Source organism: Nuphar pumila, chromosome 11, assembly GCF_984573655.1.
Source record: "Nuphar pumila chromosome 11, dmNupPumi1.hap1.1, whole genome shotgun sequence".
NCBI classification, from domain to species: domain Eukaryota; kingdom Viridiplantae; phylum Streptophyta; class Magnoliopsida; order Nymphaeales; family Nymphaeaceae; genus Nuphar; species Nuphar pumila.
This window is the reverse complement of record NC_143259.1, coordinates 10,820,718-10,892,806: the sequence shown is the minus strand read 5'-3', so window position 1 is coordinate 10,892,806 and position 72,089 is coordinate 10,820,718. Positions and strand designations below refer to the sequence as shown.

At 38.5% G+C, this 72,089-nt stretch overlaps 1 pseudogene across 1 annotated transcript; it reads right to left on the bottom strand.

Annotated features, from left to right (window-relative positions):
• Window positions 1-17,609: 17,609 nt before the first annotated feature.
• Window positions 17,610-58,100, bottom strand: LOC149821946 (AUGMIN subunit 7-like; annotated as a pseudogene). The gene is made up of 9 exons (XR_016426012.1): window positions 57,957-58,100; window positions 57,575-57,650; window positions 21,876-21,937; window positions 21,676-21,751; window positions 21,381-21,505; window positions 20,832-20,923; window positions 20,317-20,439; window positions 19,816-19,912; window positions 17,610-17,933 (listed from the first exon to the last, which is right to left on the bottom strand). The product of XR_016426012.1 is annotated as an AUGMIN subunit 7-like (transcript).
• Window positions 58,101-72,089: the final 13,989 nt, after the last annotated feature.

The following is a 72,089-nucleotide window of genomic DNA, read 5'->3' as shown; positions in this document are numbered from 1 at the left end:
GAGCCCTTGGCCCCACAAAATCAACATCACGCTATCACCGACCTTGACAAACTTTTCAGCAAGGTGATATTGATGATGGCGATGACTGATCCTTTGGATTTTGGAAGGGTGAGAAAAGCTGGGATGATTCTAGGCCATACAGGGGATGCTCGTAGCTGGTCAAGGTCCAAACAGTAATCATGAAAATCAATGACTTTCGGGTCATTGGAAAATGAGCCTTGTAGTGATATTGGTAATAACCTTACACTTTGGAAGTAAATGATTGTCTAGATATAAGAGATTTTGGTCAGTGTGGCCTGAAACATTAATTTCCCCATGCTTCTGTGCATTGCAGGTAAGGGTTCAGTCTGCCATGTAAGGGATCTTAAGTCACCACCAGCAAAACACCTAGGCGTCTGTGACAAGAATTGACCATGCTGAAAAAGAGATTTGTTTACCTTGCAAATGAAAGATAGTCTACCAAATCATGGGGCTACTTCTTTTTAAAATCAAATAATAATAGTTTCTGTGCTTTTCTAAAAATTATTTGAACTATACAATATACAGGCTGAATGTGTAAAAGTCAAAAGCCTATTTCTCACTAATATATCAAGGAGAGAAAGGTTGCCGACTTTTCTTTAGTGAGTAGTGCTTGCCTAGTCATCTTGAGTAGAAGCATGCATGGTCCAACTTCCTTGCTGTATACCAAAAAGATGAAATAAAGATTACTCTTTTACAGAAAATAAGTTTGAAAACTAACTATAAGAAGTCAATAAAGTCAATAAGGGAAACTTGTTATTTTCTTACGCCTTTTTGGTAGGACAGATGGGATTAGGCAGATCTCCAGCAGCCCAGTAACACTGACAAGTTATTCAACGTACAGTTCAATAAAAAACCAAATGGCAATCTAGTCTTCTGCATAATGGCATTCAAATGTTATTGTTATGTGATCAATATAATATACCTAATCATGTATAAAAGTGAAGAAAAAACAACTAATGTAATGAAACGATAGTTACAATGCCAGAGGCTACACAAATGAACAAATATACAATGGTCTCTAATGAACCAACAACTATCTTACAAAAAAGACAAAATATAACCTTCACAATAGAACAAGAGGCACACAACTCATAAGAATAAAAAAGAATTGTATTTACTCACAAAAGCTTTAGAATAAGATTTAAAGAGGATAAAGAGGATAAGAATAGCCCTTTAGATATAGTTTTCTTGATATGTGAACCGATGTGGGTGCATGTTGAAATTGACTTGCATTGTGTACTGCATGCGCAATGTCTGACCTGGTAATAGATATATACATTAATGATCCGATAAGTAGACTATAAAGAGTTGGATTATCTAATAACATTCTGTCTTCAACTCTCATTTTTGCATTTATCACTTCAGGACTATCAGAATACTTTATGTCAGTGATTCTTGAACACGCAACAATATCAGCTGCAAACTTGATTTAAGACAAAATGTACTCTCTTGGTGAGTAGATTACTTCAATTCCTAAAAAATATCTCAAAAAACCAAGGTCAATCATATCAAAAGATTTTTTAAGCATAATTTTGATTTCTTCAATTTCCTTCTGATCATTCTCAGTGATGATCATATCATCAACATATAAAAGAAGAAGAATAAGTGAGATACATGTAGATCTTACAAAAAGAACTGTGTCAGTGTAATAAGATTTAAAACCAGAGTTACCGGAAGCTTCTTAGATAGGTGAGAAGCTCGCTTCTCGGAAACTCGCTTCGGAAGCGCGATACTCCTCGCTTCCGAAACTTGATGAGAACCTCGATTCCCCCATGTTTTTTCTATGCTTTCCACATGCTTCATTTATTTTTATTACATGTTCTCTTACTCAACTTTTCATATTTTTTATGTGTTTTCTCTAACCCTTCTCACTCACTTTCATGTGCTTTCGCTAAATTGGTAATCATCATTTTTTAGATTTTGTTAAAAATTTAATTTCTTACACTAAAAGATCATGAAGTTTAATATTAGTCACTTTTATTTTAGTTTTTATTTGTCCTTTATTTTGTTTCTCATTCAAATCTTATATTTCTTTTTTTTATTTCTCGCTTTCCGTTTCCTATATATTTTAAAATGCATCGTTTCTCGCTTCCGCTTCCTAGTCTGGCAACTTTGTTTAAAACCAAGGTTCAAAACAATAGCACTAAATTGATCATTCCATGCTTTAGGAGTTTGTTTAAGCTCATATAAAGCCTTTTGAAGACGAAGAACTATACTATTTTCAATAGTCAAACCAGCGAGAGGATCCATGTACACTTTATTTAAATTTCTATTTAAGAATGCATTCTTAACGTCTAACTGATATATAGGTCATTTTCTAATGAATGCTACTTCAACTAGAGCTCTAAATGTGGTCAAACGGGCTACTGGGGTAAATGTTTCCTCATAATTTATTTCATATTCTTGAGAGTATCTTTTTACAACTAATCTTGCTTTATATCTTTCTAATGACCCATCAGTTTTTGTTTTGATTTTAAAGACCAATATGTATTTTATAGTCTTCTTTCCCTTGGGAAGAGGTTGAATTGCCTAGGTATGAGCCTTGTGTAATGCATCTAATTCTATTTTCATAGCTTCAACCCACTCTTTTATGTTTTTAGCTTCATTGTAGTTAGATGATTCATCGTATGAATGAATAACTAGAAGACAAGTTCTATAGTTTGGAGAAAATGATTCATAAGAAAGAAATCTAGTTGGAGGCTTATATATTCGTTTAGATCTTCTAACTCTAGTTTCTTCAATATTTGTTGATTGATTATAACTTTTAAAAGCACATGGATGCTCTCCATTATCTTGTCTAGAGTATTGTAAAAGATTATGAAATTGTTCTCTTTCTTCACTAGAGTCATTAATAAACTCAAAATTACCAATGTCATTATCATCAACAATTTCATTATTTGATTCAGGTAACAAATCAAATAAGAAGGGATACTCGGATTCTTCCTTAGGTTCCTCAAAATCAAACACATTTTCATTTTCAAGAAAAGTAACATTTCTAGAAACATAAAGTTTATCATTTGTTTGATCATAACATCGATAACCTTTTTTATTTTTGGCATATCCAAGAAAAACACATTTTATAGCTTTAGAAGAGAGTTTGTTATATTTTTCGAGAAGCACAAAACATTTACATTCAAATACCCTTAGCCTTTTTAATTCGAGAAAATTTTTAAAAAGTTTTTCAATAAGAGATTTGTTTTCCAAAATTTGAGAAGGCATTTTATTTATTAGATATATTGTGGTGAGGGCAGCTTCTGCCAAAAAAAATTGGAACTTCTTTTGAAATAAGTAGAGTCCTAGTAGTTTCAATAATTTGACGATGCTTTCTTTCGAAAATACCATTTTGTTGAGGGGTCCTAGGGCAAGATCGTTGGTGTATAATATCATGAGTTTTTAAATATGATTGAAATTCATTTGAAAGAAACTCTCCTCCTGAGTCAGAGTGGAAGACTTTAATATTTGTTCCAAATTGATTTTTAACAAGATTATGAAAATTTTTAAAACACGAAAAGACTTTGGATTTGAGTTTGAGGAAGTAAATCCAAGTATGTCTACTAAAATCATCTATGAATGTAACATATTATGAATATCCAGCTTTTGACATAACGGGAGCGGGACCCCATACATTTGAATGCACTAATTCAAAATTTTTATTAGACAAGAAAGTTTTAGATCCAAAAAGGGTCATTTTCATTTTTTTAAGTATATAATCTTTACATACAAAATCTTTATCTTTACAATTTTTTTCCAAAAATGGAAAATAAGATCATTTAGATATACTTAGGTGTCTTAATCTTTTATGCCAAATATCTAAATTAATGTCTTTTGCATTATTATAGAATGAGTTTTTGAGTAAACATAAGGAATCTATATAGTAAAAATCTCTTCTTCTATAGACTTACCCAATCAGCTTCCTTGACTAGAGATCCTGCACCCAACAAGCCTTAAATAAGAAGAAGACTTTACACTTATAATCAAATTTTTGAGAAACCGAAAAAAGATTTAAGTCTAATTTTGGAATAACCCTCATACTTGGAACAAAAAAGTTGTTTGAAATATTGTTGAGGTTTTCTATACTTTTAACTTTTAAATAAGTACCATCGGTGGTTGATACATATGAAAAGTATGAATTAGTGCAATCGGATAATAGAGACTCATTATAAGTCATGTGAAAAGAAGCTCTTGAATCCAAAATCCAAGAAGACTTACCTGGAGGAGAAGAGGAGGAAATGACGGCGCCGAATGTAGAAGGAATAGCTTTAATAATCTATGAAACGGCCTCCGCTATTTGGGCAATTGTCAAATCATTGAAGTTACGCCCTTTCTTGGATTCTTAAGGTTCTTCACTTATGGTGACCACTTTTTAAAATTTGGGACAATCTGGTCTTATATGCCCCGGTTCCTTACAATGATGACAAATGATTTTGTTTTTTTATCCTCCTTTGTATCTTCCTCCATTGTGTCCTTCATCATTGAATTTTCTCTCAAAGTGAGGTGCTTTATATGTTTTTACAAAATTTCGGGTCTTGTCATGGCAAAGACCTCATCATTAGACTTGTGTATTTCAAGTCTTATTTTCTCTTAACAAATTAGAGCAAGAGTCTCACTTATAGAAGGTGTTGAGGTCTTATAAAGCAAAGATGACCTAACTTGCTCAAATTCCAGCCGAAGTCCATAAAAAAAAGAAAAAATATTTTTTCTTTCTATTTGTGATCTTCTCGTTTTGGTTCTAACATGGCTAGTTCATCCCAAATAGAAGATAAAATATCGTAAAAGTCTTTTACACTTTTATCTCTTTGTTTTGTATTGTGTACCTTGGCTTCAAAATAATATAGCCTAGATATATCTTTATGGATGAAGGTACTCTTTAAAAAGGTCCATGCATCATATGCCTTTGATGATATTGGTGGCGATTTTGAACTCCATGGTATTCATAAACCATGAGAGAATTTGATCATTGCTCATTTTCCAATCCTTCAATTTGTTTTGATATTCTTGCAAAGCTTTTTCCTTTTCTTCTTCGAACAAAACTTTGACTTGATCTCCTCCTCCTCCTCCTCTAGTTAATTTGAGTTGCGGTTCATTAGTGGTACCACTAACAAAACCACATAGCTTTTTTCTTTTGATGTGATTTTCCATTGTCATCGCCAACATCAAATAATTGTTCTTATTGAGCTTGTAGGAGCTGACGGAAGCGAAATCTCTTTCTCCCATAATAGTTACAAGAATTTTTGAATAGAGGAGTTGGAAGATAATCACGAGTTTTGAGTAGAGGAGTTGGAAGATGACCACGAGTTGAAGATTTCCACCACAAGTAAGATCCCAAGATAGCTTCTACTTTTTCAAGAGCCTAGCTCTGATACCATGTAAAGAAACAATAGTGCACAATTACAATGCCAATGAGATACTAAACAAGTGCACAAATATACAATGGTCTCTAATAGACCAACAATAATCTCACAAAATAGAAAAAATATAACCTTCACAATAAAACAAGAGGCACACAACCCATAAGAATAAAAAAGAATTGTATTTGATAACAAAAAACTTTAGAAAAGCTTGAGATTACATATGGGGTGAGGCTCTATTTATAGAGCCTTACAAGGCATTAAGGGAGGCAGTCCAACGACTAGTTGGACTGACACTCCAACAGTCAAAAAAAGGTTACATCTTACATTTAAAAAGCATAAAATAAATAAACAAAAAAAAGGTATTTCAGTCCTTAATGGACTGTACAAAGAAATGTCTAAAATATCGCTGATCTATACAGAGTATTTTAACAACTAATGCAAGCTTTTGGCATGACCATTGCAGCCACAGACGCAATAGATTTCAAGTGTCGGCAATCTATTGGCTCTTAGAATGTTAAGTTGGGAAAATTGTAGGTATTGAAGATCTGTTAGGTGCAGAGCTCGTAGGCTTCAGCAACTTGGCTGGACATGCATGCAGTGAGGTCCCAGGGCTGAATTAGACCTGAAAACAATCATATTGCACCTAAACATTGCCAAAACATTCAAACTTCCATTTAACTTTGTTTTTCTTCCTTGAATGGAAGATGCAGCTTAATTGAAGACATTAATACTCAACTCTTATTTTTCCTAGTCCATACCACGTCCACTGCAGTCATCAATCAAGAACAATTAACTAGACCCAGTTTGGCTTTTTGCTTGTAATTAACTGAATGAATGAAATGCAACAGCATAATCCAATTCCAGTTACTTGAGAATGCAACAACGATAGGAAGGGAACAACAACGATAGGAAGGGAAGAATGTTTTTAGCACAATGACAAGTGTCATAGACAATCAATCCCGACATGCAAGCTAGATCAGAATTATGACTAATGCAGACCTTGTAATATCGTGTATTTTCACATTTAACCATTTTGAAAATTTGGCTAAGTCTGAAAGAAAAATCGTTTCAGGGTCGATTTTTAGATTGATGTTTTTGAGTTTGGGTTTGACCCAGGTCTCATCAACTAGGTCTAAACGAGCCAATCGAAACATCAGAAAAAGTTTTATTTTTGACCTTTAAATCCAAGCGAAATTCAGGTTATTTTCAGGCAAAATTCAAAATTTGATATTTGTGTAATATGTCGTTAGATGCATCTCAAAATTCTAAGCGCAATGATATTTTTTTTCTAGATTTGGGCTACGGTTGGTCCGAAAACCGCGTTTTCTAAAAATTGAACAGTTTGTTGAAATGAATCTGGATTTGGATCGGGTTGGATCTGATGCATATGATCCAAATTATTATTGATTTGGATCTTATTTAAGACCTACTTTAATCTGGATTTAATCTAGATCTTGATCCATTTTCGTTTTGAGTATGGGTTTGAATTTTAGATCCAGATCCAAATCCAAATCTAAATCCAAATCCAATGCCCAACGTTTTTTCAAGCTTTAAATTCAGTTAGGGGCTTTAAATTGAAGTTAATTAAGCATAAAAGTTTTCCTAGTCAATTTGACTATTTTTGGAAGCTTTTAAACAATTAATAATTAATGAAAAATTTATTTAATTTTTATTAATTCCGAGTTTGAAATCAGGGCTGATTAGGGCTTCCTAAGATAGGTCCTCATACTTACCTATAAAGAGTTAAGAGGGTTTAAGAAGGACTAAATTTTTTTTTTGGAAAGTTTTAGAAAAGTAAAAAAAAATTAAATTTGAAAATTTTGAAAAGAAGGAAGGTGAGAGAGGGTCCCAAGGGGGAAACCCTCCCTCTCTAGCCCATCTAAAGAGGGCCGGAGAAGGGGCCTCTCCCTCACTTTATAAAAAAAAAAAATTAAAGAAAAGGAGAAAGAAGAAAGAGAGTGAAAAGAGAAAAAGAGAGGAGGAAGAAGAAGAAGAAGGGGGGATTCAACCTTCTCCAGCCATCAACTCCACCTTCCATCATTGTTTTCTTCATCTTGGATTTATGGTATGGGTCTTCTCTTTTGGAATCAAGTGGGAAATCGAATGTAGATAGGTTTTCTATGCATGATTTAGACGTAGATCCATAAAAAAAAGAGTAGATCCATATGCCTACTCCATAATACATGAAAGAAGATTCATGGATCCTCTTCCATGGATTCGTTTTCGATTTCATTCACCCTTTTCAAAGTAAATTTCTGTGTATGCTTCTTTTGTGAGAAAACATAATTTATTTTCATGTGAAGAAAAAAAAATATAATCTGTCATGTGTTGTATCATGGTATTATCGATTTCCATCGACGACCCATGCTATGGATCACTAGGTGCATATAAACATGCGATAGACTGTTTTATACGCATGTGTTCTTCATTAAAAATTTGCATTATATTAGGTTATTAGCCTATGAGTTTACGCAAATCTGAACATGCATTTATCCTTGAATAGGCATGTGCATGAAGGCTAAATGTGCATGTTATGTTTTTGTACATGCTTATATACCTGAATCCAAGTATGCATATTTATGTACGTGTGAGCAATGAGAGTACATGCAGCCTAGATTGCACGTGCATATGACTGCATCATTGAATCTAAATAAGTATGTGTTTTTGCATATTATATATATAATGTTTGTTTTCTTTTTCAAAAGAAAAAAATATATTTTTATAAACATATATAAATATAAAAACAGACCTGTGGGTTAGCTGTCAGGCCAGCCGAATCTGGTCTGTCATGCCAGGCCCTGCTAGACATGGCTGGGGTCTGGTCGATCTGAACCCGACCCAGCAGGGTGCTGGTTGGGCCCCTGGCAGCCTAGCCGAGTTGCTCGGCTGGACTGGTACAGGCCTGGCAGCTTCCAGTCAGGTCTGCCCAGGTCAGACCCAGCTGAGTTGGTTCAGTTGGGCCTGAGCAGAACCCCAGAGTTGTGTGTTGCAGTCACTACTGTGCAGTTGTTTATGCATGCATGTATTCACAAACTTGCCACTTGACACTTCAGGTTACTTGACAATGACAACTGTTTTAAACAAAATAAAAGCAATCAATTACTTGGTGCATCAATGTGCACAGGTTCTCTAGAGTTCCATCCTCTATTCTGGTGTATAAGTATTCAGAAATATTGTTTATTTGATGAGCAGGCAATTGTCAAGTCCACCTTATGTTTTGTTAGTCCTTCTCCTGCATGTCTTGGAGTGGCCAACATTCTTTTGCTTGTATCTCTGTTGTTCCTACTGCTTAGGGCATATATACTGCATCATTTCATGTTTTTTTTATTTGCCCTCGTAGATGCTCTTTCTAAATCATAAATTGTTTCATCCTATTTTTATTTGCTACAACTTGTGAAATATGACCTGGAAGCATTGCAAAATGGCATGCTCTCAGTTTCTCTCCCCACATTAGGGTGGTGCACAGGCCAACTTAGGCTGTGTGGTACCCTACCCGGTTGGGCTGGAGCCAAACCCAGTCGGCTTGGTACAAGTGGGTTCTTCAAAAAAAAAAGAGTCAGAGCTTGTGTAGCAGGTGGGTGGCCTGCTACACCCAGTCGATTGGGTTCAGCTGGGTGGGGTTGGAACCCCAGCCGACGGGTTCGGTTTGGCCCGATAGGCCTACTTAAAGAATATGTATTTTAGCACTTGGCTCATTTGAAATCTGGAACTTAAATTTCAAGATGCATGTTAAATTTCAAGTATGTGTTATGCACATGTACTTTGATTTCACTACATGTTAAGATTGAAATTGTTTATATGTTTGATGTGACATGCTTAAGCATCATACTATGATAAAGTTTGCTTCAAGTGCATGGACATAGATAAGATTTATGTGTGTTTTGCATGTACATAAATGCATGAATGCTCACTTGTCCAACTTAAGATGATTCATGAATGGAAGCATGTTTGTGAAATGATCACATAAAGGTACAAGCACATGAATACCGAGCACATGCATATGAAGGTGATATATCATGCACTTGTTAAATTTGCATATATGAATGTGCATTTAGAAAGCATGTGATTTATTTCTTATATGACATTCTGTTATGGTTTTTGCATATGGTGTATCGATGATCGAAATGAATCATCGTGGGTTGGGTGGGCCTCGAGCTGTGGTTTGCTTATTTATTTATTTTAAATGCATCATAAAAATCACATGAATATTTTGCAATGCATTGCACTATTTTATGTGTTTTCACGGGCGAGAGTCCCGTGATGACTCTCGCAGAGGTAGATGTGAGTTATTGCCTTTGTTTGCATGTTGAATTGCAAATTAAAGAAATGAGATAATAATAATCTAATAAAAATAAAAGAACAATGTAGTGTAATATACTTTTAAGATATCTCATCGGGAGTATGAGACTCTTGGAGTTGCAGTTTTAGGAAAACTATGAGGATACAAAAACTCTGAGTGCATTGTTGTTGCCCCTAAACCCGATACTGAGGTTCTTTCTCCTAGCTACAGTTTTAGGAACAGTCTGTCGCTTTGCCTGGGGTGGTGTATAGATGCAATTGTTGTTTTGGTATACCAAGAAAGTGACGCCTGTGGATGCTGATTTTCATGGTGTCCCCGACATTAGATGTTGATTTTTGATGTTCCGATGGATGATGTTGTTTCCTGATATCGGTCGAGGGCTAAGTTTGAAATCCAATAATAAAATACAAATTATGTGTTAAGCTACCCTGTGAATCTAACTTGACCTTGAGGATTTTACTCGTTTGGTGTATCTGCGGGCAACGGTAATTAAAAAGAGAAACGTAAATTGTGTGCATTTAATAAGGACATGCATATGAAAATAAAATTCTAATAAGAGGTAATAATTTACTCATGCATTGCACTGAAGCCATGCATATTTCTGCTATGCATTAGATCATGGATGTTTACCTGTTCCCTTAATTGTTACACGTTGGTAGATGTATGATCTTGTTCCCTAATACATGTTAAATGGTTGTATTGTTTAAAAGAGTGATCTTTGTTATTTATTAAATGTTCTCTCATGCTTAATAATTGTCTTTAATGCATAAATGCTTAATTGAATTATGAATTTGTCATAATTGCATACCTCTAAATTATTGCATAAATCTTATTTGTGTTCTTTATATTTATTTGTTTCATTAGAAAGAATCATACGCAGAATTCTTTGGATTCTGACACCCCACTTTTTGTGTTTTTCGCAGCATCAGATGCTTAGTGGGGAGGACTTGCTTCTGAGAAGAGTCACGAGGAAACCACACGACTACATGACAGATTCTTTGAACGGTGTGACTCTTTTCTCGTCTTTCCTTTTGCTTTCTTTACTTTTAATTAATTATGTCTCAGACTTTTTACATTTGCCTGAATAAAGTTAAGTTTGATTATGGTTTGATATGAAAGATGAGTATAGGATTCCTTGTGGTGGTGGTTGTGTTTAACTGTAAAGGCCCCGGTGAAAAAGGTGAATAGTGTCTCGGGTCTGGATCCTGTACCAGACCTGAAATCCATTCCTGTATAAGTCTGTTTTTATTTGTATGTTTTTATTTGTATCCGGGTTAGGATAATACACCAGACCCGACCCGACTCACTGTATACACTTAAGTATATTAATATAGGCATTAGGTCACGATTTCTGTTATAAAGAAATCGTGAGCCGCAGCCCCTCTTGTAATCCTTTCTTCGTCTCTCTCTCTCTCTCTCTCATTTTCTCAATGCAGGTACCAAGGTGGAATTCTAAGATGGTATCATAGCAGAGATTTGTCTAAGGGCCGGAAAAGGTTCTCGTCAGGTGCGACACGCCTTCATCTCCTTCAGCCGAACCCATCAACAGTTCCTTCAGCGAGTCCTCTCCATTTCCTTCAGCCGAACCCATCAACAACTCCTTCAGCGAGTCCTCTCCATCTCCTTCAGCCGAACTCATCAACAGCCAATCTGAAGCCCTCATCTCTTCTAAATAGGTTCTGACATTCAATCGAAATTTTAAAGTTTTTTTTTTCCTTATCTACTCTTCTTCTTTTCTCTTCTTCTTCCCTCATTCTTCTTCTCTTTCCTGAATCATTGTGTGCACCCACACCTTAAGTGGGTCTGTTTCCCTCTTGGATCTGAGGCTCATGTGAATTCTGTTCACGCGAACCCAAACAGTAAAAGGAGTGGTTGTGTTTCACGTGAATCGCTGAAATCGACTCACGTGAAACACCAGACCAATCACGATTCCTGTTTCTTTTATTGATATTGCCTATTTGATATTTCTTTATTACTTGTATGTTCGATCTTCTTGGGTCCACCCTTCTCCTCGTACTTGCACATTCAAATATATGTTTATTGTATAGTTCCCTTCCTGATTCTTATTTCTGCAAATATATTTAACGTGTGAAGGTGTTTTTCACACATCGTTGAATAGCAGTTTTCACAAGTTGAACCTAAGTTCCTGCATCCTCTGATTCTGTCATTTTACAACCCTCTGTTCCAAAAAAAAAAGGGTTAGAATTTTTGTGGATAATTCTGTTGATTCTAATTCTCAATGGATTCTTATCACTCTCAATCAAACCTTTCTTCAAGTTTTCTCAACCAGCTTGTTTTTGAAAAGTTAAACACCTCAAATTTCTTGATTTGGAAGAGACAAATTATCCCTTTCATAAGGAGTCAAGGCCTCTTAGGTCACCTGGATGGAACCACTTCAGTCCCACCAGAATTTATCCCGAGAGAAGAAAAAGATAACCAAGGGGCGAGTTTAATCGTGTATGTCAAAAATGTTGAATTTCTCAATTGGGAAAGGAAAAATCAATCAGTTGTTGCATACATCACATCAACTCTGTCTCAAGAGATTCTCGTTGCCATTCCTGACAACTGTACAACGCTACAACTCTGGGAACGACTGGTTCAGACGTATTCGCAGGTTTCTCAAGCAAGAGTGGTTGTTCTAAAAAAGGAATTTCAGTTGCTAAGAAAAGATTCTATGACCATCATGGAATATTTGAACAAGATAAAGACTATCACAGACCAGCTTGCAGTTATAGGGTGTGCCATTAGTGATAATGACATGGTGCAACAAACTCTGAGTGGATTGAGATCTGACTACAATATGATAGTTACATCACTACTGTGCCTTCCTGTTCTTCCCACCTTCGATGAGTTACGAGCCAAATTGATCCCGTATGAAATGACTCTAAAGGGATTCTCTGAAGAAACTCATAATCATCCAAATACTCAAGAAGTTTTGACCACAGGAGTGACTTATGGTAGAGGACGGGGACGAGGAGGACAAGGGCGAAGTGGACACGGAGGGCGTGGTTTGCTTTCCACTCCAAACATGTCAGCTCATGCGCAGGGACCAAGATCCATTCCTACTTGCTTCTTTTGTAACAAGAAGGGGCATATCAAGGCGAATTGTTGGCATAATCCAGATAATAAATGAAAGGGTCCACAGACAGAAACCAAAAGAAAGTTCACAAATACCAGAGACAGTGGAGAGATTAAAGATTTGTTGATATCTGCCTTGTCAGAGTTAAAATTGAAGCAGAGTGATGAAAGCACATGGTTTGTTGATTAGGGGCAACAACTCATGTAATCGGCGATGCAAGTAAAATTTCTAACCCTATTCCTTATTTCGGAAAAAGTAAGATTGTCACTGGAGACGGATCCCATCATCTTGTTTCTCATGTTGAAAAGACTATCATTCCCATGCCACATTCCACTCTTACTCTTTCTAACGTTCTTCATGCTCTTGACATTAAGAAAAATATTGTCTCTGTCTCTAAACTTATTGATGATAATAATGCTTCAGTTGAATTCACTCCCTTCTCTGTGCAGGTCAAGGACCTACGCATAAGGGAAACATTCGTTGAAGGAAAGAGACGAGGCAACACGTATGTCTTTGAAGAAGCTCCATGCCATGATGTTCGCCCTGCTCACCTGATTTCGAAGCCTTCGTTAGAGTCATGTTCATCCTCTTCTTTCAGTGTTTTTAGTATCTCTGAATGTAATAAGTCATGCTTATGGCATAGTCGGTTAGGACATTGTGGGAGTCATTTTATTGAGAAACTTGTTTCTAATAATCTCATTCCAAAAGAAAGTCTTAATGGGGATGAGAGTAGTCATAAATGTTCTAGTTGTCTTTCATGTAAGAGTCATGTATTGCCTTTCCATTCCATTAATAAGAGAGCTTCAAAACCTTTTGAGATTATTTGTTCTGATGTGTGGGGACTTGCCCCAATTGTCTCTGGGTCTGGAAGCAGATATTATCTAATCTTTGTTGATAGTTATTCTCGATAAACTTGAATATATTTCATAAAAAATAAGTCAGAAGTCTTCTCTTTGTTTCAAAATTTCCTTTCCTTTGTTAAAAATCAATTTTCTGAGTCCATTCAATTTTTCCAATGTGATGGAGGTGGGGAATTCTCATCCCGTGAATTTATTTCTTTTCTTCGAAATAACGAAATATGAAGAAGGGTGTCATGCCCTCACACTCCTCAACAAAATGGCATAGCTGAACGAAAACATAGACATATTGTTGAAAGTGCCATGAGTATGCTTCATGACAGCAATCTTCCCATCAACCTATGGACAAAAGCTTTTCATTCTGCCGTGCATGTGATAAATAGATTGCCCATGGTCGTTCTGGAAAATAAGTCTCCTTATCACTGTCTCTTTGGAGCTCATCCTAGTTATCATAATTTGCGTGTTTTTGGATGTGTTTGCTATGTGCATATTGATCGATCCCTGAGAAACAAGTTTCAGGACAAGACCCAGAAGTGTAGGTTTGTGGGATACGCAGATGACTACAAAGGATATCGGTGTTATGATCCCACCAACAAACGTATCAGAATCTCAAGAAATGTTGCCTTTGATGAACAAAATTTTGATGACAGAGCTGATGCAACGAATATACCAACTGAAGTTTACTATCCTTGGTTGAGTTCAGAACTCTTTGTTGGCTCCAATGAAGCATGTTCATCAGATTGCGTGCAGCAAGAAGAAGAGATGTCTGAGAACACTGAGACGTCGGGGCCACAGAATTCAGAGAAAGTACCAGGCAGATACAAAGGCATTGTCTATTCTAGACAGAGACCGACAACATCAAGCCATTCAGATCATGTCTCAGTCAGCAATCTGACTCCTTCTCACACTCTTGAGGTCAGAAAATCAAGCTGCATACTACATCCCATTGACAGGTGGGTTAGCTATAACAACTTCTCTTTGGATCTTCAACTTTTTTTAACTGCTCTCAATAAGGAAGATGAGCCCACTATGTACTATCAGGCAGCCACTTCTACCAAGTGGGTAGAAGCCATGAATGATGAAATGCAAGCTTTGCATGAATGTGGAACCTGGGAAGTTGTTCCCAGACCACCTGACAAAAATGTTGTCGGATGTAAATGGGTCTACAAGATAAAGTACAAGCCAGATGGAACCATTGAACGATACAAGGCAAGACTCGTGGCAAAAGGATTCACTCAGGAAGCAGGGCAAGACTATGATGAGACTTTTAGTCCAGTTGTAAGAATGAGAACAATTCGAATTATTATTTCTCTGGTTGTTGAACATGGATGAAAGTTGAATCAGCTTGATGTAAAAAAATGCTTTCTTGCATGGGGACTTGAAGGAGGAAGTGTACATGGAGCAACACCCTGGATATCAAGAACAAAATTGTAAAACTCATGTGTGTAGGTTAAAAAGAGCTATCTATGGTCTGAAGCAAGCATCTCGCTCTTGGTTTGACAGCTTCTCACTAGAGATTCAGAAACATGAATTTTCACGTTCCATGCTGGACCACTCATTGTTTATTTTTAGAAGTTAGAATGTGACCACTCTGTTATTAATATGTGTCGATGATATTGTTATCACATGAAACTCAGTGGCCCACATCCAAGAAGTAAAAGTCTTACTAGGTCAGAGGTTCGAAATGAAAGATCTTGGAGCTCTACGCTATTTTCTTGGTGTAGAAGTTGATAATCAGGCTCATGGCTTGACACTCACTCAACACAAGTACACCGTAGATGTTCTCAGCAAGGCAGGCATGAAAGACTGCAAACCTCTGGGAACTCCGAGCGTGCTTCATCAAAAACTTAGCGCTCATGATGGAAATCTGTGTGATGACCCCACCAGGTATCGAAGCATAATAGGAATGTTACAGTACCTCACATTCACCAGACCTGATATTGTTTATTCAGTCAATCAAGTGTCTCAATTTATGCATGCACCACGTACTGGACATATGGAAGTTGTCAAGAGAATCCTTAGATATCTGAAAGGGACTATTGGGGATGGATTGACATACTCACCACAGTCATATGGCAAAGATGATCATAGACTCACTGTATATTGTGATGCAGACTGGGCAGGAGATCCTGATGAACGAAGATCTACATCAGGACATTGTGTCTTTATTGGAAGAAATTTAGTCTCTTAGAGCAGTAGAAAACAAAAGGCTATTGTTAGATCAAGTACTGAGGCTGAGTATAGATCTATGGCTGCTGCTACTGCCGAAGTCACATGGATCAGACATCTACTGACTGAAGTAGGAGAAAAGATCTCCCACACTATCTTGCTATGTGACAACCAAAGTGCTATAAACATGTCACTCAATCCAATACACCACAGTCATGCTAAGCACATTGAGATTGACCAACACTTTGTGAGACAGAAAGTTGAAGAAAAAGAGATTGAGCCTGAGTTTGTCAATAGTGAAAGACAAGTTGCGGACCTCTTTACGAAAGGGTTAACCAAGGATCGTTTTTGGACGCTTAAAGGCAAGTTGTGCATGGTCCATAACCATGATCAACTTGAGGGGGGGTGAAAAAGGTGAATAGTGTCTCGGGTCTGGATCCTGTACCAGACCCGAAATTCATTCCTGTATAAGTCTGTTTTTATTTGTATCCGGGTTCGAATAATACACCAGACCCGACCCGACTCATTGTATACACTTAAGTGTATTAATATAGGCATTAGGTCACGATTTCTGTTATGAAGAAATCATGAGCCGCAGCCCCTCTTGTAATCCTCTCTCTCTCTCTCTCTCTCTCTCTCTCTCTCTCTCTCTCTCTCTCTCTCTCTCTCTCTCTCTCGTTTTCTCAATGCAGGTACCAAGGTGGAATTCTAAGACCCGGGTCTCTGAAATTTTTTCCGCACTTGCTTAAAAAAAATCTGCACTTTTTAAGGGTTATGAGTTGAGGTCGTTACAGGGCAACAAAAGCTGGATATTGGGAAAATTTCCTTTTCAAACTTTCCCCTTACCTCTATGGCAAGACAGATAAGAATAGAGATGTTCGTACAGGAAAATCAAAGCTCTACCTCTATGTCAAGACAGATAAGAATGAAGATATTCATACAGGAAAAACTAAGCCCTACCTGACAAAAAGATGTTCATACAGGAAAAACCAAGTATCATCACCATGTTAAATGAATCCTATGCACGCTAAGATACCAAATCTCATTATTTCATTCAAATCTTGTTTACATAGAACAGTTTTTGTTCCTTAAAAAGCAAAAAAAGAAAAGAAAAAGCTAAAGAACACTTTCCAAAGTTCCACAAAAGATCAAACTCTACTCTCTATGTTCATAGAACCTACTTCTCTGGCCATAGATGCAGAAAGAACTCCTAAATTGCGATTGAGGCATGTCAAGACAGACTCACAATCTGCAATTATCCTTGTGACAGAAGAAGAGAATGGCTTATTAGCAGTGGATTCTGACCCAATGGCCATGGCAGCATGAGCATCGCAAAGATTCCACAAGTTCCCCAGAAACTGTCATTTGGCAAAAAATAGACCCAAAGCAGCAACAACTATTTTAACTCAAAGAAAAAAACCAAGAAAATGCAATCATGGCAATCAACTGTTTGGATTTCCCTTTGTTCCCTTCTTTAGTGAAAAAGTTTGATTTCTTTAGTAAGGAAATTCTGATCTTTCAAAGCCAATCTCCTATGAGTTATCTTTGCAAGATAAGTGTAAATACACAGCTGACAGGAAAAAGTGATGCACAACAAAAAAAATTCCCAGTGCAGATAAGTTACAAAATCATATGCAATCATAGCAGAGTGGTAGAAAGTGAGATTTTTGTACCTTCCTAATCAGACTTGTAGCCCAGTCTACAGCTCCATCAAAATGACAATAGGGGCAATTGGAATCATCCAAGTATTTGACATCAATCATGTTTGACATAAAGATTTAAACCTACACAGCAATCCATTTGATCCACAACTTGGAAAAGAATAGTTAGTGTGGAAAAAATCATATTTGCACCTGTTCTACTTGTCTGGACAGTGTGAAGATTCTATAACTCAAGGAGGATTGTTGGGATCTTCCCAGACTAGGGTCTTTAGATGAAATCTAAACCATATACAAAAGAATAATTTAGCCTATTAGGTTGAGTTGCATCCAAAATCGAATCAGAGAGTGATCCAAACAATTTTTAATTTAGCCTGTCAAATTAACTGAATCCATGAGAACAGGATGCAGATCAAACAATATAAGTTCCAACCAATGTTGTGAAAAGCGTTGAGGTGTAGCGAAGCGTTACACCAAAAACTGAGGCGAGGCGTAAGCCTGAAAAAAAGATTGAAAACTTTAAAAAAATATCTAAAAATACAAACCCCATATTTTTGCATGCACATATGTAAGAAAATGCCAAAATTTTAACACTTAAAAGTCCCCTAATTTAAAGCCATAAAATCCATTTATCTTCACCAAACACTATACCAAAAGGGTCGGCCAACACATTTTTTGCATGTGTATATACGCAATAGAATGCCAAAAAATTAACAAACACACAAAAGAATGCCAGAATATTAACAAACACACAAGAACCCCTAATCTATAGCCCTAAACCCCATTTATCTTCACCAAACACTACATCAAAAGGATCGGCAGACATTTTTGCATGCACACACATAATAGAATGCCAAAAAATTAAAGAACACACAAAATCCTCTAATTTGAAGCCCTAAAATCCATTTATTTTCACTAAACACTACAGCAAAAGGATCGGCTAACACATATTTGCAGGTATATATGCATCTACTTAAAACAAAGCAAAAATACCTAAAATGAAACCCTCAAAATCCACTGATTTTTCCTATACCCTAACTCAAAGGGTTGGTTAACATAAAAGAAAGAGGGAGACGGAGAGACAAAATGATAGAGAACATTTGAGAGACAGAGCAACATCCAGAGAGAGAGAGGGAGAGAGAGAGACAATAGAGAGTATATGTCGGCAGAGAGAGAGGGAGAGACAGAAAGAGTGGGAGAGCGAGAGACGAGATAGACAACAAGAGGCAGAAAGAGAGAGACCCTAATTAGGGTCGGGCCTCCCTTTCTTTCTCCCCTAATTTGGGTCAAATGGGGGCTTTGACCCCCATTTTGACACGATATCCAAAAGGAGTGTGTGCCTCACCCTGAGGCGTATGCCTCATGCTAATTACACTTTTTAGATGTGCCGCAAGGCACAAGGGGCCTCGCCTTGAGGCGCGTTTTTAACAACGTTGGTTCCAACATTAACAAATCCAAAACCAGCCAGGAGCTTAGTGTCACGAGGAATCCGAGACACAAAAAACACTAAAGAAAATAGTAATTTCATAAAAAATAAATGAGATTCAACTGCATTATCAAAATGCATCTGGCTAAATAGTAAATACAACAATCCATACATAGCAATGAGGAAGAACAAGAAATAAAAATTACATATTTTATTAATGAGAAATATCCACAAAATATGCAAGCTAGCACACACACACACACACACACACACACACACACACACACACTATTTACATCCATCATCTCTCAAACTCAAAATGAGGCATATATATAAGCCCCAAACATACTAGCCGCTAGGAAGGTCTAATGGCTAGTTTGACTAGCCGTTAGACCATCCTAACAACTAGTTAAAGCCCAATGCTAGTCCAATGACTAGTTGGACTAGCTACAAGAAAAACAAAATATAAAAATAAAAAATACAAGAACAAAAAATTCCAAATGCAGCTTATAAGAATATCTTAAGTATACTTACCTAATCTAATAGGTATACCTAGAGTATATCTATTTTAAAATACATAAAAGGTATACCTAAAATATACTTTGAATACAACGCAAATGAAATATACAAAAATAGACATAAAAAGCGGAAAATACCTAAAGTACACTTAAGTGTACTTTGTTACATACAAGACAAATACAAATTACATAGGAAAATGATACATTTATCTTAACACTAAACTCATTCAGATCCAGATCCAACTCAATCATAACCAGATGAAATCTGTTTACATGCCATTGGAATATTAGAGGCTTCAGAAAATACCACTTATAAAGAAATGCTAGAGTCGATAATCTTATAAAAAATTATCATCCTCGCAAAGAATCTCCAAAGATCGACTTATACGAAGATGAGAACGTCAATGATAGAACTAGAAATAAGGCAAGAAAGTACCTTTAGAAGCATCTTGTAAGCCTCTAGCAAGTGATTAGCTGTTGTGCCAAATCCATGTAATTGTGGAACTTATCATGTGGGTCCATGGTCGAATTTCCTAGTAGAAATGCACTAGTAAAATAAACGTGCAGATAGAAGATACATTTATCTAATATTTGCAACAAGAAGAAAATTGAAAGCCAGAAATGGTTAAAGATTATGATTTTAGTGGCTCCAATTAATCACGATGTTTGCCAATTATAAGCCAAAAGGAAAAAGTAACATTATTTATTATACAAAGCAAGAAATATTTTTAAAGGGATACATCAAGAGAAATAAAGTATTGTTCTATTGGAAAGAATGCTTTCCTGGGATCCAAATTTTTTATTAATAAAAATGTTTCCAGGGTTTGCTAAAGTTTCAAACCCTTGCATAAACCTAATGAGGAAAATGTAAGTGCACTGTCTATGCATATATGAGCTGTAAAAAAGGCAAAGTCTCCAGAAAGGATAAGGGCACTACTGATTAGTCCACCACCTTCCCATAAATCAAATTGAAGGACCTGGCAGTTTCAAGAAAAGAATCCAGCTGCACCCGCAGCTGAGATTCTGCATCTGTGTAATCCTCATCTGGGTTGTAAGCATGCTGGAAACAAGGAAACTAGAGTTCATTAAATAATTTACCAAAAGAAAGAAATAACAGTAGAACTGTATAAGAAATATCAATTAAATGAGCACAACAAAAAGTGCTACAAATAGGTTGTATTATACTAGTAAATATAATATGCAAAAATATTAATACCCTAAAACATCCATAAGGGAATGAGTTACTCGACCAGAATCGGACAAGAAATAAGATTCAGGAGTGCTGAATATATTCATTATCAGTCAATGGAAATAGTAAAACTAGCCAAGAAAGGGGATAGATTTTAAAGGTCATGGCTTATGGATAATCTCTGTATCAAGCTGGAGAGCAGTTCAAAGTAACACAAAGGTTGTAATTGGCCAAACAAAAAACATAAATGTCTGAGTCTAGACCTTTGAAGCCAAGTTCTGGACTATCTGCTGTAAGCTTGACAGCTGCTTGGAATGTTCAGCAAAGCTTTAACTCCAATTCTGCTACATCTGGCCTGCAAGTTAGCTTCCATTAAAGAGAAAGTAAATCACTACATGTATAAATGTTCACTGATTCAGTATATAATTTTAATCATTCAATGCTTTTCTTTTTATTTTCCCTTTTTTGTTTCCCCCTTCAATGTTTCAGTTCCTAAACATCATTGACAGTGTAAAGCATGATTGTCCATGCATAACTTGAAGCAGCATGCATTTTGAAGGGTTTCCACTAAGCGCAATGCCTATATCACTAATGCAGCTATAGGCTATAAGATACAGCTTTTGTGTTCTATCAAAAACTGCATATAATGGGATACGGGCATATAAATGTTGTATCAGTCTTAAATAACACAGAGAACTTCAAATTAATCATCTACCGTTGGAAAAGATTTGAAATAAGGCAGAAATCCTATCAATCATTCAGAACCTGTATGGTGGATTGTGTTCAATGCATATTTAGGGGGCAACACCTACAGTGGATACATAGATTGAATCTGCACATCTGCTGGAAACAGTCTGCACTCCTTAGAGAAAATTTGTGCTTGCTTTCAGTAATAGAATCTAATAGTTGAATATCTTTGGCAACCTGTTCGTCAACACTGAAAGAAAACAGAATGGAATATATGACATACAACAATTCAAAATAGTTCAAGAATAAGAAACTTTTGACATGATACACTATATCTAAGCTCAAATTAAAATCAGATCTTAACGTGGTTATTGCCAAACCCAACAAAATTCCTACTTCAAACTGCAGAATTATATCAACCTCCATTCCAGGTTGTCAGCACAGCATCTTGCCTCCACAAGAGCATTTCACAACGATCTTCATAGCTACCTCTGCCCTGTAGACAGCAAAATCATCACAGAACAATTCTGGTTTCCAAATATACGAATCACGAGCTTCAAATACACTACCTTTGATACATATGATTTGCACGAAGCATGATAAGATTCAACAATACTTACTTGGATTGCTTCTGTATCGACAGTTGGTGTAATACCCAGAAACTTGAATATCTCGGCCAAATCTGCATCATAATCACAACAATGAGTTGATATTCATTAAAAAACTTAAAGACGACCTTGAGACTTTAATACCGTGGCCTCATAAAGTTGGAATGACTTAGAGAAAATTGATCTTTATTTTTACAATTTGATCATATCTGAAAAGATTTATGATGAGATGGCATGTCTCTTTTCTATACCAAATAATCTTGAATAGTAGACCCAATATTGACAACACACTCTGGTTAACAAATTTATTTGAAAATTCAAATGATGTCAAAGTCTTGGAGGAAGTTACACACAGTTGTCAAAGGCGCTAGGCGGAGCCTCGGTGGTGAACCCCTAAAAAGACTAGGCGAAGCATAGGCGGACTAGGTGGTACACCAAATAAAAATAAATAAAAAAACATACAAAATATGTAAACATACTAGTAAAATTAATAAAAAAAATGTATATAACATAAAATCAATCAACAATAAGCAATAGACAAATTAACATGTCTTCGAACACTGTAAAGCAATTATATTACATAACCTGCTCAAACAAAAATAAATTAACAATTGAATAAATAAACCATACAACTAACAATGTGAATGAATAATATACAAAAAATAAAATCATGTATACAAAAAAATGAACAATAAACATAATACAAGCAATAGACAAATAAGAAGAAGAAATGAATAATTAAATAAACAAATCATGATGCAACTGATAACCTGCTCAAAAAATTAAGAATAAATGAGCAATTGAATAAACAAACTATACAACTAACAATGTGAATAAACAATATACAAAAAAATTAACAATAGCTAAGAAGAAGAAACCATGCAACTGATAACTTGCTTAATGCAAATAAAAGGCAAGTAGAAAACTACATAATTTAAACACAATTAAAGTCTTAACAATATTAAATTCACATCCAAGTCACACTAAAATGTCATAAGTCAATAACCAAAGTATTGAGAGTTCATGAACATTGCATTAGTCCAACCGATTTACTTCATTTGATGCATCCTTTAACCAAAAAATTCATGAATGTTCCATCTTTTACTTCATTTGATGCATCAACTGATTTTAAAAACATTGTTCCCAAAGGGAAATTAACCAAAAAATTAATGAGTGCACGCCCTTTTGTATCAGTCCAGCCATCTGACATGATGTTGCATCCATATTTGGACCAATGAACTTTGTATTAGTCCAAAAACTCCTTCGTTTTCTTCATTTTTTTCTTCAAAAATGATTCTTGCAGCTCGTGATATGATGGAGGCTTCATCCCTCATCCAAATTGGCCAATAGCTTCAATCATATTGTAACATGACGGCAACTTCGTTGTATTAAAAGGTATTCAACTGTTATAAAATCATCTACTAATGCACTCACACATTGTTTTCCTTTCTTCTTTTTATAAGCGATTCTCTAACGTGGTTCGTTTGTTTGCTTGCCTTCCTTTCTCTGTTGGATTACTTTGAAAGTACAGATCCATAGGCCCTTTTGTCAGTGATGGTCTCAAGTTGAATATACTACTCGATCTCATCTCCATCTGTGGAACTGCAACATGCCCTTCACCAAAATCGAAAGTTGAGAATATACATTCACTTCTTTCATATATATTAACCGTCTCTTATTTTTTTCATCTCTCTTCTGTTTCGATTCCTCCATGTACTTAGAAAGTACTTGCTTAATTTATGCAATTGTTTTCTCATAATCCTTCATGTTGCTTTTAATCCTAAGTAGATGTTGCTTTATTCTGTATATGTCTCCTTTACAAGTTGATCCACATTTAAGGCACGTCACCGAATTTTAATCTTTTTTATCCTAACAATAGGCCCAATTCCATACTAGATCACTAGATTTTTGCTTGAAGTTCTGTATATGTTTCAAATATGAAAAGGTCAAACTTAAAGTGGATCCGTTAGCACTTGCAGAAGAAGCCCCTTCTATTGTTCTAAAAAATTATACGAATCTAAAAAATAGAAACATGTAAATTCGCTCAATTAAAATAAGCAATAAATAACATAAGCTCATATATTAATATATATCATATATATGAAAAACAAATACATAAACTATACAAGATATATAATATATAATTGTATATATTTGCATAGACAACATATATATGTGTGTGAAACTGCGCATTAGATCTGTGTATGTGGATTGTGGGTGCATGCATGTGAACTTGTGAAGTGTGAATTTTGAAAAAGAACAATAAAACAGATCATATAAACTACGCACAATCACGCAGATATATAACTAACACACACCTTTGACAACTAAGGATGTGTTAAAATATATAATTATATATATTTACATAGAAAACATATATGTGTCACGAAATATGCAAAAAAGAAGCAAGAACCCCAAAAGGCTTACAATAACACAAACACAATGTACACATGTGCAAGTCCACCATGGGATAATACAAGATGCCAACATAGGCAATACAAACAACCACTAAGGGCAATACCATACATTAAAGCATAAAATCAAGAATAAAATAAGTAACATTTTATTCATAATATACTCATAAAGTGAGTTAGAATGCTTTAGAAAAGCATTGGACAACAAGAGGGGGGTTCACCCCTATTTATACACAAGAGGTAGTCTCAAATAGAGTTGTTGGGCTATTCCAACCAGTGTTTTAAAACTCGCCGAGTCAACTCGGTGACTCGGCTCGGCTAGGCCCTCCAACGAGTCAACCCGGCAAGCTTAACTCGGGCTGTGAAAACTCGGTTGTTGACTCGGCCTGACTCGGGCGAGTTCTGGGATGTTTGAAATTTGATTTTTTTGGTATTTTACACACACATATTCACTCTTGTACTTAATAATACATCTTTCCCATGGACTGTGAGGAAAGATCTTTTTGAACAAATAACTGTTATAGTATATAAATCAAACAATAAAGCATTCTAGTCTATAAACCCAATTAACAAAGAATTTTATGCATCTAAAAGCAGGGATTTCTTTCAAGACACATATGGAGATTGGAGAGTTAGGACCTAAGGATTCCTTATCTGAATATCACATATTACTTTACATACATGATACAACTTCATAAAAAAACTCTGCCTCTATAACTAACATTGCCCCATCACTACCCTTTCGCGGACCACTAGAGGTCCAAGGCAACTTCTAGTTTTTCACTTTATGTTCTTGTAAATGATAGTTCATCTTATATAGTGATACTTTTCCCCAGTCTCTAGCATTTGGTGCAGCTTCTGGGCCATTTTACCACCATCATCTGTCTTTGTTTCTGCCCTTTGTCTAATTGGAATCTCTTTTATTTAAGAGCTGGGCATCGTGAATCTAAGGCCTGCAGCAAATTCACTTTTCCTAACCTCAAATCTTAGGCATTGAAAATTTTATTCTATCTTCTTTCGAGCTGCTAATAGCTGTTTGAATTCTTTCAAGGTGATGCATGGTGCAGAAAATCTGTCCAACTCCATTATGTGTTCTTTGTTTGTACAAAATAATGAATCTCTTAACTCAACCTGCCATTCTTTGTATGTTGTATGATCCAAGTGACTGCAATCCATAATCACACAAGATACTAGTGCCATTGGGATCATGTAGTTCCCAAGGGCTATGAAGGTGTTGGCGTGATGAATCACTCTTGTACTGAATAATACATCTTTCCCATGGACTGACAATTTATATATTGTTTTTCTTTTAAAATCAAAAGTTAACAAAACCCAGTCTGAGTCACCGAGTTGACCCGCCGAGTCACGAGTCAATAAAGAACGAGTCAAGTTCCGAGTCACGGGTTTTAAAACCTTGATTCCAACAACTATAAATATAGTTGTTCCAGCAACTCTATTGAGTAGTCAACTCTATGTTGACTAGTCCAAAAAGAACCCAACAACTTTGTTTGGTATTTGACCAAATAGTCTCTATAAAAACAAAAAAGAACAAAAAACACAAAATAAAATAAAAGAACTAAAGTACCCCTAATGGGCACAACCTATTACAATGTTGTGAAATGATAAAAATACCCTTAAAGGGTATTACCTATTACATCATTATAAATAAAATACATATACATATATATACAATATGAAACAAATATATATATATATACAACTTAACACTCCCCCTCAAACTTATAGTGTGATATACTGAAAGTTTGGAAATACAAAAAAAAAAATCAATGGAGAGGATCCAAGTCTTTGTTAAAATGTAACTCCAAATTTCATTACATGTATATATATAGAGAGAGAGATACATATACATATACATATATACCATGTATGTATGTATATGTATCTCTCTATATATAAATATATATATATATACATATCTTTTTTTTATTATAATACCCAAAAAGGGTATTTATGTAATTTTCCCTTTTACGCATATTCCCTTTGGAATTATGCTTGTAATTTTTTCTTAACTTTTTCTTTTTCTTTTATTATTTTTTTTGTTTTTTGAACCACATTGGGGGCCTCCCAATAGATTCATGACTCCTTTGGGAGCCCCCATGTTGGCTCCTCTTGTGTGGATGTGTATATATAGGGGTGCTCCCCCTTTGTAAAAATAAGCTTGAGAGTCTCAAGCATTTCCTTTTTTATTAATGCATTCATCGCATGCCTTTGTGCATGTTTGATTATTTTACGCTTGTATGTGTATTTGTTCAAGTGTTGTTTAAGTGCATTTGAGCACATCTTTTATAAAGTATTAGTGCTTGGATGTGGATTGTCTCTTCGTGAACATTTTTACATGGTATCAAAGCTTGGTTGAAGATAGAAGATCGTGGGATTCTTCGTTTTTTGAGTGCCTTGAAAAGTGTGCCTTTAGTGTTTTGAAGATTGAAGTGGTGGATTCTCTTCCTCCAATATTTTAGAAGAGCTTTGCGACAAGATCTAAAAATCTTACTTTGGTATGTATTTCTTCTTCCATCTCTCCTCTCTAATGAGTGATAAAGAGTCTCATTTTGCTCTCGGTTTTAAACTAAATGGCTCCAACTATCACGTTTGGGCCGGGAACATGGAGGCTCATATAAAAAGGAAGGGTCTTTGGGGTTATGTGCAAGGCACAATCCCGAAACCGGAACAAAAAATCACCGTGATAACGGAAGGTGAAATCAAGATCTTTGAAGGGAACGAAAGAACCAAAGCTCTTGAGGATTATTCTAAGAAGCACGATGAATGGGAAATGAAAATTTTCAAGATTCTTTCTTGAATTTTTTCATCGGTTGAAACTAAGATTAATGCCAATATTATTAAGTTCAAGAAAGCTTCGGAAACTTGGCATTATCTTGAAAAAATGTATACGTCAAGGGATTTATTCCATAAATACTACCTTCAAAAGAAGGCTCTTACTCTTTTCCAAGGTGACATGACCGTTAGAGAATACTTTGTCGATCTTTCTTCCATTTGGGACGAGCTTACCATGCTCAAACCAAAATAGAGTGGAGAAGTGATTGAACTTCATCACAAACAACTAGAAGAAGATCAATTCTTCAATTTCTTGAATGGGCTAAGGCCCGAATTTGAGCAAACAAGGTATTCTCTTTTGTCATCTTTCACTATTTCTCTTGAGGATGTTCTCACCAAATTAAGTGGTGAAGAAACCCGTATGGGTATAAGTAAGCAAGGGTCAAATGTGCTGGCGGTCCCCTCTAACTATGAAGACAATGATGAGGTCAATGTGGTGTCTAAACCTAGAAATAATGTAAGAACCTATCGCCCTCCTCATTTTAAAACTCATAATCAAGGGGGAAATAGTGGACAAGGAGGAAGGAAGGACTATAGCAAGATTATTTGTCATTTTTGTAAAGAACCGGGGCATATCAAACCCATATGCCCTAAGTGGAAGAAACTTCTAGCCATGGCGACCACTGGTATACCGCAAAAGGAGGAGACGTCTTCAAATGGATCTCTTTCACTAAATCAAATAGTGGAAGCTCTCCAACCTTTCCTTAAGGGAGCCACCTCTTGTGTTGTCGTGTCTACCGTTTCCCCTCCAGGTAAAATTTCTTGGCTTTTGGATTCGGGTGCGTCTTTTCATATGTCCCCAAACATATATTCTCTTTCCAATTATTCGAAAAATATTTTCCCATCTTTTGTTTCTACTGCGGATGGGACTTCTCTTGAAATTAAAGGCATAAGTAATTTTGAAACTCAAGATTTTTGTATTCCAAAAATTAGATTTATACATAAATTAAACTTGAACCTTCTCTCTGTTTCTCAACTCTCGGACCATGGATGCGATATTAAATGTTCTTCTGATAGATGTTTAATACAGGATTGTCGGTCCGGGAAATTGATTGGGGAAGGCTCTAGGAAGCAAGACTTATACTATATGGACTCTCTTCAAGTTTCAAAAAATTCTTTTTGTAATGTTGTCAGACATAAGGATATAAATGTTTGACACAAAAGACTTGGTCATCCTAACATCACCAAGTTATCTTATTTACAGTTTGCTAAAAAATCTTTATAAAAATACATTCTCTTGTAATGATTGTATTCTTGAAAAAATGAGAAGTGTGCCTTTTAAACAAAGATCTATGTTTACTTCTAAATCTTTCGAAATCGTTCATTCCGATGTTTGGGGACCGGCACCAATTGTTTCGAAAGAAAGATTTTCCTACTATGTGATTTTTGTGGATGACTTTTCTAGGTATTCTTGGATTTATTTTCTTAGACATAAGCATGAAGTTTTTTCATGTTTTAAATCATTTCATGTGATGATTAAGAATCAATTTAACAGTAATCTTAAGATATTCAAAAGTGATTCTGGAGGAGAATATCTCTCCAATGAATTCAAGGAGTATCTTGAAGATAGTGGTATTGTTCACCAAAGGTTTTATCCTAAAACCCCTCAACAAAATGGGTTGGCCGAAAGAAAACATAGGCATATCATTGAAACCACTCGAACACTTCTTATATCCCAAAATATTCCTAAAACTTTTGGGCGGAGGCGGCGCTTGCTTCTGTGTATCTTATAAATCATTTACCATCTAGGAATTTGGGTAAAATTTCTCATTTTGAAGTTTTATATAAAATGAAACCTGATTATAACAGGTTACGAGCCTTTGGTTGCAAATGTTTTATTCTTACAGATAAGAATGATAAACTTTCTCCTAAGGCTATTCCTTGCGCCTTTCTTGGATATTCCGAAACTCAAAAAGGGTTTCGATGTTACGATCCTAGAAATGATAAGTTATACATCTCAAGAAATGTGACATTCTTCAAAAATGAGAGTGGCTTTAAAAAAAATATTTCTCACCACGAAAATGTTGATTATTCTTTCTTATTTGACTTACTGTCTAGTAATGATGATATGTCTAATGATGTTGAAATATCATCAAGCCATGATGAAAATGAAGTAGATATTGAAGAATTTAACTCACCCAATATTCAAGGAGATAGAATCTCAAATGACCCAATAACCTATTCTCGCAATAATCGAGATACTTTCAGAAGTGCTATTGAGCAATATGATAAGTATGTTCCTGCTTATGATCACAGACGATCTGAAAGAAATAGGAGACCTCCAACTCGATTTGTCTCTTTTGACTCTTTTTCACCCAGATATAGGACTTGTCTTAGTGTCTTTCATTCTTACTTTGAACCAAGAAACTTCGAGGAAGCCAAAAAATGTGTAGAATGACAAGAAGCTATGAAAAATGAACTCAAAGCTCTTAGGAAAGCTGAGACATGGGAATTCCAAACTCTACATGTTGGAAAGAAAACTATAGGATGTCGTTGGGTATTTAAAGTTAAGACTAAGAGTGATGGATCTCTGGAGAGATATAAGACTCGCTTAGTCGCAAAAGGGTATGGCCAAGAATATGGCATTGACTATGAAGAAACCTTTGTTCCCGTAGCCCGAATGGTTACAGTCAGATGTCTTATCACTATTACGTCTATTAAAAAATGGAACATTTTTCAAATGGATGTAAAAAATATTTTTTTAAATGGTGATCTCAATGAACAAGTTTATATGGATGCCCCACCAGGCATGAAAATTCCTAAAGATAAAGTTTTTCGCCTTCGTAAAGCCCTCTATGGTTTGAAACAGGCTCTGAAAGCCTGGTATGACAGATTTAACAATGTAATGTTAGAAAATTGTTTTTCTTCTTGTTATACTGATACTGCATTATTCATTAGAAAATTTGATGCATGGATTGTGATATTATTACTCTATGTTGACGATATGTTAATCACAGGTGATGATGTTCAAGGAGTCAAGGGTATTAAATCTGTCTTGACTTTGAAATTTGAAATGTCAGACTTAGGTTTTCTGACATATTTCCTTGGAATTGAGGTTGCTTACTCTCAACATGGTTATTTTTTATCTCAATCTAAACTTGCTTGTGAGATTATTGACAGGTCAGGAATTTTCGATGAAAAAATTTGCGAAACTCCTGAAATAGTGGGTTCAAAAATAAAGGTTGATGACGGGATTCCTCTGACCGACCCCACTCCTTACAGGCAACTGGTAGGCTCATGGATGTATCTTAGCATCACTCGGCCTGATTTTTCAGATGCGATCCACATTGCCAGTCAGTTCCAGCATGCTCCCACAATGGTTCACATGAGTGTTATTCTTCGCATCATCAGATATCTTAAGGAAACTGTAAATAAGGGAGTATTTTTGTCTTCTTCTTCTGAATTAAAGTTAATTGCTTATACTGACTCAGATTGGGGAGGTGACCCTAATAATCGTCACTCCACCACTGGTTTCTGTGTTTTCTTAGGAAAATCATTGATTTCCTGGAGATGTAAAAAGCAGCAAAAGGTCTTTTTGTCCCCCACTGAAGCAGAATATAGAGCCATGGCGTCCACCACCATGAAAATTGTATGGATTCGAAGTCTTTTAGAAGATATGAGAGTTCACATTGGAGAACCAACAAAGTTATGCTACGACAATAAAAGTGCAATTTATATTGCCAAGAATCACACTTTCCATAAGCGAACAAAGCATATAGAAATGGACAGTCACTATGTTCGAAAAGAATATTTGAAGAAGGTCATTAATCTCCTGTACGTGACGTCTGAATATCAGTTGGTGGACTTCTTCACTAAGGCTCTTTGTTCGCCTAGGTTTCACTTTCTTCTTGGCAAACTTGCGGTCATCACACCGTAAGTTTGAGGGGGGTGTTAAAATGTAACTCCAAATTTCATTACATGTATATATATATATATATATATATTTTTTATTATTATTATTATTATTATTATAATACCCAAAAAAGGTATTTATGTAATTCTCCCTTTTACGCATATTCCCTTTGGAATTATGCTTGTAATTTTTTCTTAACTTTTTCATTTTCTTTTATTATTTTTTAGCTTTTATTTTTTTGTTTTTTGAACCACATTGGGGGCCTCCCAATAGAGTCGTTGGGGGCTCCCAACGACTCCTTTGGGAGCCCCCATGTTGGCTCCTCTTGTGTGCATGTGTATATATAGGGGTGCTCCCCCTTTATAAAAATAAGCTTGAGAGTCTCAAGCATTTCCTTTTTGATTAATGCATTCATCGCATGCCTTTGTGCATGTTTGATTATTTTACGCTTTTATGCGTATTTGTTCAAGTGTTGTTTGAGTGCATTTGAGCACATCTTTTATAAAGTATTAGTGCTTGGATGTGGATTGTCTCTTCGTGAACATTTTTACAGTCTTCAAGTGTCTTCATTGAGAGTCCATCTTTATGACACATCAGAGAATTTTACAAATATAAGTTTTTGAATGTCTTCATTGGTGATCATCCCCAAACACCTTCATCGGCTATCTCCATTTTCATGATATGATATATCAAAGATATTTTTTTCTCAATTCATCGCATCTTTAAGAACCTGCAGAAAGAACAAAACACATATTCTAACTACAAAAAAAAATATAAACTAACTAAATAGTTATATAGTTTAAAAAAAAACTAGTATGTATATTTTGAATAAGAATAACACTCAAGTAGAACAAAGTAATAATTTTAAGATTTTTAGAAACAATAGTAGCAATTCAAGCAAGATAAGAGGAGCATACCTTAGATATAAAATTTATAAAAACAATTTTAGACAAGCATAAGCCCATAATCAACATATTTTTCAAGAAAACATAAATATTGATCATAAAAGAATTTAATCACTTAAAGAACATTTAAATTATCAAGAAGAGATAAAACAATCACGTATTAATAATACACCAAATTTTTAGAAAAACACTTTAAATAGAACATATCATCAATTTATAGTATACTAAAAACAACATGCATATAAAGTATAACACTTCAAAAAAGAACCCTCAAGAAAAGAGGAGTTCATTGAATTTATGCATACAACAATGTTGACAAGATAATCAATTAGAAACATATAAATATGCAATATATTTAATGCACATAATAATGAATGAGAGCAATCTCATAAATCACAACCCATTAAAATTCACTCACACATCCTAGAATGAGTTTAAGTATAGAGGACCAAATAACAATTTTAAAACATATATATGTTATTAATAAAATGCATGAAATTTTATTGATAAGCATTTTTCCATACAAGGAAAAACTAGTAAAAGTTTAAAAATTTCATGGAAAGATTTTAAAAAATCTCACATAACAAAGGAAATAATACATGCAAATCAACACCAATTTGCAAAAGATATGAAGAGATTTAAAAATCCCACAAATATTAAGAAATGATATTTTGCAAATCTCAACAATAGTTCGACCAGCATAAGCAATCACCTCACTAGACCTCCAAACCTCAAAAATCAAGTGTAGCAATGACTAGAATAAGAGCATGGACATAATGTCACTAAAGGACCAAAGACACACACGAAGATATATATAAACATTTCTTGTCTACATATAATGACACTCAAAACAAATGTATCAACGACTAGAACAAGAGCATAATCACAATGCCAACGATGAGCTAAAATCGCATACGAAGGTGTGAAATAATATCTCTTGTCTACATATAATGATACTAAAAAATCAAGTGTATCAGCAACTAGATCAAAAGTATAATCACAATGCCAACAATGCGCTAAAAATACACACGAAGGTGTGAACAAACATCTTTTGTCTATATATAATGACACTTAAATGAGAGGTACAATAGGAGAAACACATGAGGTAAGAGAGATTGTAATAAAAACAAACTAATGTCATCAAGAAAAATAAGATTATCAATTTTAATAATCTTTTGAAATACCATGGTTTCAAAATAGATAGTCATCACAAATAAACATAATTATAAGCATCCATAATAACAATGGCCAAATAAACAAATGAGTGATCTAACACACCTACAGAACCAAAGATAAAACAAATGTTAGTTAGAGCCAAACTATAAGCCGACAATCTAAACTCACAAAAAATAGAGATGCACACAACTCACCCTAACAAACAACTCTGGTTCAACAATAAAGCCAAAAATAAATGAGACATCATATAAAAATATGTGATGGACAAAACAAATGCCATAAAGAGGCAATCTATAATCACTAAAATCAGTTTCCAAATAAGTAAGTTCATATATAAGAACCAATTTAAAAAAATAAAGTTTTAAATCAAATCCAATAAAGGTAGATGAAAACTTTAGAATGAGTATAGTGCAATGCAATCATATCTACAACAAGATATCAAATGATTCAATCATATGCATGGTCAATATAAGCAAGTCTACTATGAGACAACAATGACACACAATATTAAAAATGACCAAAAACATACATACAGATTTTTAAAGAACCATATGAAAAACCAAGAGTATACACAAGTACAACTAATCATGGATACTCACAAAGAGATCAAAACTCATGTATATGCAATAATCTAATAACTTTAAAGCCACAAAAAATTATAAAGGAACACAATACTAACATACTCAAAAATAGATTTTGACTTATCATGCTTACACAAGAGCCAATAAAATAATAGCTCACTTAAAAAAGAGATTTTTAAGATAAAACTATAATTTTAATTTAATTTGAGACCATAAAACAATACCCAAAATGTCTAATTTTTCAATCCAAAATACCAAAAACAATTTTGAAATGACACATAAAACATGCATTGACATATATGTGCACAACAAATAAATATGAAGATGATATGCCAATAGAGCAATCTCATTAGAGCATACAAAGCATCCATGGCATGACTAATGAACTTAAAATCATGATGACGAAAGATATAAAACATACAATAATTTAAAAATTCTTAATGAGCACATCTAAATGGAAGCACCAAATAGAATTCAAAGAACCTACTTTGACATGTACATAAAATCACCAATAATCATAATGGTGTCCAAGAAACCCAAAATAAATAAAAATTATATATATGCGTACACACGATCATAAAATTATATATTTTTTGTATTAAAAATAATAATAACATGAAAAACTCATCAATAAAGTTAGGTTCTCAGTTGTAGCTTAACACACAATTTGTATTTTATTACTGGGTTTCATACTTGTTCCTCGACCGATATCAGGAATCAACACCATCCATCAAAACATTAGAAATCAATATATAATGTCAAGACATCAAGAAAATCAACATCCACTGATGTTGTTGTCTTGGTATACCAATAGCTACAGCTGAGTCAACAACACCACCCTAGGACAAAGTAGCTGAATCTCCAAAAAATCGTGGCCGAGAGGTAAACCAATATATCAGGTTCAAGGGCACAATTGCATATGAATTCTTAGTATCCTCACAGTCCTTCAAGACCTTCATCCAAAATTCTCACATTGTGGAAGAGACATCAACGAAGAGATTAATTACATTGTTTGGTATCTTTTACCTTTTAAATAATTTCAAGTTTTTTACACAAGAACCGTTTTGCAAATCAACATATAAAACCAATTTTGGGCCCTGACCCTCATAATTTTAATAGTGCAATTAACTTTGGAAAACCAATTAATTTCCAAAAATAAATTTTGCAATGTATAAATAAAATCAATAGTTGGAGCAACACATGCTCCTGGCCTACACGGACGCAATGATTTACATTTGACCACCAATACATCCTAAAAGTGATTTAGGTATACTCGCAAAATTTCAATAAACATGCAACACACACGGTTTTTAAACATGTTCACAATGCACAATCAACAAAAAAAATGAATGCACATTAAGCCAAGCACATACGCATGCGAATACAATACTTGCAGAACTCGCCATTCATAATCAATTCCACGTATGATCACCTAAACATGCATATGATCACAGTCATGCAAACGGCAAATAAATTTCGAATTTATGAGTATGATATGCACCATTACAAGCTAATCAACTCAGGATCAGGTTAATGTACATAATCAAATCACAATTATGTATATAAATCTATCATTACATCTGGTCCAATAATCAAGCCAATAGTTGGGGCAGATCCATGTACATGATCACAGTCATATACACGGTTGGCTAAGCTGAAAAAACATATTTTCAACTTGCTGTCTGATTTATATACATGATCGAAACTGTTCCCTTGCGACTTACAGTGTACAGTTGCGCTTAGAGTCTGTTTTGCTTTTGTTGAGTCTGATGTAAGCTGCCCGGTTCAGGTGAATTAATACCCCGAAGGGGCAGCCCGTATACTTGAACTGTAATAGCCTGCGGGCAAAATTGTGAATGAATCAAATGCGTTGAGCTTTCTTTTGTTCACCCTCGTTGTGATTGCTTCTTGTGATTGCAACTTCTCTCCCTCTATTCTCTCTTGCTCTCTTGCACTCTGATCATAAGCTTCCGCGACCGGCAAGCGAGCTGACGAGTAGGCTTGCGGCGGTAAGGAAGGACCGTCGCGCCGCGCTGGCCCATTGAAGGAAATAGGCCCGTGACAAGTGGTACCAGAGCCCGTTCTCGTGCTGGGGAAGGGACTCCGGAGTCGGTGTCGACAGACACGCCGACAGGCTGCGATTTGTGAGCAAGACATCGTGGCGCCTTATCAACACTTGCGCAACACCAGAGGCAAGGCAGTTGCCGAAGCTGAGGAGATGGGTTCACCTCAGGGCCAAGAAGAGTTGGCTGCAACTGTTAATAAGCTGGTGGAAGATGTGACTTCGCATGATGAAGCGATTTCACGTGCATGTGATTCATTCAATGGATTGAATGATGTGGTGGCGAGCCTGCAAGAGCAGGTGAACTTACTAATGGGGCAGGTCACTTCGTTGACGACTACAGTGGCCGATCTTGAGTTGAGAAACCGTACGTTACAGCGGACGGTGACCCTGAATGGCGGAAATGGTGAGAGATCGTCAAGGATTGATGTACCTAGACCCGCAAAATTCAATGGTTCTCGCGACAGCAAGGCCATTGAGAACTTCTTGTTCCAAGTAGAAGACTACTTGGATATCCAAAATGTGACCCTTGAAGATCTGAGGATCAAGGCTGCAGCGGCCTTACTTGATGGTGATGCTATCGCTTGGTGGAGGCGGAAGCGCAATGACATGGAGAGGGGTCAATGTGTGATAGACACCTTTGACGACTTCAAAGTAGAGTTGCGCAACTACTTCATGCCAAGAAATGCGCAGAGACAGGCTTACCGGATGGTTCGTGAACTCAAACATACTGGTTCGTTGCAAGACTATGTCCGAACGTTCCAGAAGCTTATGCTGGAGATACCTAACATGCCAGAAGACGACATGCTCAACTGGTTCATTGTGGGACTTCAACCATGGGCACAGTCCGAAGTGGAAATGAGTAACCCCCGTATTTTGGAGGATGCATATGTGGCGGCGGAGCGCTTAGTTGATACTCAGCGCAAACCTTTCACCCCATCAACCAAAGTTGGGAAGAAGCCTGACCACGGAGGCAAGAAGGATGAGCAGCGCAACGATAAAGGTGAGGCGTCGACACGCCATCAACCCGAAAAGAAACAGAACTACACGAAGCATAACAACAGCAACAAGGGTGCGGTTGTGACATGTTGGTTCTGTGGTGATAGACATATCGCCCGGCAATGCCCAAAGCGCCTTGTAAAGGACGACGGGCAAGCCAATGCTGCACAGGAAGAATGCAGCGATACTGAAGGCAGTGACGCTGAGACCATGCAACCGAGGATGGGCGCCATGCGATCGATTAACGCAGCTAGAAGTTGCGCAGCTAAGAACATGCAGGTCAGTAAGGAACTTATGTACGTAGAAGTCATCATGAATGGAAAGTCTACTTCGGCAATGGTAGACTCCGGGGCCACACACAACTTTGTCTCGCGGGAAGAGGCAGAGCGGTTGGGCTTGAAAACTGGGCCAAAGCAGAGGACTATCAAAACAGTAAACTCTGAGGCCAAGCCCATTCTTGGTGAAGCAAGAGATGTGGCTACTCAAGTGGGGAGTTGGGTCGGCAAAGCCAACTTCTCTGTGGTGCCCCTGGACGATTTCAAGGTGATTCTGGGTATGGAGTTTCTGCGAAGCCAGAATGTGATGATGCTGCCAAAGTTTAACACGTTGACGATCATGGGATCGGACCTGTCCCACACAGTGCAGTGCCTTACGCAGAAAGGCAAGTCTTCAGTGTTATCAGCAATGCAACTGAAGAAGGGTGTCAAGCATGGGGAGCAGACATTCCTAGTTGCAGTGCGTGCAGATGAAGGGAAGGTAGAAGCAGCAGTGCCGCCGACCCTAGCCCCTCTATTGGAGGAGTTTCGGGGGGTGATGCCTCCGGAATTGCCAAAGCGTCTTCCGCCAAGACGCGAGGTCGACCACAAGATTGAGTTGACCCCGGGAGCAAAGCCTCCCGCAATGGTTCCATACCGTATGGGGCCAGCAGAGTTGAAGGAGCTGCGCAGGCAGCTAGACGAGATGTTGGACGCAGGCATTGTTCGTCCATCAAAAGCCCCATTTGGTGCCCCGGTCCTTTTTCAGATGAAACATGATGGCTCTAAACGGTTATGTGTGGATTACCGGGCCTTGAACAAGGTCACGGTGAAGAACAAGTACCCATTGCCATTGATAGCAGACTTGTTCGATCAGCTAGGCAGTGCCCGTATCTTTTCCAAGCTAGATCTGCGATCGGGTTACTGGCAGGTGAGGATTGCCGAAGGTGATGAGCCGAAAACAACTTGTGTCACCCGCTATGGTGCTTACGAATTTCTAGTAATGCCATTCGGGTTGACAAATGCTCCAGCCACATTCACGACTTTAATGAACCAGATTTTCTACCCTTACTTAGACAAGTTTGTGGTAGTCTATCTGGATGATATCGTGATCTACAGCAGTAACATGGAGGAACATGTCGGGCACTTGCGAACAGTGTTTCAGGTGCTGAAGGAGAATGACCTCTGTGTTAAACGAGAGAAGTGTCTCTTCGGGCAGGAGGAGATCAGCTTCCTTGGCCACGTTGTGGGGCGTGGTGTGCTGCGTATGGATGGGCAGAAGATAAGGGCCATCCAGGAATGGGTTCCGCCAAGCAAAGTGCCAGAATTGCGGTCATTCCTCGGCTTGGCAAATTATTATCGGCGTTTCATCGAAGGTTATTCCCTCATTGCTGCGCCCCTCACAGATTTGTTGAAGAAAAATCGGGTATGGCTCTGGACAGGAGCGTGCCAAGATGCCTTCGAGGGCTTGAAGAAAGCCTTAGTGAGAGAGCCAGTGCTGCGACTGTCTGATCATTCGAGACCCTTCGAAGTCCACACTGATGCCTCAGACTTTGCCATTGGCGGAGTTATTATGCAAGACGGGCATCCGATCGCATATGAGAGTCGTAAGCTGAAGGATGCAGAGAGGCGGTACACAGTGCACGAACGTGAGATGACCGCCATTGTGTATTGCCTCAGGACCTGGCGGCACTACCTTTTAGGTGCCGAGTTCGTCGTCAAGACGGACAATGTGGCCACGAGCTATTTTCAGACGCAAAAGAAGCTGACGCCCAAGCAAGCTCGATGGCAGATGTTTTTGGCTGAGTTCGACTTTGCCTTGGAGTACAAGGTTGGGAAGACCAATGTTGTGGCGGATGCCCTGAGCCGTAGGGCTGAACTGGCAGCTGTGCGTGCGGAGTCTTCTGAAGTGCATTTGGAGGGTGCATTGTTGAGCCGCATCCGCGAGGGTACGCAGCAAGATCCGACCGCACAACACCTTGTTTCTCTGGCGCAGGCAGGGAAGACTCGGCGATTTTGGCTACAAGACGGCCTCCTCGTAACAAAAGGGGGGCGCATCTTTGTACCACGGTGGGGAAGCCTCCGCCGAGAGCTACTCAAGGAGTGCCATGATACACTATGGGCCGGCCATCCTGGTCAGGAGCGGACCTTAGCACTCCTTGAGCGCGGCTACTATTGGCCGCAGATGAGAGACGATGTTGAGGGGTATGTGCGAACATGCCTCATCTGCCAGCAAGATAAGGGGACAAACCAGAAGGCTGCCGGTCTCCTTGAGCCTCTACCAATTCCAGAACGTCCTTGGGATAGCATCTCCATGGACTTTATTGTTAGTCTGCCAAAGGTAGAGGGCCTCAGTTCTATTTTGGTCGTGGTGGATCGTTTCTCAAAGTATGCCACCTTCATTTCAGCTTCTAAGGAGTGTCCTGCAGAGAAGACTGCAGAGTTGTTCGTAAAGCATGTGGTGAAGCACTGGGGCATACCAAAGAGCATTGTGAGTGATCGTGATGCTCGCTTCACGGGCAAGTTCTGGCGTGAAGTATTTCGGCTACTTGGCTCTGAGTTGCTGTTCTCAACTAGCTTTCATCCGCAGACCGATGGGCAGACAGAGCGTATCAACGGGATCCTGGAGCAGTATCTCAGGCACTTTGTTAGTGCCAATCAGAAAAATTGGGTGAAGCTCCTTGATGTGGCACAGTTTTGCTATAATCTGCAGAAGAGCGAGTCTTCAGGCCACAGCCCGTTCGAGATAGCCACGGGGCAGCAGCCACTGACCCCGCACACGCTTGCCGCACAGGAAAAGGGAAGGCCATCCTTTGCCTATCAGTTTGTTCGCGACTGGCACGAACAGAATGAGTTGGCGAAGGCATTCCTACACAAAGCGGCAAAGAGAATGAAGAAGTGGGCGGACAAACACCGTCGGCCCGCAGGGTTCCAAGTTGGGGACCAAGTGTTGGTGAAGTTATATCCTGGTCGCACAGGCATCTTCCGCGGGCAGCACCGCGGACTACTCAGAAAGTATGAGGGACCCTTCACCATCACAAAGAAGGTGGGCAAGCTAGCCTATAAGCTGGAGTTGCCCCCAGACTTCAAGGTGCACCCCGTGTTTCACGTGTGCAACCTCAAGCAGTTTCATCCAGATGATGGATACCCGGAACGCAATGTGCCGCAACGCGCTCCCATCATGCAGAGGGCCCCGGCAGCACAACGGGCCGAGAAGCACCTCAGTCAGATCCTTCGCCACAAGGTCAACTACTTGGGGCAAGCGAAGAAATACTTGGTGCAGTGGGAGGAAACAGCGGAACCAACGTGGGAGCCTGCATTTCGAATGAACAGCCGCTACCCGGCTGAAGTCAGGGCTTACCACGAAACAGATGGCGCCGAGGACGGCGCATGATTTGAAGGGGGGAGCATGTTCCCTTGCGACTTACAGTGTACAGTTGCGCTTAGAGTCTGTTTTGCTTTTGTTGAGTCTGATGTAAGCTGCCCGGTTCAGGTGAATTAATACCCCGAAGGGGCAGCCCGTATACTTGAACTGTAATAGCCTGCGGGCAAAATTGTGAATGAATCAAATGCGTTGAGCTTTCTTTTGTTCACCCTCGTTGTGATTGCTTCTTGTGATTGCAACTTCTCTCCCTCTATTCTCTCTTGCTCTCTTGCACTCTGATCATAAGCTTCCGCGACCGGCAAGCGAGCTGACGAGTAGGCTTGCGGCGGTAAGGAAGGACCGTCGCGCCGCGCTGGCCCATTGAAGGAAATAGGCCCGTGACAGAAACCATGTACATGGGTCGGCCAGACCATAATCAACATGTATCAAACCAGATGGCTTATCCATGTGCATGCTCACAAACATGTACATGGATCGACCAGACCTGTACCAATATGTACAACATGCTACTTGATCCATGTACATGATCGTAATCACGTACATGGGTCGGCCAGACCTGTGTACATGATTATACATGCTGGTCTGCTCATGTATATGTGCTAAACTCAGTGAAAACTGAACATAAAACATATGTAGATACATAAGCATGTGTCTAGAACATGTTTGAATCAAAATAAAATGATTTCATGCATAATCATGTAACTAGAACAGATCTGAATCGAAACAGTATGAACAGGTACTCGGCAGATCTAAAAAAAATAAAGTTAATATATGATTTGGCATATCTAAAAAAAATATAAAGTAAATATGTGTCTCAGTAGATCCGAACCAGATCTGCGTGTATAAAAAAATGACAGATCTGACTAGATCTGCATGCATATACTCGATAGATCTGAACCAGATCTGAATGCATATACTCAGCAGATCTAAACCAGATCGGAACGCATATAAACTTGGCAGATCAAAGCCATAGCGACATATATATATATATATATATATATATATATATATATATATATATATATATATATATATATATATATATAAATTTTTTTTTTTTCAGTTGCATGAATACAACATTCGACAGATCTGAGTAAAATATATAAGGTTGCATGCAAGAACCACTAAATCCATTAATAAACAGTAGGCTACAAACATAAACATAAATCTTTTTTTTTTGTTAATCAATGAAGATAACAAATCTGAAAACACATGCATATACCAGATACATGAGCCCTTAAATTGACCAGACTGAAAAATGCAGAATTTATTTCAGATGCATAAATACCAACTCGGCAAAAACTGGAACACAATATGTTCATATGCATGGGTTTATACTCGACAACTACTGAAGCACACAAGCATGAGGAACATAACACATAAGTCAAATGCATGTTTTCAGATGCATCAGCAATAAGATAGACTGAATCTAAAACATAAATATATTTTTGATGCATGAACAATGAACTCGATAATATGCATATGCAAAAATTAATGAAAACGATGAGTCTTAATATATATTTACCTAGATATTTTCAGATGCATGGACTAAGAAAATCGACATATATGTGAACAAATATACATATGTACTTATCTATATAAAATCGACAATACATATATACATATATATATATATATATATTGTTTTGAAATTAGATTTTCCTTTTTTCCTCTAATACCTATACATAAATCGATTTATACATATTCCCGACATGTAAAAATTTAGAAATAAACTTGTACCCTATGTCACACGGACTCGGCTAAGGAGGTGTCGCACCCGAGTCGACACGCCCCGACACGGGTGCGGACTCGGGTGCGGCTTCGGACTCGGCTCGGACTCGGTCAACGCCGAGTCGGACTCGGTCAACATTTTGGACTCGGTCAACTTTGACCGAGTCCAAAAATGTCCCTAAAAAACCAATTTTTTATATTTTTTATTTAAAAAAATATATATAAAAAGAGTGACAGTGCTGCAGTCACAGACTGTGACTGTGCTGCAGTCACAGCACAGTGCACAGTCTGTGCAGTGTGCACAGTGCACAGTCTGTGCAGTGTGCACAGTGCACAGTCTGTGACTGTGTGCACAGTCACAGTGCTGTGGACTGTGCACAGTCACAGTCTTTGACTGTGCACAGTCACACGAACTGTGCTGTGGCATTTTAAAAATAAAATAAAATTATATATATATATATATATATTTTTTGCCGAGTCCCCGTGTCCAAAAATTTTAAAATTGTGCCGCACCCGCACCCGCACCCATGTGACATAGCTTGTACCTTGATCGAAGTTCGAAAAAAGATCAAAAAAATCAATGGATGCCTTAGAAAAACTAATTTTTTTCTTCTCCTTTTCTTTCTTTCTTTTCTTTTCTCTTTCTTTCTTTTCTTTTCTCTTTCTTTCTTTTTTTTCTCTCTCTCTCTACACGATTTTTCCTTATTGGTTTTTCTCTCTCTCTCTCTAACTCTCACTCTCTCTAGAACACGAGTTCTAGAGAGAGGGAGAGACTAACCCTTTTTATATTGTTTTTTAATATTTTATTTTATTTTATTTTTTCTAAGTTGTTTGAATCTAGAAGGGGGTAACGTCACCTCTAGATAATACCTTAGAGAGTAGAGTTCCACTCTTCTAGATAATTTTAATTAAAAATTTATTTTAATTAATTATTATTTTATTTAATTATTCCAAAAGAATATTCCAGAGGGTGTCGCCCCCTCTAGAAAGCCTTATGAGGTAGAGTTCTACTCCAGGTAAAACTCTGCCTCATCCTATATAACTTTAAAGGTTAATTTTAAAGTTTTAAAATGGGCATGGATAGATTTTAGATCTAGATCCTAGATCCTAGATCCTAGATCCTAGATCCAAATCTATATCCAAATCCACATGGATCCTACCTGAAGCAGATCCTAGTCAATATGGATCCTGGATAGTGTTCAAATCAATATTAACTTGGATCAAACAGAGCGGATCTAGTTCGATCCAATCTAGAAAAATATAAAAAATAGAGGCTGGTCATTTTTTAAAAATGCATTTTTCGGGTCAACCATAATTCGAATTCGGAAAAATAGGTCACCAACGTGATCAGTATTTCGAGGAAGATCTAACGATGGTCATACCTGATTTTTTCCTCTGAATTTAACCTGAATTTTGTTCGAATTTAAAGGTTAAAAATGAAAAAATTCTCAAATCATAATTAGCTCAACTAGGTCTTGTCAGTGGGCTCTCGGCCACGCCCAAACCCAGCTGATGTCACCTATAAAATAATATATTTTTCATGATTTTATCCATTTAAATAAATATATAATTTAAAAATATATACTTTTTATTTAAAAATCATAGAAAAATACAAGATATTACAACCTTGTCGAAGGCATCATAGAATTTGAACAGCTTGTAGTTGTAGTGCAAAAGTGATGCAGCCCATGTTGGAGGAGGAGTGAAACAAAGGCCCACCGTGAATCGGTGTGGCTGAACTTCTTTATTAAACTCAAATAGTTTCAATAAACAATGGGAAAATCAATAACAGTAAAGAACGTAAAGGAAAAAACAGTATGCAGGCAATAAAGAATAGGAAAACTGCAGGAAGGAAATGACGGCTGGAACTTTCAATAATCTCTGCCCCCACGCAACCCTAGGAGAGGCCTTTTAAAAGCTATTTACTGGAGCCGGGTCGCGGGTCCAGACTTGGATCTGAACCGCGATCCGGATCAGCTTCTATCTGCAGCTGGTTCTGGGGCGTGCGAACTCCACCACGCCTGGAGTAGGTACGCAGGGGTACCTCCCTGCGTCGTGGCTCTATCCCTGCAAGTGAGTCAAACATGCAAGGTCGCTCATCTGTCCTTTGTGGCGGATCGGGTGGTACGATGGGCCCAATCGGGTCCTGCCCTGCATCATTCTCCCCTGGTTGGGAAGAAGTCGGCTCTGTCGACTTGTTGTTGCCACAGTAAGCATATAGATCAGCCACGTTGAAAATAGTGGAAATATGCCAATCATCGGGCAGCTCAAGGAGGTAGGCATTCGAACCCAATCGTTGAAGGATCCTAAAAGGGCCATACTTCTTAGGACTTAATTTGCTATAGGTGCCTACAGGAAAACGCTCTGGACGCAGATACACCCAAACGAGTTGACCGACCTGGAAATTGACGTCACGACGACCCTGATCTACGAAAGCTTTATAGGTCTCGTAGCTTTCAACAAGTTTGGCCCCGACTTGTCTGTGAATGTCACGCATATATTCGACGGCATCAAAGGCATCCGGAGCTGGAGCTGAGAGATCTGGCACAGGGGCTAGGTCAACGACATGGGTGGGGGACCGACCATACACTACTTGGAACGGAGATTTACCAGTAGAACGGTTAATGGAGTTGTTATATGCGAACTCGGCTTGGGGCAATACGAGATCCCAAGTTTTGACATTTTCCCCCACTAGGCTCCGTAACAAATTTCCTAAGGTGCGGTTCACAACTTCGGTTTGGCCATCCGTCTGGGGGTGGTACGCACTACTAAACTGAAGCTTAGTCTTCAACAGGGCCCATAACGATTTCCAAAAGTGACTCATAAAACGCGTGTCACGATCAGAAGTGATTGTGTGAGGTAGACCATGGAAACGGGCAACGTCCTTGAAATAATATGAGGCGACTAAAGAGGCATCGGTGGTTCGCTTACACGGAACAAAGATAGCCATTTTGGAGAACCGGTCAACAACTACTAAAATTGAATCAAAACGACGTGGTGTGCGGGGCAGGCCCACGATAAAATCCATGGAGACGTGCTCCCACGGTCGTTCAGGAATGGGTAACGGAGTATACAGACCACTATTCTGACGATGACCCTTGGACACTTGACACACATGACAGCCTTGGATGAACTTGACAACATCTTTGCGCATTTTGGGCCAAAAGTATCGTTCATCTAAGAGAGCGAACGTCTTATCATGCCCGAAATGCCCTGCTAACCCTCCTTCATGTAATTCAGAAATTAACTGAAGCCTAAGGGAGAAATCGGGAACACATAATTTGTTCCCACGGAAGAGGTAACCATTATGAATACAAAAACGGGGATCGAGGGTGCGATCTGACGAGATGCACCCTTCCCAGACTTTGTGAAAATCATGGTCCGTGGGGTATAATTCCTTGCATTGTTCGAAGCCAATGACCTGTACTGACATAGTCATGAGAAGGTTGTTCTTCCGACTAAGAGCGTCAGCCACCTTGTTCAGGGTACCAGATTGATGGCGAAGCGAAAAGGTGTACTCCTGCAAGAAGCTGATCCACTTGGCATGACGAGCACTCAACTTCTTTTGACTATTCAGATACTTCAAAGCCTCATGGTCCGTGTACAAGACAAATTCCTTATAAATGAGATAATGTCTTCAATAACGAAGGGCTTGTACCACAGCATAGAACTCAACATCATAAGTGGAGTATTGGCACCTGGCCTGAGTCAGCTTCTCGCTAAAGAAGGCAACGGGTCTGCGATTCTGACTCAAGACAGCGTCAATCCCCACTTTGGAGGCATCACACTCAACCTCAAAGACTGCACTAAAATCAGGGAGAGCTAAGACAGGAGCATTGGTCATTTTCTCCTTGATGATCGTAAAGGCTTTTCCAGCCACGGGCGTCCAATGAAAACTAGTACCTTTTAGGCACTCCGTGATGGGGGCCATGAGGGTACTAAAATTTCTCACGAAACGTCGGTAAAAAATGGCTAACCCGTGGAAGCTACGGATCTCTCCTATAGTCTTTGGGGTAGGCCAATCGACAATCGCGCGGACTTTGGCGGGGTCGGCCTTGACGCCATCAGATGACACAATAAAACCTAAGAACACGACACTGGACGTCATAAACTCACACTTTTTTGCATTGGCATACAATTTTTCCTGCCGCAAAATACCTAAGACTTGACGCAGGTGACTCAAATGATCGGACAATGATGAACTATAGACCAAGATGTCGTCAAAGTAGACGACAACAAACTTCCCAATACACGGACGCAAGACTTGGGTCATCATGTTCATGAAGGTACTTGGGGCATTAGATAACCCAAACGGCATGACTAACCACTCGTACAATCCATCACGTGTCTTGAATGTCGTTTTTCACTCGTCCCTTTCGCGTATACGAATCTGGTGATACCCGCTTTTTAAATCTATTTTAGAGAAAATGGAGGCACCAGATAACATATCAAACATATCATCTAAACGAGGAATGGGAAAACGGTATTTGATTGTGATGTGATTGATCGCACGACTATCGACACACATGCGCATGGACCCATCTTTCTTAGGAGTGAGTAAGGCGGGCACGGCACAAGGGCTAACACTCTCGCGAATGAAGCCCTTTTGCAGTAATTCCTGAACCTGTCTTAACAACTCGGTGTGCTCGGAGGGGTTCATGCGATATGCGGGAAGGTTGGGGAGACTCGACCCTGGCACAAAGTCAATGGCATGCTGAACTACCCTTGTCGAAGGTAATCCATCAGGTAGGTCATCCGGCAGAATGTCGCGGAACTCCTCGAGAAGAGGGGCAACGTCCGCAGGAATGGACACAGACGAACTCATCACTGGCTTTGCCACCAGGGCATAACAATAGCCATCTTCCTGGCAGTGGTCCAGGAAAAGCCGGTACGAGAGGCCTGCGAGTCGGGGGACTCGCTCAGGTTTGTCCCCGGTGGGAAAGTCGGTCTCCTTGATAGGTAGAAGGACTATCTTATGGCCATTAAAGATGAAAGAGTATGTGTTCTTGCGGCCATCGTGAGTGGTTTGGCGATCAAACTGCCAGGGACGTCCCAAAAGAATGTGACACGCGTGCATAGGGGCTACATCACATCACACCTCATCGTGGTAGTGTTCCCCCATGGAAAACCGGACGAGGCAACGCTGAGTGATGGGAACCTCATTTCCTTTCTTGAACCAGGCCATCTTATAGGGTTGGGACAACTTCTCGGTGTTAAGTTTCAAGGTAGAAACCACACTCTCTTCTCGCATGCTCCGGTGTCAATGATGACGTCACAGGCGTGCCCCGCACAGTTGCATCGGGTTCGAAAAATGTTATTCCTTAACCATTTCGATGGGGCCGATTCTCGGGGTGTGGTCAACACATGTCGGATGGACAACAAACTTTCGACGTTGCCGTCGAACTCTATAACTCCCCTCTCATCCTGGTCTTCAACTAATGACTTGTCATCACTATCACACTCACTTGCGGATGCAGACTCTACAATTCCTTCAACAAGATGGGTGTTCCGGCTCACGGTGGGACACTTGGACCCAACATGCCCTAACTCTTGACACCTAAAACAACGAAGGGTCGACTCACTAGGTTTGGTCTTGGACCGGGTGTGGAAAGCTGGGCCTGACTGGTCAGGTTTGCTAAGGTCTGTTCTAGGCTTTGAATCACTTGGGGAGCTTGCTCCTCTGGGTGGGAAACTCGGCTTGGGTCGACTGGTGGGCTCACTACGGGTCGTCCTATATTCTTGCCTCCGCTTCAGCTTGTCCTCGATGTTCATGGCGTAACTGCTGGCTTGATCTAATGTCTCCACTGTGACACAACTAAAATCGTCAGAGATAACAGGACGGAAACCCCAAATGTACCTCGTGACCTGCTGACGAGCTGTTTCCTCGATCTGCACACGCAGGGAAAGACGATGGAACTCCGCGGTGTACTATGCTACAGTTCGGGAGCCTTGACGCAGGGTCAGGTATTCTTTGTAGGCTCGCTCGGTGTGATCAGAAGGCACGAATTTTGACTGCATCAATCTTTGCATTTCCTCCCACGACTGTACACGCTCTAATCCCTGCCGTTCCCTCGATCGTTGTAGCTCCACCCACCATGTCTGTGCTAGGCCTCTTAAGCACGTAGATGCTAGCGAGACACGACGATATGATAGTCAAAGAAGAACTGCACTGCATAAGACCAGTCGAAAAACTGCTCCGCGTCGAATCGCCCTGCAAACTCAGGAAGATCCAGTTTCACGCCATAAGTGGAGGAGTGGTCGGGTGCTCTCTGTTGTCGCGGTTCTACCAGTCCTGCAGGATGCTTATTCCAGAAAATGTCGTCATCCCATACTGCTTCGTTGTCCGTAGTGCGGTGTTGCTCGCCTGGATGCTGGTGTTGTCGAACTCTCCCGACGGGGGGTCGACGGTCAGGGCGCGCCGGTTCTTGCTGACATTGCCTCAGTCTGGTTTGCCCGTGGACGGGCACCATCTGCGGCCGGTATTGTGGTACTGGAATGACGGGAAGTCCAAGGGGGGGTTGAGGGGTCGGGTGGGGTTCAGGTTCCTGGCGGGTAGAGTTGGTGTAATATGGTTGTGGGTTAGGAGTATGGTGTTGGATCGGATGTTGTGTTGGGTTCTGGGTCAGGGTTGGGTAGACAAGTGGGTTTGGGTTTGGGTATGGGTATGGGTATGGGTATGGGGTCTGGTGGGTATATGGATGGGTTGACTCGCCCGATGGGATATGGATCGGGCCCATTCCTACACTACTCGTCGGACCCAGATATGGATGGGCTGGATCGAGGTTCGAGTTGTGGGGATAATAGGCTTGGTCTGAACTCGATCCCCGATCCAAGAGATTATGGGTCTGGTTTTGACCCGGCTCAAATCCAAACTGGAGCTCCGTCCGGGTCCGATATGGGCTAGGGTCGGCATGGGATCTACTTTGAAGGTCAAAATTACTGGGTTGGTTCTGGTTCGGGGTTGCCCGCGCACCTAAACCAACTAGGTAGGTTGGGTAAGGGATGTCTAGAACCAAACCCGCTCCCTGGAACCCAAGGGTTGGTCCCACCGAAACGGGCCTGTGCCCTGCTGGAACAAAAACCGGGTTGGACCCTTTGGTGTCAGGTCCACCCCAATGGTTTTGGCCCGCTCCCACTCGTAGAGGTACCGTCTCGGAGCCTCCCCGCGCGGGATCGGGAGGGAGAGATGGCTCTCCCCTAGTTCGGACAGACGAACCCGGGTCTACAACTGGGCCCAGCGTGACGCTGGGGCCCTGCCGACCCAGATCCATTTGCAGCACCTCGTGCGTGGTGCCCTGCCATGAGCCAGGACCTGCAGGTGGGCCCAGTGCAAGGCTGGGACCCTGCAGGCTCGGGTCGCCCTGCAGCGTAGCCCCAGGTACGCGCGACCACGCGTCGGGACCTGCAGGTGGCCCCAGCGCACTGCTGGGGCCCTGCAGGTTCGGTCCTACCTGCGATCCCAACGCAGGAGGACGTTGTTTGGAGTGCGGGGCCGTTACCAGGGAGTTGCTGCTCATCGGGGCTCCCTGGTGTTGCTGCGAGTTACTCAGATCAGGGGCGAAGGTTGTCGCCTGCAGGAACGTGGTGCTTCGACCCTGCTAGATTTGCGTCGGCTGTAGGGATGCGGTAACGCTGGGAAGTGGACCTGCGGCTGCGCCCTCGACGAGGCCTGCGCACAGTGTTGCGCACGGCTCTTGGGGTTTCTCGAGTGTTGTCACGCGATCTTCAAACTCGCCCATCCTCTTTGACAGGTCGGCGATATCCCTACTCATTCGCAGCATGTTCTCTTGGATTTTTGTCAACACGTCCATGACACGCAGTAAGGGGTCTTCGCTGCCAGCCTCCTCACGTTCCTCGCCTCGCACCGGATCGCTCCCTGCTTCAAGAGCCATCTCGCTGATGAAGATGGGTGCGGCTCTGATACCACTTTGATGCAGCCCACGTTGGAGGAGGAGTGAAACAAAGGCCCACCGTGAATCGGTGTGGCTGAACTTCTTTATTAAACTCAAATAGTTTCAATAAACAATGGGAAAATCAATAACAGTAAAGAACGTAAAGGAAAAAACAGTATGCAGGCAATAAAGAATAGGAAAACTGCAGGAAGGAAATGACGGCTGGAACTTTCAATAATCTCTGCCCCCACGCAACCCTAGGAGAGGCCTTTTAAAAGCTATTTACTGGAGCTGGGTTGCGGGTCCAGACTTGGATCCGAACCGTGATCCGGATCAGCTTCTATATGCAGCTGGTTCTGGGGCGTGCGAACTCCACCACGCCTGGAGTAGGTACGCAGGGGTACCTCCCTGCGCCGTGGCTCCGTCCCTGCAAGTAAGTCAAACACGCAAGGTCGCTCATCTGTCCTTTGTGGCGGATCGGGTGGTACGATGGGCCCAATCGGGTCCTGCCCTGCATCAAAAAGGCTCCCCATGTATCAGAGTGTATATCAGGGTCTAAAGATCTTAGAAATCTCTCAATGCCACCTTACCACACAAGTGACTGCCCATAGCCAATTCTTAAAGCAGTACTGTTAACAAAATCCACGATTGATGAAGAACACGAAACGTGGCGCCCCCCAATTTTGGAGCATATTAAAATTCACATATTCTACGAGGAACCAACAAAAAAAATAATAACAATAATAATAAGTAAAAAGAACATCGGGATAGTGCAACATTGCAAATTCAACACTTGGAATATAAACTATGATCCGTATAAATATGACCAAAATGAGATAAAAATAAAGAAAACAGAGAAAAAAAGGTGGGGCTTTTTTAAGAAATCAAGGAGAGAGAGAGAGAAGGGCAGCAATGGCTTTGTAACCAAAAGGGGAGGAGGTGAGGAGGGAGGAAATTAGAGGATGGTGTTGGAGATCGAACGTGAAGAAGAGGGAGAGGAGGGTACCTAAAGAAGAGCCATTAGAGGAGGTTGTATCTCTCCATGCCCACGAAGAGGAGGGATTGGGCTGGGGCGGACGCCCTCGGGTAGTTCAACGCTTTCAACTTCCTCTGGATCTAATCCATTTGCTTATCCACCATCTCCGGGATTCGAACCCATGCCCTCGCCACAGCCCCCTCCCCTTTCCCCCAACTCTGAATCGAAGAGAGAGAGAGAGAGAGAATATTCACCATTCAACATTACCAAAATACATCCAACAGAATATTAGATGAGAGAGAAACATAGGAGTAAGACAGCCACAATCTAGACGGTGATTGTGCACAGTTCAGAGTACAAGCAGCTCTACTATGTAATTGAAGAGCCAGATACACATCAGACATGACCCGTTGGCGAAGCCTTCCGAAATCGAATTTGATGCCCCTGAAGAAGATGCCATTTCTTTCAGTCCAGATCACCCACAATGCTGAAAACAACCATACCCGCCACAATAATCTCCATTTTTTTTGTGTCGTAAAATCATGAGACCAAGCAAGAGGTCCCGAATAACGGAACTCGGACGAGTTTGAACAGACGGTGCACCCCAAGTTTGAAAAAATAAGTCTAGAACGATCGAGCAGAGCCAGGTGAGTCGTGTCCTCTACGGCCTTCTCGCAAAGAACACACATGCTGGGAAATTGAATCCCTCATTTCCTGACATTAATCTGGGTTTGAATACGATCCAGAGCCACTAGCCACGCCCAAGCTTTTGCCCTTGAAGCGGGGCCCTTACTCCACATACAATCAGTGGGAAACCAGTCCATCCCGGATGGCAACAAGGAATGGTAAACTTGCTTAATGGAGAATCTATCTCCGCTCGCCATGGCCCAGTGAATCAATGGGCGGCCATGGACAGGCCTAAGATCCCTGCCACTGAAGGACCGAAGTGTCTTCCGCCACTCCAGCCAGAGGGACGAATGACACACTGAACTGGGCGTCGAAATAAGGGGTCAGGTAGACTACCATATTTTTGCCTAACAAACGTAGCTCAAGGAGATTGAGATGTGGAAGCTACCCAGACCCACTTCAAGACTAAAACGATGCACCGCTTTCTCAGAGTCGGAATCTCCAAGCCGCCTCGCTGCCTCGAGAGAACGATCTATTGCCAAGAAACAAGCGGTACTTTTTGTAAGACACATTCCCAGACAAAAGGAAGTGCGAAAGCAAATGGTTAATCGTTTGTTCTACTGTCGTCGGTACAATGGACATGCTCATACGAAACTCTGGTAATCGGGCCAAAACATGGCGAATTAGCGTCAATCGTCCCGCAAAAGATAAATATCGGGTCTTCCAAGACTGCAATCTTTCTTGCACCCACTCTATAGTAGACATCCAAGATGACGTTCCCGCCGACTGCAATGAGTGTAACGATAGACCCAAGAAATTGACATGAAGGTCGGATATTGGGCAGTTGAAGATCCTTGCAGCAGCCGATTGGAGAAGAGGGTTAGCATTGAGTAACACCAGAGCGCACTTACTCTCGTTCAGGCGAAGGCCTGAAATTGCAGCGAAGACTTTAATAATGAAGCACAACCTGGACATCTGATTAACATTCGCATGACCAAATATTATAGTATCGCCTGTATATTGAATTGTGTGACCAACAAAACCAAGAATGCCCAAGGAATCCAAGAAGCTTGTTTGTTTTGCCCTTTTCATGAGAATAGGTAAATCATCTGCCGCGATATTAAAAAGGATAGGGGCTAGGAGACAACCCTGTCGCACACCTCTAGCCAACTTGAATTTTTCCCCTCTCAGTTTGTTGATGCAAACCGACGATACGGATTTCGTGACCAACTCCTTAACCCATCCTATAAATCGGCTGCCAAACCCCATGTTTGTTAGAGATTCAATCAAAAAATCTTATGTCAGACTATCATAAGCCTTGTGAAAATCCAATTTTAGCAAAAAGTACGGTGCTCCAGTCGACTGTAAAGAGTGAAGAAGCTCAGTTGCACAAATAAAAGACTCTTGCAAACTTCGACCTGGAATAAAAGCCCCCTGGTTCAGAGAGACAAGTTGATGAATGACAGCGCGCAACCGATTAACCAACACCTTAGATATAATGTGATACAGAGCACCCATCACCGAAATCGACCTGAAGTTGGATATGTCTGACGCCCCTTGCCTCTTAGGAATCAAAGAGATCACTGCCACATGATATGGTTTAGGCAGCCTTGCATTACGATAGAATTCATTGAACAAGTGGAGCAGGTCAGTTTTAACAATTGTTCAAAAAGCTTTGAAGAAGTCGACGTGGAAACCGTCAAGGCCTGGGGCCTTCCATCCCGAGAGTCCGCTAATAGCATTAGAAATCTCAACTTCGGTGAATCGAGCCTGCAGAAGAACATATTGGTTTGCCGCCAACCGCTTATAGCCCATATCGCCGATGCCCCCCCCCCCGGCCTAAGTCGGCCGAATACAGCCTGAAGAAATAAGAAGTAATAGCTGGCATGCAATTTTGTTGACCAAACTGGCATCCATCGATCTCGACCAAGAGTAATTGGTTCTTACTGTATTTATTTGATGCATTCATGTGAAAAAATTGTGTATTATCGTCGTCATTAGCCAACCATGCAACTCTGGCCCTCAACTTCCATCTAAGCTCATCTTGTGCTCTTCATTCTACAATGAGGGCAGAGAGGACGACAATACGCTCCTGCAACTGAAGCACTTGACCCTCCGGCATACCAACAAGATCGACCTGACGTTGGGCTAGATAGGAGAGCTCAGCTTCCCACTGGCCAATGAACCTAAACTTGTTCAGGTTATTAAAGCTAAGTCATTCTTTAATACGTTGTCGAAGACGAAGAAACTTTGCATGGATGCGGATAGCCGCCCAAGATCCCGTATCAGGTTGAGCCCACGATTGTCCGACCAGCTGTTGAAAGTCTGGTACATTAAGCCACCACTCCTCAAAGAAGAACCTACGACACGCTTTGAAATTTGCGCCCCAAGAAACAATCAATTGTCCATGATCGGATAGGGTTCGCGACAACAGGCATGCAGTGACATCCGGGATCGCGTGAAATAGTTCTGGGGAGAGAAAAACATGATCAAGTATCCGCAAGCAAGGGCAAGACCTCATATTTGACCACGAGAATTGCTCCCCCACATGAAGTACAGAGTAAAGCTGGTTCCGCAGAACAAACTCTTGAAACCCCCTAATGAAGGGGTTGAGAAGAACCGGTACACTAGAATCCTGCGTGGACAACAGGCAATTGAAATCCCCTCCTAAATACTGAAGAGCTCCAAATGTAACCAAAACTCGATCCAAATCAGCCTAGAATGTTGGTTGCGAGGCAGACACGACAGGGCCATACACAAAGGTGAAGACGACATCTTGTAGCGACGGCAGCAAGTTTGCAAAAAGGGAGATGGAATAATGACTAATATCCACTATCGCCACATTAAGAGAAGCTTTTCAAAAAACCAGGATGCCCCCAACAAACCCAACGGCCGGTTTAAAAGCATATGCCGCACCTCTCCATAAGATACCACTAATAACGAAACATCCTTCATTTTGGTTTCACAAATTGCAACGACGTCTGGACTTTCATACCTAATTCAATTAGCTAAAAACAAGCGCTTAGGGGGCAATTCATGCCCCTAATATTCCAAATACACATTTTCATGATAAATAATTAGGTAGCACCCTAGTACGCCTTTACCTGACTGAGCGTCAAACTGAGCTAGAGTCATCTTCTTGAAGCAGAGCTTGCAAACGGGCCAATGATTTAGCTTTACGAAGACTATTTGCGACCCTGACCGCCGATCGTGCTCAAGGAACAAGCTGTTGCTGGATCGAACAAAGCTGCCCGGGTGAAATTTGCACTCCTAGTGCCCGCACAACCTCAACGAAGGACATACCCCATATGTCGAACATGTCATCGACCCCTTGCGACCCACCTCCCGAACCTAACGAATCTGGGCAAGGTTGTGGATGCATGGGTTGCAAACAGGAGACCCCTGAGCCCCCTTGAACAGATGCTCCGAGAACCTCCACGGGACATCCCCCGTCTTGATCGAGCAGGCAGGCCGCCGAACACAAAAAGTGGGTTTATTGCTGCATGCAAGGTGAAAACGAGACCATGCAGGTAAAACCCAAAAAACACGTCAGGGCGGACCCCATGCACACTTTAATGTGTGGCTCTCTTTCAAGCGTGGGCTCCCAATGATATAAATATTAAACATTTTAAATAAAACCCGCCCCGCTTATCGGATTAAAGTTTGCTGCCATTGCTTATTTGTACAAACGATTTAGCAAACTTCAATATTTTTGACACAGGACCCTGCTGACCATATGGGTACAGTAGTACATAGGTAGGGACTTAAGCCAGCCCTGTATCTCATTCAGACTAAGTGGCTGAATGTTCAAGTTGAATGACGTCAAAGGTTCAATTATTCACAAGAGGGGCACACATTTAGTGTGCTCCTATACCTGATCACCCTCCATCATTAGCAATGATGAAGGGTGACCAGGCTTATAAGCACACTAAAAGTGTGAAATTACATAGCACCTAATCCTCCCTCTTGTCACAAAGTTGGCAGGCCTCTAGGGGCTGAAGGCAGAAGCCTTGAAATTCTACACGACTAGCGTGGCAACTGGCAACCATAGCTTTACAAGATTTTCCATGGCAGATCAGGTGCAATCACTTTGCACACTTTAATGTGTGGCTGCACCTGATATACCCTTCATCTTCTATTGGGCCCCACAACTAACAGACTGTACCCAAGAGATGGAGACAGTCAGGTGTAGCAGCACACTAAAACGGTGCAATTACATTGCCTCCCTCAAAATTTTCTCATGGAGTAGAGTGATAACTGGACTTGGTTTGGTGCTCTTTAGTCTGAACCCTCCAAGGCAGGTTTGATAAGCTAAGTCGGGTCAAGTCCGTGGAGTCAAAATAATAGCCAGATTGAGTAAGACAGTTTAGGAACCAAAAACCAATACGACTTCAAGCTTTTGGACTGTTGTTTATTAGTCCGAAGCAATGTAACAGTTCTTGGTATTGGGGTTTTCTTTGCAAGAGAAATCTTATGATACATTAAAAAGTTTGTTTTTTTTAAGTACAGATTGAAGTGTCGAAATATTAGGAAATATACAGAGAATGTCAAATTGAAATATAAATCATACAAAAAAAGAAAAAGCACATTAATTTTATGATATTTCTTAACATGTAATATTTTTTAAAAGCATATTTGCTTCTAAAATATCATGATAAAATCATGATATTTTGAAAGCATTGTTGATATTTGTCACATTACTCTCATCCATGTTTGGTTGAACTATATGTATTTAGAGGTGTAATCGTACCAGCACTCATGCACCGGATCCCATCAGAATTATATGGACCCATACAAGTCCTGGTCTTGACTAAGGTTGGTATGTGCACTTTGAAACTGGTTTCAGGTTTTTCTTTTCTTTATTTTTTGTAGGTGGAAAAAAATCAAACCTGATGAGATGTTGGGGGTGTTGGGTAGTGTTATTCAGTAGGAATTATCGAGTCCGATCTAACCGGATCTGACTTAATCGGACTCAGAGTCCAATGAGATCAGCTAAAACCAAATTCAAATCCAGCTAACTTAAAATCCAGCAATTACATATATTTGGATTCAGAATTTAGTCAAATGCAGATCTCAACTGAATTTAGACTCGGATTCAAATGCAAAATTCAATACCAAGTCTGGATCTGACTTATGCTACCAAATTCAATCAAATGGATTTAAATGCAGGCCCATGTCAGCTAATATCGGACCCATTGGCATCCCTATAAGAAGCGGATCTAATTAGTTCCTTGCTCCTATTAGGTCTGACTTAACATGTATTTGGTTTTGAGTTGGAAAACCCATGTTTTACCTATAGTAATGCATAGGGGACAGCCCCATTGAGGTTCGAACTTGAGACATCTCTGTCAGGCTTTTGAGACTCCAGACTGCCCACTTTTCTTATTTAACCCACTTTAGAAGAATTCTTAGGGCACGTTGGGAAGCAAGAAAAACTCTCATAAGAAAAGAAAGTTTTTCTTATGAGAAGCTTTGATATGATAAGTTTTTCAAAAGAAAATATTTAGCTTGTTTGTGTAGCATGAGAAAAACGGGCTGGAAAAGAAAGAGAAAATATAACTTATTGTTTGTGCATGGAAAAAAATTTCTCCTAACTAACATGGTAGTTCTCCTAAATTACCCGCCAAGAATAAATATCAAACAATTAAACATAAGTGAAAAAATATCCTTAATAGATTATCGGATCCCATCTAATTGTTGATCAATACAGTACAATTTGGATGCAATTCTTGCATAACTTGCTCAAAAAGCTCATGTCGATCATGCGGGATTAAAGGCACCACAACAACAAAGAATTCTGCCCCATCAACAATTCAACACAGTTCATAATCCAATTGTTTGAATAACACAAGCAATTGTTCATAATTCAATCTTTTTGAATAACAAATCAAAAAGATGTCAAGCAGCTGCACCAACCAAACATAACTTTCAACGAATCCAATCCTGAAGGCAATCAACACAAACAGAACAAAGATGGGGGTGAAAAAAAAACAGAAGAGGTACCTGTATTTTCAGAAACCGCAAGATCTGCACCTCCTGTCATCGCAACTCCACGCTTATCTCGGCCCGATGAAATGATCTGCCGAAAAAATCAACAAAAAAACAAAACACCAACAGAAATTCACTTCCTTTGTTTCTCCTGAAAAACAAAAAACTCAGAAACAATAGAGAGAGTTGCAGGAAGGGATGTATTGGGGTGAGGGTGATCGGCGAAGGAGGCAGGTCCGATGAAGGTGATCGGGGTCGGAATCTGATTCCGGGTATCACCCACCAACAAATTCCTGCGTTTTTGGTTAGAAAAAAAGGATGGATTAAGAAACAACATATCAACAGACCACCAAAGGATGAATTTGGGGATTCCTCCTTTTGTCGTTCCTATGCGTACCTGAATGCCTTGGATTGCTGGTAGAGCTGTTGGGGGACGACCATGATTTGGTGGTTTCAGAGACAGCGTAGACGGTAACACAAGAAGGAGAGAGAAGTAGTCGAGTTGAAGACGCAGGAAGGAGAGAGTAGTAGTCAGCAAAACTATGATAGGAAATACTCCTCCACCCCCTGGAGGATATGTTCAGCGAAACATTTTCCCTTAGTTGGAATGGTCCAAAAAACTTAACGGTTTTTCTACCTTGGTTCAGTTTTCCTATCAAACGTACACTTAAAAAAAAAGAGAAATTTGTTATTTAGGCTCACCTTTAACTTGGGATTCTATGTGATGTGCGAACTTTTCAATAATCTCAAATCTGAACCTATCATTTCTGAAAAGACAAGTAGAGACACTGGTTTAAATTCTGGCGGACAAAATTGTGCGAAGTGTGTAAAAATTTGCTTCAGCTTTTTTTTCTTTTACTCTTATTAAAAACACATAATTAGCATTTTCTTTGCCAAGGCCTGATGCCCATCAAACAAACTATTACAAATGATTGAGAAAGCACCATACCATTACTCTCTCTCTCTCTCTCTCTCTATATATATATATATATAGGTCAGCACTCTTTGGTTCGGGACTAATTTATAAGGCCAAGCCTGGCCCATTGCCAACCTTTATTTGTCTAGGCCTGTTCGCAAATCAAATGCCCCTTTAAATTACCTCCTCTCATTGGAAAATACACCTCAACCTTATAATAAACCAGTTGAGTCTGGCGTTTTGTTGAAGTCGTAGAACAAAAGCAGTTTATAAAGCACCCATCAAGTTTTTAGAAAGCAAAAGATTATGTGGTAGCAGCAAGTACAAGAGATGGAACTTTAAAAAAAGTTTTTAACGAACTGGTAAATACCATCTTTTCTTCATTTTTTAAAAGAAAATAGAAAAGCGAATAACATTAATAAGAAGAAATATTTATTAAAGAATTAAGAGATGCAAAATCTCTCAGATGAAATTGTTATATGGCAATTAATAAAGAATGAATGAGAAGTCATTTTTTTGAAATTGATGGAACATATATAAACATATTGAGAAGGTCCAAACTTTAGAGAATGCAAAATGACATATGTGGAGAATCAAGAATAACAGAAAATGCACGCAAGAAGTTTCATCTTCTTGTGCTATTTGATAGATTGTCTTGAAAGATTTAGTCAACTGAAAAGTGTTTTGGTGTGTTAGGTTTGGGGTTTCTCATCAATACCGAGAAGATGGATGGCATATGGAACATGTGTTATTACTTTTTTAAAGGCTATAAAATGACATTTAGAAGCTATTTTTATCCCTGTAATGCAAAACAAAAATAAAAAGAACTATTTAATCATTGCATTACATTTTACAACCCTTAGGCTTCCTTGTGGTCTACATGTAATTCCACATTTGAAAAATAAGATTTGGGGTGTAAATTTGAGCTGCCTTTGGATGGCTTTTTTTTTATTTCACACATTTTGTCTTTTGTCCTTGGGATCACCAAGTCGTGCATATTTGAATGAGAAAGGTTTGTCTGTGTCGTCTGTTACATGGATATGGTTAAAAGGCTTTGCTATATATATATATATATATATAATTATTTCCTTCAAAAAATGATCTTGTATTAAAAGGAACATGAATGTAATTATGGTTTTAGGATTTTTAAGTGCTTTTATTCTTGTAATTAGTATTAAGCATGAATCCATAAATAATGAATATTTGATTTTGGTTAAAATAATTTTTTTTATCAGTTAACATAGATGAAAGATCTATGATTTTTGTTAGGATTTAGGTTTTTGATTTGCATTAATTCAAATGATATAAATATCTAATTAAGGTTTTGATCAATTTCTCTATTTTTCTTCTTTTCAATTAGCAATAATAATCATTCTATATTTAATTTCTTTTAAGATTTTAGGTTTTTTTGCGTGTTTTTCAATTAGCATCAATTATGAGTTTTTTCTTTAATTTAAGGGATTTTTTGTGCTTTTTGCTTGATTTATTTACTTTTATTGTGCATTAGTGCCCACCCTAATTTAAATTCCTAGCTCCATCCGGGTGACAATTCATAGTTTCTTTTAGCCAAGAAGACAGAGCCTTGTGGGCTTGCTTAAAACAATTAGTGATTGGTAAAGTAATTAAGAGGAGAGAGAGCAACATTGCAATGCTTGATTTAGGCTGTAACGGGTTGGATATTTGAACCATGAGGGTGCGGTATAACATGCCCAAATGACAAGCAATCAAGTTCAAGTTTAGGCTCCAGTTTTTGTCGAGTCAAGATAATAGAATTTCAAACCAACCTGTGTAGTTCGAATAGTATTAATGTAATGCCCCAGAATTTTTAACCAAAAATAATTATAAACTTTTTGACAAATTTTTTTAATATAATCCAACTCGAACGAGATGATCGGTATATAACGAAAATTATTTTGGTTTGGATTAGACAACTCTGGGCGAGTTACAGAGACTAAAAAACTAAACTGGATTGGATTCAATTCCTATTTAGACTTGGATCCAGGTCCACACAAATAATGATTCCATGGATAATATGACTCCTCTAGTATTAAAATAAAAGCATCTACCATTCCAAACTTAGAATATAAAGTATCATCATTTAACATATTCAAATATAAATGATAAAGTGTCTCGGTCTAATTGAGACTCAAAATTCCTAAGATCGAAGAGTTGATAGAGTATGGCAGCCTGGCCTCGCCACTATATCACACCACTGCTCACTGCTCACCTGAACATATCACATAAAATGGGGCAAAGTCGTGAAAATCTAGTAGGTGAATACATCAACTACATGAGAATTTAACAAGGTAGATCATGTACATTAAAACCATGCATCTCACATTAATGTACAATATAATCATAAGAGTCATATTTATGTAAGAAATATTTTATAAGACATCCAATATGTACATTTAAATCAGATATCAACATGCATCTCATTGTTCGACAACTTAATCAAAAACTGTATTATTAAGACATTATTTTTCTCAATTATTTATCCTGGGTACTCGGGGGTCAATCATTTGAAGAGTTGAGACTACAATGGGTGTTATAAAGTATTCTTTTATTTTTTGAAGTATCTAACTGGCCAGATATCCAGGGTGAGCAATCTGTGACCTAGAGTATTTCCCGTAAAGGTGTTGTTCAAGATATGATTGCAATCCAAGACTAGTTGCAGTAGTTAGGATCTATCACTTAGGAAATATTAATAGTCTCGGCCTTCTAAACCACTGAGTGACCAAAGACCATCTGGGACGCCATTGCTCTTATCAAACATGATGTGTCACTCGAAATTGTACTACCTTACCTCTCCAAGGTAGATATAAAAATCTGAATAGGTTATTGGGTTATTAATTAAGTGAAACATAATCACGTGTGCCTTAAATTATTAGGCAAGTTGGGGCTCCTTAGCCCAAGTACCCTTATAGTGTAACAAGTGTATGAGAATGCATACATATTTACCCAACCAAATTCAGTTTGCTCTGGCGCCTTAAGCCCATTCGCCTGTGAAGGCGGACCCCAAATTATGTGTAGACATAAATTAAACAAAATGAAGCATAATTCACACCAAGGGTTCATCTTTAAACCATGCTCACATGGGAGTTAAACATACTACGTGCATGCTAGATGACTTACAGCAGAATATAAAGTATAACTTTTCATGCCACACACACTGAGATACGTGTCCAAACATCATAACATTCTTGATGTATGTATAAAACCTTTATATCATGTGATATTTCAATAATGACATGAAGTAATATTGAGAAGGTTTATGGTCATACGAGATACAAGCATACATTTAATAACAGTAAGACAACAAGAACATATTTTTGATGTCACAACACTCGCATACAATCTCATACATAATGTAATTCAAATCACGGATTTATAAAGTCCACGTACACTTGGTGTCTGGATTTGATCAGGCCAATTAAGTATATTCACATGTGGTCTGGTCTCGATGAACCATCGTCTTTACAATCACCTGCTTTTTGTGAATTACGAACTTAGCTTTACTTACGTTTGTGTGGTGTGGATTTAACTTAGGGCATGCATATACATATTTTTTTCTCATCATGCTTGCGATCTAAATGTAATCATAACTATTCATAAATATATCTTTCACATGAATATGGTTCATGAATAATCATAACCTTTTTAAATATATTTTTCACATGCACATGGTTCAAAAATAATCATCAATATGCATAAATATATTTTTTTCGCATACATATAGTTAAAAAATAAACATAAACATGCATAAATATATTTGTCACATGCATATGGTTGAAAAATAATTATCACATGCATAAATATATTTTTTCGCATGCATATGGTTCAAAAATAAATATAAACATGCATAAATATATTTTTCACATGCATATGGTTAAAAAATAATCATCACATGAATAAATATATTTCTTTCGCATGCATATGGTTCAAAAATAAACATAAACATGTATAAATATCTTTTTCACATGCATATGGTTCAAAAATAATCATCGCATGCATAAATATATTTCTTTTGCATATATGTGGTTCAAAAATAAACATAAAGATGCATAAATATTTTTTCACATGCATATGGTTAAAAAATAATCATCACATGCATAAATATATTTTTCATATGCATATAGTTCAATCACATGCATAAAAATTTTTTTTAGCATGCATATGGTTCAAAAAGAAAGTTTAATATATATTTATTATTATATTTATTTATTTATTTGCAAAACCAAAACAAGGACTAAGTCAGCCCCAAGCTTGGTCTGAATATGGCTTAATTCAGTCAGACCTGAGCGACTTCAAACTAGTTGAGAAAAGCCTAAAAAAAATGTAACAAGAGCTAGTTATAAACCCAAATTGCGGTTGAAAACCCACAGACTTAGGATACTCAACTAAGTCTTTGGCTCCAACCCAAGTCTTAGAAAAATATCCTCAGTCATAGATCATGTTCGAAAAGACCAAAAAATTTTTTTGTCTATATCCCACTATGCGTCAATCCATAGTCTGTTCTATGGACCACAGATGCAAGTGAAAAAACCGCACAAAAAATGCAAAACAAATTTTTTTCTTTTTTGAAATGGGTTATGTCAGTCCTTGGGCTGACCTCTTAGTGTATTTGTCTATGGATTGATCTCAAGAGGTATGAACAGCTTTGAGGGACAACACAGTCCAAGATCGATAACACAAATTATTTTTTTTCATTATAGTGTATCACTAGAAAACTTAAAGAGCCAACATAAAAAAAATAGTTTTATGCACACAAGGGAACAATACAGAAAGGAAAAAATCTGCTATAGCCCATGGTTTTGAAGGAACCCAAAAAAAATATAGATTTAATTAACAATACATATACATATTTGGATATATAACTATATTATCTACAAACAACTAAAAAAGACTGAAAATAAATGCTTAGCGCATAAAAATTAAACTATGTGCATCCAAAAAAATATATTCATATCACATGAAAATGAGTATGGCACACCTCATTTCATGTGCATGTAGACGAAAGCCGACATCAGCAGGTCACGTGAATGTAAGGAAAATACACAAGTAAAAATGGTAAATGATGATACATGCATGTAGAGCAATACATAATGAATGTATATCTACCACTTATACAGGTAACACATTCATGCATGTAGAGAAAATAAACAACATACAAGTATGGTTAACCTACATGAAGGAAATGAATAAACCTACTCCAACATTAGCTATTTACATGATATAGAGAAAGAGAAAAAAAACTTTATTGTAATGTTTCCTATGAATGACAAGGGTTTCATACATTTTTTTCAAGACTTAGACACCTAAAAAAAATTAGCATTCAACTATTTACACAAACTTTACCCAAGCTGCACAAATTAAATCAGGTTGGATATATTCATGGATATATAAAAAAAACTATTCCCACATTAGCTACTTTCATGGAATAAAAAGGAAAAAGGCTTTAATGCAATGTATCACATGAATATCTAAGAAACATCATCTAATGATTTCGAACAACATAAGTGGCCCATACTCATTTTAAAGCATATCATACAAGCATAAAACATTCTAGCCTTGTGAACCTAAATGAGGGAAGTGAATAAACCTACCTTTTTTAAGAACAATAAATCTCCATAATCAAATCAAACTTCCTTCCTCTAATGTGTAGTGTGAAGTCCCTTATGTAGTACCTCACACTACACTAAGGAAAAGAATAACAATGGAGAGAGAGGGAGAGCAAGAAAGAGAGAAAAAGACAAACAAAAAACGAGAAGTGCTTCTTGCTTCCTCCTATATATAGGCTTCCAAAGGGAAGATGCAAGATGGGGGGCTTACCTTACTTAAAGGAGATGGAGGACTGAGGAGAGCCAAGCCCTCCACCCCACAAAACGTGAATTCAGAAAGGAATCTTCTTACATCAAAATGGTAAGGACAAGGGTAGTCAAAAGCATAGGAATGATTTTTCAAAAATGAAAACCTTTACTTGGGAACCAAGGTGGTTCTTTGGGATCCATGGAGGATCTATTGTGACCACCTCCACACAAGTCCCAAGGTCCTCCTCTAGGGGTGCCGAACTCCTTTAAAGAGCCAAACTAATATTATATTTATTATTATTCTTTTTATTTTTTGTTTAATTAAAGGCCTTCTATTGAGTCCCCAATTGGGTCCATACCCAATCCAAGAATAATATAACAATAATTATTATTAATTATTAATTAATTATCACATAGCCAATACTTTGCTTATCTTTTTTTTCTCATTCTCTACTAAACATGGTTAATTAACCTTAACCAAGTAGTAATATAGGTTAAGTTAAATCACATAATTGGCACATAAAACCAATAGAAAAAGGATACCCCAAAAATTTACCTAAAAACAAATTACGAACAAGCCAAGTAAACCTCGAACAAGCCAATATTTAAATCACATAGGGCAAATCAAACATTCTACATTGTTCAAAAAATCCCCATTTAAAAATTCCAAAAATTTTATAGGTTTTACAATTAAAGTATATGTTTTATTTAAAATACAGAAAAGTACTCATGACAAACAATTTATAGCTCAATCTGACCTACATGTTTCTCAAGCTGGATTGCGTTGACCCAAATAATACTTCGTTCAACATTTTTATGCCCACACTCTGTTACCCATGTTGGATCGAGTCAAGTACCAAATATAATCCAACCCAATGCATCAACAACCCTAGGTTGGATAGCGGATAGTCTACCCAATCTTCCCACTTAACGCGTATTTGGATTCACAAAATTTCATGGAATTGGAATCCTATCCCACAAATTTTTTCTTTTTATTGCACCTTTATTGATCCTTTTGCATCCTTCATTCCACTTCTATACCAATTAAATGCCCTAATCAATATGTATACGTAAATCCATAATAAAGCAACAGTTAATTTAAGAATTACTTATGTGTCTATGAGATCTTGAAAAAAGCACACTAGTTTGCTGACACGTAGATGCTTTTTAATTGGACAAGAAATGGCATTGGCACCCATGAGGGCTCCATTCGCTTGGTAAGAGTGATTTGTGAAGGACCCAAGGGGTTTGGCGTAGTGGGATGGGGGCCTAGGCCGTTTGACAGGCAGTCTAAGTTCAAATCCCATGAGTGTCACCCCCTGTATAAGTCAAAGCTTGGCAATTCCCTAGGGTCAAGGAGTAAGTCCTTAAAGATTTATGCTGACAAGACAACAATTGTAAGTACGACAGGGTGAGCCAGCGCAATTAGGTCTATGTGCCTGGAGCGGTTTCTCTGAGTAAAAAAATAGAGTGACTTGTATTCGTCAAAAGCCCGGTTTAGACAGGCCCAATGGGAAAACCCCAGCCCACGACCCCATTCAATAGGTCTGTGGGCCTAATCAAGTCGGACCAGACCTATTATATTATATATAATATGTTATATATTCTATGTTACATATACAGAAAATGATCCTATTGTATGGGTAATTTGACCCAATTTCCTAAAAATCCTATAATTTCTTAAACTCTCCTAATGTCCAAAATCACAAATATTCACCATCGTTAGGACACTTGTACCCTTCACAACTGCGAATTTAAGCATTTATGTGATAAAATTGTACCACCCCTCGAATATGTCCAACACCCACTTAAATCTAGAATCACAAATTTTTGTATGCAAATTTAGACCTCACAAACTCGCATAAATTTATTTCTGAAATCTCGATAAAACTAAAACCGCCAAATCACAAATATCACACTCTTTCGCATATAAGTTAATATTTTGCAAAAATATATTTGCGAAACACTTAACACTAATTTTGCAAATATCTTTACTTTTCTCATATATTGAACGCTCTCACATAAAGTTATTTGTGAATCTCTAGATATTGCAAATATCATACTTAAATATTTGTGAAATTATGACAAATTTATGAAATTTCTTATTTTTTGTGAATTTCTCGAATCATATATAAACCTACTATGTATTTTCGTATATAACAACTCAAATAACAATAAATGTAAACAAATAGACATTCATATCATTTAAACATTCAAATGATTTGAAAACATAGAAATATATAAATAACGACATTATATACAAATCATTCAACAATGCTTTCAATTTGAACATCCAAATCATTTAAACATTCAATAGTATAGTGGTTTCAGTTTTACATTCAAATCATTTAAACATTCGATTAATGACATTATATACAAATGAATGACAAACAAACGACTCTATATAAAAATTCATTCATAGAAACATTTAAATGACATTATATACAAATCAATGAATTATAATGTTGATCTTCGAATATATCCAAAAAAACAAAAAACAATCAAATGAATTTCTACAGTTGAGGATGTTGTGATTGCCACGATCGTATCTCCTCGATGACCTTATTTGCGTTCTCCAAAAGGTTGGCTTGAGTACGCATCATATCCTTTTGAGTACGTACCATATTATTCAACATGCAGATTTTTTCAAGTGCAAGAGTCAACTCACTCTTTGATCCACTTACACTCTTTTTGTGCTTCTCTCCAACTTTTTTTTCTCCCTGAAAGACTCTCTTTGTCGTTGAATAACATGCAATCAGATGAGCGGCTACAAAATTGTCATTGATGATATGTTTCATGGACGATAAGCCAATGTCTTTGCCACCCTCATGCTAATCTTGAAGTTCAAAGAGAAATAGTGTAAGAAAATCTTTCATCCGATCCTTCGTGGCATGCAATAGAAATTTGTTAACTGTGCGAGGGTGACTGATTGATTGCTGAACAAACTCAAACTGCCAAATGACTCGGCTGACCATTTGACACTCAACTTAATTCATGTTGTGCATTCAAATGTCCTTCCTAGTGATGTCCTTCGCCCCCACAACCACATCAACATTCTCTTCTCTCTTCAACATGCCTTCATAGGGGCACCCGTTTACCTATATTTTCTTTATGGTTAGGCCTACAAACATGCATTTATGAAAAAAATAAATAAAATATCAACAATAATACTTATATTTGCCCTAATTAGCCTGCATAGCGATGTAGTACAATCGACATGGTACGTGACATGCGAGGACCCACCAATATTTGATCATGACCCTCTTTATTGCATGATTGAGTTCACATTGCGACACGTGAAAATTCATCGGTAACGCCACACATCTAGGTCCTTTCAATGGATATATGCTCCCATATCTAAACCTGCATAATAATAATTAACAAAGATTAATACACAATATGTATCAAAACACAATATGTAAGTATAAGAATAACTATAAATCAAAAGTTTAGGCACAAAGAAGGAATAAACACCTTCAACAACACCTACATCCCGACAAGGTTTTTTATTCTTCTCATATTACTCAAACTTGCATATAATATGTAAGTATGGTTGCTTCCCATGTATATTAATCAATGTGATCCAGGTCATACAATAGTTTAATGTACGATGCATGAACCGACTTCTCACCAGTATCAATGAATAAGCACGAGCTAAATAAGTATAACAAGATTGCTCTGACCGTCTTGTCCACCCTACTACTGCCCTTCCCTCCAGCGCACAGTAGTTTTGCCTTCATCCCCCTCTCCTTAGTATATCACACAACTGCTTGAAAATTTTCTATTGCTATTCACTAATTGGCTCCTCATAACACTTCAGTCCGGTTATTCATGACACATCCTTCAACGTGATGGTCATCTCAAGATCTCTGAACTAGAATGTGTTGGTTGCTAGATTGTAAAACTATACTACTTTTAAGAGGAGTACCTAATGTTTCATGGTGTGGTCTTTAAGAATTTGTGAAAATGCATTCCATCCAACCACTCATTCACTTCCACTATTAATATTAAAAATCATTGTTGTGTTTGGTTCCAGTATAACTGATGCATGCATGATGTTGGATCTTTTAAATCAATTGGCTGAAAATCCCACAATCCAAAATAATTTTACTCAAATCAATCAGCTTAAATGAATTCATATATATATATATATATATTAATTTAATTAATGAAATCCATCTATTGAAATGAATTTTTATATTTTGCATACATGCATTGCAAACTAATCAATTGCATTAATGTATAGTAGCAATAACAACATATATAAGATCAACCCACTTAGCTAGGTGTGGAGAGCCCTTGCGAGTGCTGCTTTTGTATTTGACTTTAAGAATTAAAAAAAAAGTGACATTAGAAGTGCTATGTAGATGTGTTCTAAATTTCTCTCCCTTAGTAAATTTTAAGCACCCCTCCCTCTAAATTAGCTTTGTGCTAATGGGTTAATTCCCTCCTCCGAATGGATGTCTCAAAGTATCCATGTTTAGTATAATTCATACAGAATTGGAACATTGGTTTTTTTCTATAAGATCACATATGATGGTTCCATATGGCTGATATCGGTGGGTTCACGATAGTATCAGGCTGTTTGGAAAGTGATAAAAAGGAGGGAGTTTATGCATTTGAAAAAAGTGGCAGGTGCTATCACCCAGGTGGTATCCCATGCGGTAAGCGGGGTCCTATGTCAAGCTGAAGGCCCAGGATCAAATCCCTCTGCTACATGGGGCTGCTGTTGTTCAGGTAGGAGTCCGCCTAACCCCAGCTTGCCTATCAAAAAAAAAAAAGTGGTAGATGCCAAATCTTGGAATTGACAGCTTCCACCCGAGGTGGCGGTTACTGGATCTAAGATTTGACCCGAGGTGGCGGTTACTGGATCTAAGATTTGATGTAAATACAAAGGGGTGGCGACGACGGTCTCGCTTCCTTTCCCAAATGCATAAATTCCCATCCCAGTTTCTAATTTCCAAACATCCACAGCCAAAGTAGTTTGAGGAAGCTTTATCAAATGCATAAACTCCTGACGGTCTCCTTTCTTTTGAATGCCGTGTTCTGCATTGGGTTCATGTTTTGAACGATTATTTTTACCATCATTTAGCAAATCTTACCAACATGCTAGATTGTGGAAAGTTAAACCTATTGATTATTTTTTTTTGTATTTTGATGATGATGTACTGTTAGGAGTCTGCCTAACCATACCTTCCTAATTCAAAAAAGAAGCTTTGAATCAAATCAATTTAAACGTACAGTTTGTTTTCTTTACCATCAAGTTACAGTATGAGAACTAATGTGTGAACCCAATTTTCATGGATTTTTTTTCTTCTCTTAAATCTAACGGTACAGATATGCATGCTTGGTTTTATAAAAACCCTTAAATCATAGGATTTTGATGCATAAACATGATCTAATAGTTGATTCCTAGCAAATTCACTATGCCAAGTGCATACACATGGATGGATTTTGCAAAAAAAGCGTTGGAAATGCCCATATTTTTAGTTTTCATATCTCAGTTCTCATATATATATATATATATATATATATATATAGGGTAACTAAAATATGTTTACTGATATAAATCATAATTTTTATGTTTTTTTTTTTGAAAATTTACTGTACAGATGTAATCTAGATACTTGATTTTTATAGAATGAAACTCTTGGATCATCCAATTGTGATGTATAAGAAGGATCTTTTAAGAGTAAAATCAATGGCTTAAAATTTTCATAAATATTTAAGCATAAAAAATTATATTTTTTGATCCTAGCAATTGAACCACGCTGAATGCATATGCAGGGTTAGATTTGCAAAAAAAACTATAAAAATCTCCCTTCATGTCACCAAACATATTTGGTTGGTAAACCAGCTTCCATTTGTATATATATATATATATATATATATATATAGAGAGAGAGAGAGAGAGAGAGAGAGAGATATTCTTACGCGTGAATGAGTTCCCAAATCAGGTGAGAAATTGCACAGTTGACCTACTGGGATTGCATTGAACGACCACACGAATAAAAAAAAAATCAGAAGAAAAAAGTAGCATCAACTAATGTTCTTATTTGACATTTATGCGCTGATCAACAATGCTAATTTACTTTAAGAATATGACTAAAGATGCAAGCCAATCCACTCTTTCTAACGCCGGGAGAAATTTTGCTACAGTCGATTGTGAATACAATTTAGTTTTTTATAATTTTTTGTCACATCTGATATCCTATATTTGATCTACATGTTATCTTTAGTAAGAACTGACTTTTGGATGCCCCAAGCAAAGTTGTGGGGGTCGGGCCTTGGCTGCTAGACGGGCAGTCAATGTTCGAATCTCATGGGCGTCACCCCTATGCTCAAGCCAATGTCTAGCATATGTTCGAAACTCTGAGGTCTTAGCTTCAGAGTTTTACGCTATGACATGACGATTGTAGGTACGACAGGCTGAGCCAGCGTGACGAGGTCTTTGTGCTATGTGTCATTATAAATTCAACAAAAAAACTGACTTTTGGATCGCTAGAATTCGACCTGTCAAGTTTTCTCTATAATTCAAAAGTAGACTGCTATAAATACAGCATTTTTTTTTCACTTAAAAAAACATGTATTTTCTATAAAAAAATATCCAACGCAAAAGTCGACTCCCACTAAATCAACCCGAATGTATAAGGTTAGATTGAGTCAAAATAGTTTGCGAGATTTCTACTAGATTGTAGGTACAGTCGATTGTATAAGAAATGCTAAAGCCTGACATGCTATTGCTGATTTGCTGGGTAATTAAGGAAGGAATAAAGTAAACCATTGTTGAATAAAAAATAGCGGGGATGTAAAGCTGTCCCCCGAAATTTTTGTAATGACCAATTTACCCTTTTTCTGCGTTAGCCCTTTCAATGGTCACACATAACCCATTGGACCGTTTAAAAATGGCAAAGGAAACTGCTTTCCTCTAAGATTTTAATCCGAACCATATTGTTGTGCTGTTTTTTAATAGACTTTAACCTTAGCCAGGTCTTCTAGGATGACTATGCATTTTGACTTGATCTTAGGCTTGGACTCACGCTTCAAGATGAACCTTATGATTGCGAATATGAACCTTATGATTGCGAATATGACTCCTGCAGACACGACACATGCATATACATACATACATAAAGTTCAACGAGCAATGAGCCAAGAACGTTCAATAGTAGTAGACTTAGTACTTGCGAGTTGTGACTTGGTCCGGTCAACCCGGGGCCAACGACCAATTCTTAACGTGAGGATAGGCAATCAGCTACTGAGAGCATTTCAGTCAAATTTGTAAAAGAGGGGCACTATTTAGTAGTTTAATCTAGAAACTAAGTATATTTTTAATTCCACCTAAAATGCCAACCTTCGCCGCTGTAAATTAACAAACCGAGACTAAAGAACTGCGTTGTAGAACGAAATTACAAATTTATTCTTCGGTGCCTAGTCAAGGTCGCGCCAGGCGGCCTTGAAATAAAAGGAGGAAGAATTTCTCTCGTAGACTACCAACATGGGTCAGTTCGGATCAGCCTATATCCAGACCCACCGTCCCATACTAACCAAGTTACTAAACAAACTTAGGTGTCGGCTTCCATAGAGCATCAAAATGGGCCAGTTTTCAACCAAGGATCCCCAAACCCAAAACCCATTGTTGGACCGGGATTTCCAACCTGGTCGGGTATAAGCCTAGTTGACCCAACTAAAGCAATGTGCCCGGCGCCTTGACTCAGCCATGCGGTACCAAAATCTGACATGATTGGATTCAAATTCAGACTTAGACTCAATTAATGAAGATCCATTATCAGATCCAGATCCA